The sequence below is a fragment of the Ixodes scapularis genome, unplaced genomic scaffold, assembly GCF_016920785.2.
Source record: "Ixodes scapularis isolate PalLabHiFi unplaced genomic scaffold, ASM1692078v2 PGA_scaffold5__190_contigs__length_132052651, whole genome shotgun sequence".
Taxonomy (NCBI): Eukaryota; Metazoa; Arthropoda; class Arachnida; order Ixodida; family Ixodidae; genus Ixodes; species Ixodes scapularis.
The window spans coordinates 39728438-39800526 of NW_024609880.1; the positions used below are offsets into that span (position 1 = coordinate 39728438).

The window sequence follows — 72089 nt, forward strand, 5'->3', positions numbered from 1 at the left end:
ATTGGGCACACGAACGTCGTTTATTCCAAAGTTTTTTGCCTATTTTTTTCAGACGTCAACTCTGGAGTAGCGAATTATTAGAAAGATAACAAAAATGGCAGACGTGCATTTCCTATGGCCTATACCCGCCCGTTCGCCGTCTGCTATCTGGTTCGCGACGCCGCTCCCAGGTGGCACACTGAACGCAAAAACGCCGGAAACGCCGCACGAAAGGCTGGTGTCGGGCGAGATAATCGCGATAAAAAGTGATTTGAACGAAATATCTGAACGATTGTTGAAATTACCTGTTTCGATTCAAGTTCTGACAGTTCGTCATGCAAGCAAGAAGACACCATGATGCGACGAAATAATTTAATTTACAGCTGCTCGTCTTGTTGACAATTGCGGGTCGCTCTCGAAGACAGCAAACACCACTTCAATGAGCTCCTCATTTTTCAGCAGGCTCTCACGTTCACTGACTGGTTCCTTCTTTTCAAATTCTTCTCCACTCACAAAACGATCCGCCCAACTCAAAACAGTTGGGCGTGAAGGCGGGCGTTTATGAAATGCAGTGCGAAGTTTTCGTGTTGTTGTGGCCCACCGAGTTCCGCTCCACGTACCACTTGACTGCCTGGGCGCACTCACTTGCCGAGCGTTGCGGCATCGCTGCAGTTATTATCAAAATATTTTGATAATAACTGCAGAAGATATTGCAACAAAAACAATAAATAGGAACAACCAAGATGCCTCAGCAGCGGCACTCATGATTCCAAAGCTGAGCTTTCACCGGGAACGAACCCGCCAACAGATAAGCAGACGACAAAGGAAGACACACGTTCGTCTGCTTTAGAACATATTTTTATTAAACGAATGCGTCCGCCAGTTTCTAAATTTGAAGTAAAAGGGCATAATCGTTCACATATTTCGGTAAAATCACTTTTTATCGCGATTATCTCGCCCGACACCAGCCTTTCGTGCGGCGTTTCCCGCGTTTTGTGCGTTCAGTGCACCATCTGGGAGCGGCGTCGCTAATTAGACAGCAGACGGCGAACGGGCGGGTATAGGCCATAGGAAATGCACGTCTGCCATTTTTGTTATCTTTCTAATAATTCGCTACACCAGAGTTGACGTCTGAAAAAAATAGGCAGAAAACTTTGGAATAAACGACGTTCGTGTGCCCAATTTCAGGTATGTACGTTTGAAATTCGTTTTCTGCTAGGCGTGCCAAATGTGAAAGTTTTTACGGCCGCACCCTGTACGTTACAATGACGAATTCCCAAATTCTATGTAAAAATGCGAATAGAGGGTTACGCAGTAGCTCTAGCTATTTTGAGTCATTTCAAACTCCATTCAAAATTATCAACGCGTACAAAACACACACACACACACACACAAGATAAACGATATGAAATAATATGAACGATATGAACAATATGAAATAAACTTGCTAGGGAGAGTCATTCACCTTACAACTTCAGAAAACATCTGTGACATTATCAATAGAAACAACGAAACCTTGGAAACAAATATTTTGCGCACATCCTTAAAGGATGTATAAAGATGTGCAAAAGGTTATGAAACCCACGCAAGAAAAACAGGGAAAACAACCCGTGTACCGCAGGCAGATTAAATTTCACTTGAAGGTCTATTATGTTCCTGGTTGGTTTGTTTCTGCGACGTTTAAATTCGCAGCTATTTTTTTGTTTATAAAAAAAAAAGCTTTTTTTTTTTTTGAACAACAAAGGGTGGACGCGAACGGGCGAATTGAGCCAAACCTTGTCTCCAAGCAGGATATCCCCCAAAAAATTCGGGAATACAAATTTCGAGATTGGGCTTTTAGCTGTGTCGCCGCACTGTCGTCCGGTCGATACCGGGCTGCGAGAAGGGTGACGCTAGGCGCAGCGACAAGCTGCTTGCGCACGCGCCAGTGGAGCACTCCCATGGTGCGTATTGCTTTTAAAAACCAAGGCATCCGCGTCGGTCTGGTGCAGCATTTATGTTTTTAGAGCGCAGCTCTTAGGGGCCCGTTCCCGGCTTGAACGGCGTCGGCGTCGCCGTCGGCGTCGGCGTCGGCGTCGGCGTAACCAAGGTAATCCCAAGGTCACGTGGCCCGCAAGGTCATCCCAAGGTCACGTGACCCCCAAGGTCACGTGACACCCAAAGTCACGTGACCCCCCTGAAGTCACGTGACCCCCCGAGGTCACGTAACCCCCCCCCCCCCCCCGAAGTCACGTGACATCCCCAGGTCACGTGACCACCCCCAGGGTCGCGTGACCCCCGCCGAGGTCACGTGACCTCCCCGATGACGTCATCGATGACGTCACAGGCATCCGCATCGTCATCATCACTGATGACGTCATCAGTGACGTCATCAGTGATGATGACGATGCGGATGCCGGTGACGTCACTGATGACGTCATCAGTGATGATGACGATGACGATGCTGATGCCGGTGACGTCGTCAGTGACGTCACTGATGACGTCATCAGTGATGATGACGATGACGATGCGGATGCCGGTGAGGTCATCAGTGACGTCACTGATGACGTCATTAGTGATGACGACGATGACAATGCGGATGCCGGTGACGTCATCGATGACGTCACGTGACCTCGGCGGGGGTCACGTGACTCTGGGGGTGTCACGTGACTTCGGGGGGCATCCGCATCGTCATCGTCATCATCACAAATGACGTCATCAATGACTTCACTGATGACGTCACCGACATCCGCATCGTCATCGTCATTATCGCTGATGACGTCATCGGAGTCCGCATCGTCATCGTCACTGATGACATCATCGGCATGGTCACGTGACTCCCCAAGGTCGCGTGACCCCCCCAGGTCACTTCACCCCCAGTACCCTTCCCTCCTCCTCCTCAAGAGCTGCGCTCTAATTCGGTGTTACAGGGAGTTGTAAACGGCTTTCACTTTTTTCATAGAGTACGGTTGTGCCAATAAAGGAATGTCATTTCGCGTCTATGACGTTTCACTATTTCTCAGAAACCACGTGTGCCATGTTGTTCACCGGAGCCTCCGCGTGGTTCCGGTGACACATCATCAAGCCCTACGGGACCTCTGTGCACGACATGTTTCAACTTTCTGTTCCCCCCTGCAATGCACAAAGCGATAAATAATAACAGCGCTGAAGAGATATCGCTGAACATCCAATACACAAAGATAATTAATGGGTGCGCTGGACAGATCGGACCAGAATCTCTACAGAGTGACGTATTGTTCAAGGCTCAAGTCACTACAATTACGAAAAATGTTTGCTGAGTGTTGGAGGTAGTAGACCTGCATTATGGCATTCGCAGGGAGGCATACGAGCCTGAAGAGCAAGAGAGGGTAAAGGACGAGCTCCGGGAGTGGAGGTACGGATGTGCTTATATATTATGTACTAAATATTTGTAGTAGCAAACTTCAGTTCAGTGTCTGCATTCGTCATGTGCTTTTCCGTCTCGTATGTCGCCCTGTTTTGCAATACGTACTGCTAATTATTAAATTACGATACGTATAACAAACAATAAAAACTGGGCCCGCCAAGAGAAGAAGACACCACGGGCGTGCTCCGCTGGCGTGAGCGCAAGCAGCTTGCTGCTGCTTCTAGCATTGACCTTCTCGATCCGCGCACAAGCCGCTGGTGTCGACCGGGCGACAGTGCGGTGATGCAGTAGCACCCCGAGTGACGTCGCTTACAGCGCGCCAGCGGCGAAACGGGGAATTCCCAGACGCGCCGCCCGACACCCACGCACCCCGGCGCATTTTCAATAGTTCTCAGGGGCCCTCCAGGTGGAACACCCTGTGTCGATGGCAACGCGTTCCGGCGTTCGGGTTTCATTCCGTGCTGACTGTACTTTTGCCGCTTCGCGACGACATCGCTCCGCTCAATCGGCACCGAGCTTCGCGCCTCAAAGCGATCGACGTTGCCGATGTCGCCACGTCGCGGAGCAGATGACGGGCTATTTTCTCGACGGCGGAGCACTCGCAGCTGCCGCAATAAACCCCGTGTCCGCGAAGTACCTCCGCCAGTCCCCGCAGCGCTACGTATCCTCTCCCTCCTTTGCCCGTATTCCGAATATGCCTATGTTTTCTGTATGGCTGTGCAAACCAAACGTAAAATTCCTCTCCGTATTTCGTGCGCCGACACGTATTTTTTTACGTGTTCCGGCAAACGGATCCGAACTACGTGTCGGTTTGGACAGCGCTTTACTTGTTAAACCACGCACTCTTTCTTAACTCAGTGGCGAATAACGACGTATTAAGTTACTTTCTGAGCGAGTAATGAGTAAGTTTCATTTGCTCATCTTCACACTGACATAAGTTAGTGAGAACCTCTCCGAGAATTGTGGCATCGACCACCAGGAAAACAGTCGGTAAGGTCATAAGCTACGTCATCAATCACGCGACCACACACTGCCGCCGCACCTGGAGCTCCCTGCTGCTCCAGCTGCCATCCCCGCTGTGGTCGGCACCCCGTTGTGCCGGCCATATGCGCGAAAACATTCGAGAAGGTCAACTCTTCTCCGGCATTCGCTGCTTAGTTCGTGGGTCAAAAGCGAGTCGGCACAATCGGTAGCTAAACAAGCGTACACCTGCAGAAATTACGCCTATAGAAAAAACAACAACAAAAGCAGCAACAAAAACAACAGCAAATTACGTCGCTGCGAAACACGTTATGCAACCCATAAACAGAGTGGCGAACCGAATTTTTTATCGGTTTCGTTCCGGTTCGGGTTCCGGTTCAGTTCCGGGGAGCAAAAAATAAAGATTCAAACCAGTTCGAACCGGACCGGTTCGAACCGCTAAGTTGAGAATTTATTTTCTGCGCTGTTCTTGCAATGTAGACATTATTTACGCCGTGAAAGGATAAACTATATAAGTTTCTTTTATCGTCCTTGTAATTCACGTTTGTTTTCAGGTACAAAAATATGAAATTCGGTTATTTAATGTCCACTCAACAGTAAAAGAAAATCTACATTACCTAACATAACGTCGTGTTCATACGATTCTACATCTCTTTGGTTACAGTCACATATATTCTGAGTCCAAGTGTATAAGGAAAACAGTAATGAGTTGAGCTTGTTGGTAGATACCTGTAAGTAGATCAGCTTTAAATTTAGAACAATATTGTCATTTTCTGTCCTTTCTTTGTGTTCAAGTAAAGTTCTAAAGTTCAAGCTGATCTTTTTACAGGTTATAAAATGTTCTCGCGAAGTGTGGTAGGTCGCATAAAATACCCACGTTTGGAACAACTTTGTGTCGCAGTATTAAAAGTTAAATCGTGGATGTATCCTTGAACTAAGGAATTAATTACAGGACACAAATTCATAAAATGAGCACCTCGTGGCCATATGTATCGTGAGATATGGTTTACGAAATACGTTTCACAATATATATATATATATATATATATATATATATATATATATATATATATATATATATATATATATATATATATATATATATATATATATATATATATATATATATATATATATATATATAAGGACGACACAACTGACCTAAAAGCAATGAAAGTTTGAAAATGCCACGAAGCTTTTAGTTCAATCCCTTTCAGTAAATTTTATAGATACACCGAGCGGCAATAAAAATGCTTGTTTTTCTAACCAACCATTGTTTACAGCTAGCAGCGCGATGCATGCGACTAATCATGCGGAAATAAGTAATCGAAATTGTTCACTCTAATCTATACGTACCTTCGCACTCGAATAGAATCTCGTCCAAAATTGCGCTTGCCTAAGTGAACATTGATAAGCTGGCATAGGTTGCCCAGACCGGGCGAATTTCTTCGGTCGCTCACCAGTCACCTAGCTGTGTTTCGAGATTTGTGTTTGTCCGTCGTCCCTCTTGTTACCCTTCTCCAGGGATTAGTTTCGTCTGCCTGTTGAGGTTTCATCTTGACAAGGTGCCGGTCAATTTAATTCGCGAGGGAGCAGCACCCTTGCTGATTGAAGATTTTAACGCGATTGCGTTAAGGAGCATATGTCGCAGATAAGTCGATGTCGGTGGCGTGACTGGAAAATCCTGATTGGTCGATAGGGCCATGACGTTACAGCCTCATGCCCTCGGGCAGGAACTTCCAACAACCCAGATTGCTTATGTGAAACGTCAGATCACGTGTCAAATGAAAGTGATTAAAACATGACATGTAATGCGAACTAAAGGTAATGCGAACTATGTCTCAAATAATTTCACTTTATTAAGTAATTCCTTCGCCTTAAAAAAATAAGAATTTTAGGCGGGATTCGAATTCACGACCCTTCGGTTGCGAATCAGACACGCTCGTAACTATAGCAACGCAAGGCACGCTCGCACGGCAAATGAAAAGGCGATGCAAACGAGGCGCGTTCCACTTTTAAGACGAAGGTTAAGCGTTCTCCAAGATTCTTTTTTGGTAAGTAAAACCAAGTAGTATTTCATGGTTTACTCGACATGCTACTTAATTGAACACTGTGACGGTTCGCGTGCGTAATCGTCATAGCTCCGCCGCGCACCCCTGTTTACTTGTTTTTGTCCAGGCCACAGACACATAAAAGTAATGTTCACCATATAAAAAAAGCAATAACATGCTTCTTTATGTTCGTTAAATTATATGTGGGAGGAAAAAGATAGTTATTTAAATTAGCTTCAAAATTGAAAATGTGTGTAAGGCTGTCTCAAATCACTTACACCCTGCCTGTCGAGGATAAAAACGCCGAAAACGATTGGCAGAACACATTTCAAATAATTTGGGGGCGGGGGGGGGGGGGGGGGGGGGGCATTACTTTAGGGTGGTTGGTCCTTTATTTATGTTGTCAAATATTCAGTTAGTAATTAAATATATTTTTTTTTTTATAATGACCAGTGAATTTTACTGTATAAAGTTCCTATAGGGGTTGAGACCGACATGGAAGAACGATACTCGAAACTGCGCGAGCTGTTCAGCGTGTGAACGTGTTTCTTGTTCGCTAATTGGCAGCGTGAAACATCGGGCTGCAGGGTACGCCAAAAAGAACTCTCTGCTCACATGATAGATTGGAAGGCAAATACACGAAATGTGCAAAAAGGGAAATATAAATAATGGTATTTTTCTAAATAATTCCTTACAGAACGCCTTACTGCAAAGAAATATGCACACAGATGCATGCAATGAAATTCCTAATCTTACATAATTAGCTCGAAGGGCAGACAAAGATTCTTAAAATCTTAGTATAGATCACGTTTTATCAGCTTTCAAGAGCTCGAAACTTCGCGAAATACTGCCTCGGGAGGCTAATGTTATATTCGGTTTTACCTACAGTTGTTTCGGGCCCTCAATTTACACCACTATTCTTCAATGGTCATGCGCTGTAACATTTCTGTAGGCTGCTGTATATCATCGCGAGGCAGCTATAAATACATCAAAACTTTACAATATGTATATCTATTGCTAGTGTTGCGAACATCGCATTTCACCAGAAAGCTGAACAGTTTAACATGGTATAAACGTGACGTCATTACACTATATGTTGGTGGTCATTTTGATTTCATCTTGATGAGAAAATCAAATTCAATTGCACAAAATACACGCTGCAGGAGGTTCAAGCTCAGTGAAAGCCAAGTATTTGAAAGGCACGTTTTATTATTCTTAGTGCATCGTCGTAAGGAACAGCGCGAGCGTCTGGCACGACAAAAACGTGCTTTTTGGCAAGAGTGATTTTGCAACTAAAGTAGTATCCGTGGCCACGCTTTTTGGTCTGCGCCGAAGATGTGGGGAAGAGGAACCTTTACATCACAGTATGTTTTTAAAACTACCCCCCCCCCCCCCTTCACACACACACACACTTCTTTTTCTTTTTTTTTGTTGCTCCTGCAGATAATATTTTGTATTCCTGATTAACTGCCTCCTCCGTTTGGGTGTGCTGATTTGACAATTTTAGATGTCACTTGTTAACAGCAACACCCCATTGCTTTTATTTTGGACCCCCTGAAGTTTAAGGGGTCATAAAACGATAACGTGTTGGAATGTTCATGATTTTTCAGATCTGGTGGTAGTGGTTCTAGTCTGGCCCAAGACTCGCACAGGGCGCCACTGATTCCGAAGCTTCTTTGCCGCGGTAATATTGCGAGGATAAAATTAGGCTATTTTTTTTTTAGTCTTGCCTTCACAAAGATTGATGTCGTAATTGTGAGATAAAAACCACCCGCTTGACGACAGTCGAGCGCGGCTCATGAATTGGACTCGAGAACTGCGTGAGCACTCGACTTCGGCTCGTAACAATCAATGCCTCGGCGGACAGTCGGGTAGTGGCTCGTGTCCAGTCACTGCGCTGATGACAAGAGCTGAACTCTCACAGTGCCTGGAGCTCAGCACACGTTTGCCTCCTTTCCAGACACCGCACCGGGGGGGGGGGAGAGGGGGAGGGAGGGGGGAGGGGGGCTTATGATAACGATGGCGGCATAAGATAAACACCAGCCCACGTGGCCGCTTCTGGCTCCGAGCTGAGGGAATGAACGATGCTCATATTTCTCTAATTTTTTTGGCGACTGCCATTACCTAGAAAGAAAAGTAAAGCCAAGTTTATTCAGTTATTAACGTTAGGGAGTGATTCTAAGTAGTATTTAATGAACATATAAAAATCTTTTTATGTTTTTTTTTTTAAGCAGAATAAAGAGGTGATCGAAACTTGGGAAATAACTTGAGAACGACGCTTGTGTGAAACTTAGAGTGGTTGCCAACGTTCGGCTGTTCCTCTAAGACCACTAGAATATATTTTTTCAGGTATCTTTTTTGTACACACTCGTAGTTCTATGTAACGTCCTATTAATTAGTCGCATTTATTCATTTCAATACTTCTATTCTCGGGGACATCTTTCGGATGCAGTTCAGCAACAACTAAACATTTTTGGGTGCCTCAATAATGTACAATTGGCCTTGCAACATTTTTTTGTACTTTCCCTAATTACTGTTAATAAGTAACCCATGACGATAATAGCTTATGAAAACATCCATTAGTTTTCCTCTCCGCGCAATAGCAGTTCCAGAAAAAATAAAGAAATTAGACAGCTGTCGATCGCCTCCTCAACTCGCAATTTGAGCAAGCGGACACGTGATCTGTTGCTAATTATATACCGTCAATGTTCGTCATAGTCATGCGCTAGGGTTTAGAAAGCGAAAGCTTAGGCTGAGCTTCACATATTCTTAGGGTTGGGCAATTATTTTATTTAAGTGAACGCGAGTAGTTACCCGAATGTTTGGCGATGCTGATTGTCATGAACCCGAGCACTCGACTCGGGGTTATGAAAATCGCTTACGTAGGGGTGCCACGTGTCTCTTGGTGCAAAATCGTGATGTCATATTGTCACGGATGACAAGTGATGAGGCGGCGAATGACCGAGTAAACTGAACGTTTAATGGGGCGAACTTGTGCCCGAAAATAAAAGGAAATAGAAAGATAACAACAGAGCGTCGCGGGCGTCGAAGGCGGCGAAGCAGCGAGATCGAACGCTGAGGCGAAACTGACTCGGCAAGGTTGCGGGTGGCCTCTTATCTAGAGTGAGTCACTATCTCGAAGATTCGGCGGAGAAGGTTCGAGCGTAGCGTGCTCGGGGCGAGAATGAACGCGCACTTTCTAGAACAACAGAAGCAGGGATAAACGATAGAAGGTATGTCCGCAGCAAGAATAAACAAGAATATTCTACAAGTTCGTGACCCTGCGCGCGGCATTATCCCCCCCTTTAAAAGCGCATCGTCCCGATGCAGCACAAACCGAAAACACCAAATTCACAACAAAAGGACAGTAGAATCGCGAGACAGTTCACGGTTTGACGAGAGTCCGAAGTTCTATCGTTCGTAATATAGCTTGAGGCGCACGACGTGGACTACTTCGGGTCGCGGTTGACGTCGTCTTGATGGTCGAGTTCCGTCGGGAAGCACCTTATAGTTTAAGTCCCCGAGACGGCGAAGCACCTTGTAGGGTCCAAAGTAGCGCTTGAGAAGCTTCTCGCTGAGACCGCGGCGCCGTATTGGTGTCCACACCCATACCCGGTCTCCGGGTTGATAGTGGGCATCACGCCGGCGACGATTGTATCGGCTGGCGTCGACATGTTGCTGGTCTTGAATTCGTAGTCTTGCTAGCTGGCGGACCTCTTCTGCCCGTTGAGCAACCATTTGGGCGTCATCGCTTCCGTCGTCGACTGGATCGTGCGGCAACATAGAGTCTAGCATAGTCGTCACCTTCCGGCCATACACCAGCTGGAAGGGCGTCACTCTTGTGGTCTCTTGTACGGCCGTATTGTAGACAAATGTGACGTACGGCAATACCTCGTCCCATGTCTTGTGCTCCACGTCGACGTACATGGAGATCATGTCGGCGATGGTCTTGTTGAGCCGCTCCGTCAACCCGTTTGTCTGCGGATGGTATGCAGTTGTCCGACGGTGGTCCGTCTGGCTTAGACGAAGTATCTCCTGGGTCAACTGCGCCATGAACGATGACCCTCGGTCTGTGATCAGGACTTCGGGGGCGCCATGCCGGAGGACGATGGACTCGATGAAGAACTTCGCGACTTCGACAGCAGTCCCCGACGGAAGGGCTTTCGTCTCGGCGTAACGCGTAAGATAATCTGTGGCAACGATTATCCAGCGGTTACCCAGGATCGACGGTGTAAAAGGGCCCAGTAAATCCATTCCAATTTGCTGGAACGGTATGGTTGGAGTGGGAATCGGCTGAAGGCGACCTGCTGGCTTTCACGGCGGTTTCTTGCGTCGCTGGCACTCATGGCACGATCGCGTGTAGAGATGGACGGTCTTCGGCAACTTGGGCCAGTAGTATTTTTCACGTATTCGGGCTAGTGTTCGGCTGTAACCGAGGTGTCCTGAAGTTGGGTCGTCGTGGCAGGCTTGAAAAATCTCTTCTCGAAGGCTGGTGGGGACTACCAGAAGCCACGGCGAATTACTGGTTCCAAAATTTTTCTTATAAAGTACACCTCTTCGAATAGCGAAGGTCAGCAGGACTCGTGAAAAGACACGAGGAACGGTACTTCCTCGTCCTTCTAGATGCTCAATCAGGGCGCGGAGCTCCGAATCGTCTCGTTGAAGTCCTGCCATGTCGTTGGTGTCCACGGCACCTAGGAAACACTCGTCGTCAGGCACGTCGGTACAGTCTGACGTTTCGACGGGGGCTCTGGACAAGCAGTCGGCGTCGCTATGTTTCCGTCCTGACTTGTAGACTACGGTCATGTCAAATTCTTGCAGTCGAAGACTCCATCGAGCCAGGCGTCCTGAAGGGTCTTTGAGGTTTGCAAGCCAACAGAGCGAGTGGTGGTCTGTGACCACCCGGAACGGGTTCCCGTATATGTATGGACTAAACTTTGTGATCGCCCATACAACCGCGAGACATTCTTTTTCCGTCGTGGAGTAATTTTTCTCCGCCTTTGACAGTGTCCGACTTGCGTAGGCAATGACTCGCTCCGTGCCTTCCTGTAGCTGTACCAATACCGGACCAAGTCCGGAGTTACTTGCGTCGGTGTGAATTTCGGTTTCGGCGTGCTGGTCGAAATGTCCGAGCATCGGAGGTGTCTGACGTCTTCGTTTCAGTTCGTCGAACGCCCGTCCTTGTTCTTCTGCCCAGTGAAACTTCACGGCGTCTTTCGTAAGATGTGTGAGGGGCGCCAAAAGTTTTGCGAAATCTTGAACGAAGCGTCTGTAGTACGCGCACAGCCCCAGGAATCTGCGGATGGCCTTCTTGTCCGATGGTCGAGGGAATTCGGCTACGGCGGATGTCTTCGCGGGGTCAGGGCGTACGCCTTCGCTACTCACGACATGACCAAGGAACTTAAGTTCGCCGTAGGCGAAGCGGCACTTCGTTGGCTTGAGTGTGAGCCTTGCGGTCTTGATGGCTTGAAGCACGGCCCTAAGCCGTTTCAAGTGCTGGTCGAAGTCGTGCGAAAAAACGACGACGTCATCCAGGTAGACGAGGCAGCTCTGCCACTTCAGTCCCGTTAGTACAGTATCCATGACCCGCTGGAAAGTCGCCGGCGCCGTACAGAGTCCGAAGGGCATCACCTTGAACTCGTAAAGTCCATCGGGTGTGACAAAGGCAGTCTTCTCGCGGTCCCGTTCATCGACCTCAATCTGCCAGTAGCCACTCTTCAAGTCCATCGACGAAAAGTATCGGGTGTGGCGTAACCGGTCGAGGGTGTCATCTATGCGGGGAAGCGGATAGACATCTTTCTTTGTAACAGCGTTCAGCCGCCTGTAGTCCACGCAGAACCTAAAGGTTCCGTCCTTCTTCTTCACCAGCACGGCTAGAGAGGCCCACGGACTGCTTGAAGGCTGGATAATATCGTCGTCAAGCATTTCTTGAACTTGTTTCTGGATGGTTTCCCTCTCCTTCACCGAAACTCGGTACGGCGACTGATGAATAGGGGGCGCGTCATCGTCAGTAACAATTCGATGCTTTGTAATCGCTGTTTGGCGTAGCCTTGACGATGTGGCGAAGAACTCACTGAACTCAGCGAGAACGTCAGTCTGCTGTCGTCGTTGTGGGGCTGGGAGGGATGGGTCGATGTCGAGCTTTGATGGCGTGGTTCCCTTGTGGTGCGTCGGAGAGGCGTCTTCTGAGATCACGGCGATGGCGGCCGAGTCCTGAATTTCCTCGACGCAGCCCACAGCTGTACCCTTTGTAAGGTGCTGCGACTCTTGCCGGAAGTTGGTGACAAGGGCTACGGTACGCCCGTCCTGGAGCTCGGTTACGCCTCTTGCAATACCAATCCCTCGTCTAAGGAGAAGCTGGACGCTTCTTTCCAACAGTGCTATCCCGCAAGTGGCTCCGTCGGTCCCGACGGGAACAAAGACACTGGACAGCGGCGGTAGGTTTACGTGGCTGGTAAGGACTCGCACTGCAGCTAACGTCGCTTTGGGGATCTTCCGCCGAGGGAACAGGTTTCCGAAGCGTCAGCTTGTTCTCCCCAAGGTCGATGATGGCGCCGTATTCGCACAAAAAGTCCATTCCGAGAATGACGTCTCCCGAACAGTCTTGCAGAACGACGAACTTGACAGGGCAGGTTTCACCGTGGATCTCAACGCGAGCAGTGCACCTGCCGACAGGCGTGATGAGCTGTCCGCCGGCGGTTCGTATCTGTGGTCCATCCCACGACGAGTGTCCGCCGGCGGTTCGTATCTGTGGTCCATCCCACGACGTCGTAACTTTCCGAAGGCGACGAGAGAGTCTCCCACCCAAAACGGAGTAATCCGCTCCGGTGTCGACGAATGCTGTCGCGTCGTGGCCGTTGATGATAACGTTGAGGTTATTCGACACTGTTACAGAAACGTCGTTTCGGGGCATTGTAGTGTTAGAGTGGGAGAGCTCCGACGATCTTGGAGGATCTTGGCATCGCTCGTCTTCGGCAACGCCACCTCCCGGCATTGCCGCGCCTAGTTTTCCCGACGGGGCGCGATGGGTGACAGGTAGTGGTGCAAAACTATCGATAGTACTATCGATAGTATCGATAGTCGCCAGAAATCTGACTATCGATAGTGAAAAAAACTATCGATAGTACTATCGATAGTTGACTATCGAAAAACTACCGATAGTCGACTATCGAAAAACTATCGATAGTCGACTATCGGAAAACTATCGAAAAACTATCGATAGTCGACTATCGGAAAACTATCGATAGTACTATCAATAGTCGACTATCGAAAAACTATCGATAGCCGACTATTGGAAAACTATCGTTAATCAAATATCAGAAAACTATTAATAGTCGACTATCGTAAACCTATTGATGGTACTGTCGACGATTTACTATCGATAGTTTTGCGACACTAGTAGTTTGCGTCCCTTCCTCTTCTCTTTTTATCGCTTTATTTATTTATTTATTTTTTTTCAAATGGGACACCAATTTGGCCAGGCACTTACCATCCCAACTTTCGTTCAGCTTTCAGTGATGACGAAGACGAGAGTTTGGGCGAGGGGAGGAGAAAGGGGAGGCGAGCGGTAGGGCGAGGGTAAGGCGGGCCGGGGAGGAGGAAGCAGACGGAACGCTGGAGAAGAGACGGTGAAACCTCCTTCTCTCTAAAGCGTTCCGTCTGCTTCCTCCTCCCCGGCCCGTCTTATCTTCGCCCTACCTTCTTGAGTTGTAACGGACTATAGTGGTGCAAGACTATCGATAGCACTATCGATAGTATCGTTAGCCGCCAGTATAGTAAAAACTATCGATAGTCGACTATCGAAAAACTATCGATAGTACTATCGATAGTCGACTATCGAAAAACTATTGATAGTACTATCGATAGTCGACTATCGAAAAACTATCGATAGTACTATCGATAGTTGACTATCGAAAAACTATCGATAGTACTATCGATAGTCGACTATCGATAGTTCTGAGACACTATCGATAGTTTTGGAAAAACTATCGATAGTATCGATAGTCAATTTATCGATAGTTTTGCATCACTAGTGACAGGCTGTCTCGGCGAGACCGGCGGAAGGGCGATGGCGAGCGTCGAGGAGATGGCGAACGGAATACTCGGCGGGGAGACGACTCAGGAGATGAAGAGCGGCGGAGGTAGTCCTCGATGTCCCGAGGTCGCTCTCCAAGACGTGGTCGAGGGTCGTTGGGCGCGAACCCTCGTAGGCCCAGCTGGCGGTAGGGGCATCGTCGGTAGATATGGTCGGCTTCCTCTCAGTGGTAGCACAACGGGCGTCGATCAGCCGTCCTCCACACGTCGGTCTTCCTTGGCGCAACTTGTTCTGGACGAGCGTGCGCCCGATCTTCTTGGCGTCGGGGATGCTGCGGCTCTGGAAGCACACGTCGGGGAGGCGCCATATACGGACGCGGTGCTGATGGTGCTCGGCGGAGCATTGCGGCGTAGCTCGCAGCGGGCTCCTCCGGTGCCGCTATGGTAGCAGGAGCCTCCGGCTGGATTGCCCGCTGAACTTCTTCGCGGACGACTTCGGCTATTGACAGCGAAGCCGGTTGGTTGGCAGCAGGCTGGAGCTTCCTGACCTCTTCTCGGACGACGTCTCGAATTACCTCGCGAATGTCTGGGAGACTGGAGCCGAGGTCGAAGCTAGACAGCGCAAGGGCAGCGAGGCCGGGTGGTCGATGGTAGTGACTGGCTCGGGCTTGCAGGGCACGCTCGATGTTAGTCGCCTCGGTGACAAAGCCTTCGACAGTTGTCGGAGGGTTACAAACAAGGCCGCCGAAGATGCTTTCTTTCACGCCCCGCATGAGAATTCTAACCTTCTTCTCCTCTGTAGCCTGAGGGTCGGCGCGGGTGCTCAGGCGCAGAACGTCTTTCACGAAGCCGGTGATGCTCTCGTTGTGGCCTTGAGTCCTGGTACGCAGTAAGTCTTCGGCTCTCTCTCGGCGGTGCTGGTTCACAAATGTCGCCTTCAGCTGGCTTTTGAAAATGTCCCAGGATGTCAATGAAGACTCGTGGTTTCCGTACCAGCACCTGGGAGTCCCCTCGAGCGAGAAATACACGTTTTGCAGCCGTTTCTCGTTGGTCCAGCCATTGTGGCGGGCGACGCGTTCGAATTGGTCGATCCAATCTTCGACGTCTTCGTGGAGTTCGCCGTGGAACGGAGCAGCCGTCCGTGGTGCGACGGGCAGGTAGATGACAGCAGAAGCGGCCTGCGTCTGCGACTGGTTGGCCATCGTCGGCTGCCTGGTCCTGGGTGGTAGAAGTCCGTATTCCGGTTGTAGCCCTTGGGTGCGGCGACTTGATCGAGTGTCGATCTGGTCTTCGTGGGGTCCTCGGGAGCTTGGGTTCGGGCTTGTACTGCGGGAACTCGGAGGGCTGCGCTGCACGGACATGCGGTACCCCGTACCTCCACCAGAATGTCACGGATGACAAGTGACGAGGCGGCGAATGACCGAGCAAACTGAACGTTTAATGGGGCGAACTTGTGCCCGAAAATAAAAGGAAAGAGAAAGATAACAACAGAGCGTCGCGGGCGTCGAAGGCGGCGAAGCAGCGAGATCGAACGCTGAGGCGAAACTCACTCGGCAAGGTTGCGGGTTGCCTCTTATCTAGAGTGAGTCACTATCTCGAAGATTCGGCGAAGGTTCGAGCGTAGCGCGCTCGGGGCGAGAATGAACGCGCACTTTCTAGAACAACAGAAGCAGGGATAAACGATAGAAGGTATGTCCGGAGCAAGAATAAACAAGAATCTTCGACAAGTTCGTGACCCCGCGCACGGCAATATTACGTCACGCTGTCAACAAGGCTAATACATCTAGCGACTTCCTCGAATTAAATCGGTTTGACGCAGTGAGTCACGTGACATTATTTGACAGCATGTATTGACACCATGAAGTCACGTGACAACGTAACACATAGTTAATAATAGTTCCAATACAAAAGCGCCACGAAAACCCACAATTTAGAATACATTGCAATTCTGTATATGCCGATTTGATCACTAGATAGAAATACAGATGCAAATTTTTTATTCCTATATATTCATTTTGTGATAAAAAAAAAGGAAAAAAAATCCTTGAACCGTTTTGAACCGGTTACTGTTATATTTTCTTCGGTTCGGTTCCGGTTCAGTTCCAAGATGGCGGCGAAGACTTCGGTTCGGTTCAGTTCCGGTTCGGCTAAAAATAACGGTTCGCTTCCGGTTTCCGGTTTGGTTCGATTGGGTTCGATTCCGGTTCGACACTCTGCCCGCAAATGCACATGGATTTTTGACTGACGTATCTATCTCAAATCTGAAAGTTACCGAGGTATCTTTAGTAATAATTAGTAAATGAACGAATGATACCTGAATGCGGAAGTGGGGTGGACCTGAAATACGAGCCGCCCGAGGGCACCACATTACACCACTCGGGAAATGCAATGTTTGCGTCCAGGTCCACGGTGAGACATTCCCTATGAAGTTCATCGTTCTGCAAGAGTGTGCGAGGGACGTTATCCTCAGAATGGACCTTCTCTGCGAGTATGGCGCCATCATCGACCTCGGTGCAAACCAGGTGACACTCCTAAAGCCTGTTTCGCCGCCGGTGGAGCCCAACACGACGTCAAACGAGATCCGAGCTTTTGCCGACCATGTGAACCTGCTGCCGCGGTCGAGCGTTTTTGTACCCGTCATAACCGACGGAGCCATGTGCGGTGAAGTTCTTCTCGAAAGCAGCGTCCAACTGCTTCTTGAAAAAGGTAGTGGCGTCGTACGAGGCATAACGGATCTCCAAGAAGGACGTACAGCCCTTCTCGTGTAGAATGTTCGAGATAAGTCGCAGCACATAACAAAGGTTACCACCGTGGTCCACTTGAGGAGCTTCAAAAGCCAGCCGTGGTCACCGAATTCTCTGAAGAAACCTCGTCATCAAAGCACAAGAGCACGTCGCCGGCGCAGCGTGACATCGTCCTGGAGCTCCCAGCTCCGAAGCCTCGGCCATTGGCTAATCTAATCGCTGAATACAGTGAGTGCTTTGCCACGTCGTCGAAAGTTCACCAAACACCAGTGGCGAAACATCGCATTGTCCCCGACGGTGACGTGCACCCAGTTCACCAATCACCGTACCGTGTGTTTTTGAAAAAGACGGAAGTCACCTAAGAACAGGTTAAGAAAATGCTCGACGATGACATCATCCAGCCGTCAAGCAGTTCATGGGCGTCATTAGTCGCGCTTGTGAAGAAAGACGGAACCCTGAGATTCTGTGGACTATCGTCGGCTCAATGCTCCGACAAAGAAAGACGTGTACCCGCTTCCCTGCCTCAACGATAATCTAGACCGTCTGCGCCACTCTCAATGCTTTTCGTTGATGGACTTGAAGAGAGGCTACTGAGAGATCGAAGTTGACGAACGGGACCGGGAGGAAACTGCCTTCTTAACGCCCGACGTACTGCACGAATTTGAAGTGATGCCCTTCAGACTACGTACAACGGCGAGGGCTTTCAGCGTGTCAATTACACCGCCTTAGGAGGCTTAAAATTGCAGAGTTGTCGCGTTTACCTCGGCGACGTTGTAGTGTTCGTCAGCAACTTTGACGAGCACTTAGGACGACTCCGTGCCGTACTCTTACTCCAAGCCATCAAGGCCGCTGGAGTAGCTCTCAAGCCAACGACATGTCGGTTCCCTTATGATGAGCTCAGGCTCCTTGGCCACGTCGTGAGCAGCAAGGATATCTTCCTGACTTTGAGAAGACGCTTGCCGTAGACGCATTTCCCCCGCCGTCTGACATGAAGGCCGCAAGAAGATTCCTGGCATTTGTACCTACAACAAACGCTTCCTTCAAAAAATTACAAGGTTTTCTGTACCACTGGCATACCCTAAAAAATACGCTGAAAGGTTCAGTGTGCAGAAGTGCACCATCGGGTGTTCGACGTGCTGAGATGAAGACTTCAAACACCCCCATGCTCGGCCATTTCGACCAGCACGCACTATCATAAATTCACACGGACGCAAGTAACACGGGCCGTGGTGCAGTGCTGGTACAAATACTGAAAGGAACAGAGCGGCTGACCGCCTATGCGAGCCGAACGTTGTCCAAGGAGGAGGGTAATTACTCCACGACAGAAAAATAATGCCTCGCGGTCGTTCGGGCTATTGCCAAGCTTCACCCGTACTTGAGTACCGTACCTAAGACTCGGCCTCACGGAAACGAACAAGCTCAACTGTCTCATCAAAAAATCCTACAAGAGAGCACTCGGCATCCCGGACACCACCTCAAACGAGAAGCTTGCGACTTTAGGTCTGCACAACACGGTTGAGGAGATCATAGAACTTCAGCGTGTTTCGCAGCTGGAAAGGCTAACGAAGAGTGCCACGGGCCGCCACATCTTGGCCAGCCTTGGAATCCGCTACGAGAGGCAAACGTGGGAGAAGGCTGACGTCCCTAGGCGGGTCAGGGAAGCCCTCGTCATTCCAAACATCCCAAAGCACATGCACCCGACGCATCACGCGGAACGGAGAGCGGAGAGAGTCAAGGCGCTGCAGAAACGCCTAAGCATCGCGGAGGGCGTCCTCTATACGGACGCTGCTAAAGCCGGCGGGGGCGCCATGGTCGCAAAAGCGGTAAACCAACAAGGAGAAGTGATCTCGAGCTGCAGTATCAAGATGTCGGAACCGGGAGCAGCGGAGGAGGTGGCCATCGCCCTCGCGATCCAAGTCCGGGGGGCACGCATCGTCGTCAGCGACTCGAAGCAAGGCATCTGGCAGTTCGCCAAAGGAAGATTCTATACAGCCGCGCTCAAGGTCTTGGGCGACCCCAATAAGACGTCAACGAGAGTACAGCTCATCTGGACGCCGGCGCACTCGTCGATTTCCGGCAACGAGAAGGCACACGGCGCGGCCCGAGAACTCGCTCACCGGGCCGGGGAACCGCTGAACCCTTCTCTGGCCTTTTTATTTGGGGGGGGGGGGGGGGGGGGCCTACCGAAAAAAAAAGGCCAGAGAAGGGTTCAGCGGCAGGGGTGACAGGCTGGTCACGTTCAGGAATATTCTCGAAAACTACACTGGCGAGAGCTTACGCTATCCACCCGCGCACCCCTCGCTGGACAAGAGGACGTCGGTGGCTTGGCGCCGTCTCCAGACGGGCTCCCTCCCAAGCCCCTCCCTACTCAATAAATGGTACCCCGACAAGTACAAGCCAAACAGCAAGCTCTGCGGCGGCCACGCCAACCTCCGACACATGGTGTGGGAGTGCAGCAGGATCGACCGCAAGTCCCACCCTCTACTGGAGAAGATCGACAACCAGGAGAGCTGGGAAACCCTACTGCTCTGCTCCGACCCCTCCGTGCAGAACCAACTAGTCCAGCTGGCTGAAGACGCCCCCAAAACCCAGAGGGTTCAGGCCGCCGTCTGAGGGGTGGCTGGCGGGGCGACCCTAGGGGTCTCCCGTTCAGTCATTAACCCATGCTTGCGCAAATAAATTTTGTTTACTACTACTACTACTACCCGTTCTTGAACGGAAGTCCGTTCCCAGTGTTTACAAACCACCACTCGCTGTACTGGCTCGCGAATCCGAAAGAGCTCTCAAAACGCCTCGCCCTGTGGAGTCTACAACTAGAGGAGTTTGATGTGACTGTGGTGTACAACTATAGCCGAAAGCACAGTGACTCCGATTGTCTATCCAGGACCCCTTCGAAGGTGGTGCAGCCTGCATTGGAGACGACGACGACGAGTGTTTTCTTGGCACACCGGATATAGTGAACATAGTAGCACTCCAAAGAGATGATCCTGAACTGCGAGTACTCATCGAGCATAAGGACAAGAAACTGTGGTTCCCTTCATTTTTATAGGAACACTGAAAACCTTCTCCATCCATTAAGGTGTGCTGTAGAAAGAGAACTTTAGCGAAAACAACACCGTACCCAGGTAGCACACTTTCTTGGGCCAGCTTGGGACAATATGGGTGCTTGATTGCAGTAAGCTGGCCCAGTATCGCCCAATGAATACGATTGTCCGGCGGCCTGGCACTTCATTGTATTTGCTGGCCCAATGTTTCCATGCTACAGCCAGGGAAGGGCTTCCTTGGCTGGAGCTCGCATTTTCCCGGCCAGGGCCGGCCGATATAGACAGACCACTGCCAGGAAGTGCGTTTCCTTGGCTGGAGCTCGCATTTTCCCGGCCAGGGTCGGCCAATTTAGACAGACCACTTCCAGGAAGTGCGTTTCCTTGGCTGGAGCTCGCATTTCCCCAGCTAGGGCCGACCGATATAGACAGACCACTGCCAGGAAGTGCGTTTCCTTGGCTGGAGCTCGCATTTTCCGAGCCGATATACACAGACCACTGCCAGGATTCTCAGCCGGCCCTGGCCGGGAAAATGCAAGCTCCAGCCAAGCAAGAGCACATCCTGGCAGTGGTCTGTCTATATTCGCCGGCCCTGGCCAGGAAAGTGCGAGCTCCAGCCAAGGAAGCGCACATCCTGGCAGTGGTCTGTCTATATCGACCGGCCCTGGCCGGGAAAATGCGAGCTCACCAGAGTCGGACGTCCCCTCTTTTCTTCATCAAAGCACACGAACCCACAGTGCCGTGGAAGGTGAGCATGTCTTTGAGGGCTCGCCCATTGGTTTGTTTGGATCCGTCCACTTTCTTCCTTGGTTCCACAGGTGAACCCCAGTTCGGCGTTGGCCGCGTTGTTCGGCGCATTCAAGAATATGATGGTCGGTGTCGGCCTGCTCGCCGCAAGCCTGGCTGTCGGGGTCAGCGTTCCACCGTATCCTGCGCATTGTGAATACTTTAAAAGTATTTTTTTTAGGTTTATTGTTTCCTATTTGATCTTATCGCTTTCATCTACAGCTGCTTGCGCCCAGGTCGGAACAAACGTTGGTTATTATCGTCTTCTTGAGTTACAATGTGCATGTCAAGCTAAAATGTCTGAAATAAGTTTCTAATAACGTTTTAGCTGCATTTTTCATTCATTTAGTCATTTGGGCGTGTAAAGGGTTGATTGGCAAAGGAGTTTGGGCTGAAAGATCTGACGGGTTGAAGGGCTGTGGGGCTGACGGGTTTTCTGTGGGGTATCTCCAAAGGGTTTTTCTGTAGGGTATTCATGACGGGTTTTGAAGTCCTGTGAGTTCTATAATCCTTCAAGGCTGATGGGCCCTTTAGAGGTATTTTTAATAGTGCCCTTTCATCGAGTTTATCATCCTCCGGCACGGCGCTCCCGAAGTTCTCATTACAAACTGCGATTCACCGTTCATGGCCCAGCGAACGCAAGATATCTTTCGTCTCAGTAGCACCGGCCAATGCCAAACCACTGTGTACCATCCGCAGACAAATGCACTAACAGAACAACTAAACAAAACTATCGCAGGCATGATTTCGATGTACGTCGACGTAGAGCACAAGGCGTAGGTCAAGGAACCCTGCGTCGCGTTTGTCTACAACACTGCGGTGTAAGAGACCACAGAAGTTACACCGTTTCAGTTGGTGCAAGGCTGAAAGGTAAAAACTATGCTCGACTCGATGCTGCCCCACAAACCAGCTGACAACGGGAGCCACGACGCCCAGGGCGTTGCTCAACGAGCCGAAGAAGTTCGCCAGCTTAGACGACTCCGCATTCAAGATCAACAACGTGTCGACGCTGCCCGGTACAAACTTTGTCAGATCGACGTTCACTTCAAGCCCGGAGCCCGCGTGTGCCTCTGGACCCCGACACGACCAATGTAGCGATGCAGGTGAATTGATTCATCATAAAAAAACTGGTAGCAGCGGGCAAAACATAAGCACACAACGAGATGAATAAACAGGACGAACGCCGGCGCTCGTCCTGTCCAATCCTGCCGTTGTGTATATTTTGCGTGCTGCTACCAGTTTGTAATCCACCTACGACGACACGTCTAAGGAGGAAACTCCTGAAGCACTACTTCGTACCCTAAAAGGTGCTTCGTCGACTCTGAGATATGAACTGCGAGGTGATGCTTAACGGAACAAGAGCATTATCACGCTGTCCACCACAACCTGAAGTTGTCCACGTCGTGCACCTCAAGCGATAGGACTGTGAACTGTGATCCTGCGCTACGCTTGATGGCACTCTTTTGTTCGACTTGTTCTGTTTTGTTTCCTTGCATGTTGCTTCGAGACAATTAATTTTTAAAGCAGGGAGTAATTCCACACGCCTCTCCGTACAAGCGCGCCTGTGGCCGAATGGTTATCGTCCTTGGCTCGCGCGCAAAGGGCCGAGGTTCGATGCCTGGGAGCGAATGCACCTTTTAGTGTTCTTTTATAGATCTCTCCTACTGATGAATTCAAAAACCCTGTTGCCTACTCGAGGTCCGAATGGTCTACGCGCCGAACCTTGTCGCCGATTGTTCCAGAAAGAAGCCCAGGCGTGTACATAAGTTGTACCGCGTAGCGAGCCGGAGTCAGTCTCTCCCAAGCGCTTGATCATATAAGACGAAAGCCTTGTCTCATAGTCAGTCGACCTTTAGAAAATATGTCGTCGACACGAAAGGTATTAAAACCTTTGTACCGTAGAAACGACGCCAAAAGTGCGTCTTCAGAGAGCGCGCTGTCTTCGGAGGTTCGCTATCCCCGAGACCACAGGCGACGCCACGATCCGACTGAGCCATTCAAAAGGCGCCAAAAGTGCCACGTCAGAGAGCGCACTGTCTTCGGAGGTTCCATATCATGTTTACGCGACCACTCAGGCAAGTTAGAGGCAATAAATTTAAGATGCATGACAAAGCGAATTAAAACGAATCTAGTGAATTAAGTAAATTACGTGTCTGTCTTTAATGTATCGGCGCGTGGGTATTTCTCCTCAAGTCGTCTTAGCGATAACATAGGATACCTTGTAATTTTTATTTTGGCACAAGTTCGCCCCTATTATATATTTAGTTTATTCCGTGCTCTCCTGCCTCATCGTGAGTTATTCGGGACAATATATATATATATATATATTCATATTCTTTACATCTGTATATCGAAATCCACACCTAATAAGAAAGTTCAGGGTCGCCGCACACCAGCGGCTACCCTGAACTCGGTAGCCTCTGAAATTGTACCTCCGAAGATAGCCAAGATGAATAAATAATATTCAATTCAATACTATTCTATTTTATTATCCTGTTAGGGTGATGTTTTTAAAAAATGGTTACATGAAACACAAGTAAGTAATCAATAGCATCATCCTAGGTTTTTAACATAAATGCATGAACGTTTGTAAAAGACATTTCCCAGCCGGACATTACAAATTCTTGGATGTTCCATCACGACCACACTCTCCGTCACATCGCCATTTTGAAAAGCGAAGCTGGGACCAAAAAGTCATTCCAGAATTGCCAGAGTCCCCATCTTCGGAACAAAAGAGTTGGAATGACTTGTTTTCCACCAAGCTGAAATTCTTCCCAAAATGTCGTCATATGAGAACCGTCTACGAAAATCCAAAACGTCCTAACGCAGCAATCGCTGCCGAACGACCTTTTTCTAACCCCGGAAACGGGGGAAACAAAGGGACAGGACTAAACGAATCTTCCCGTAATCACCAAGTAGTAGCTGAAGACCCTTTCACTTGAAGACGTTCACCACTGCTAGTGGGAGCTGGAACAGTAGTGGATTTTCAAGAAGACTACTTTGAAGAAAATTGTGTTTATTTGTAGTTGAGCTATTCCTAAAAAAAGTGCATTGGGTGCGTGCGACACATTAAAAGGGCCGTGCCACCTCGCCTTGACAGCGAGTTGACAGCGCCCACAATAACAAGCGTCCACATAACGTATAGCGAAGCGCTCCCCGCTTCGGTTTCTAAAAGCAACCGCGGCGTTTTGACCTCGTCTGCGCCTTGCCGCGGCCGTGCTTCTCGAATATCGCTACGGAGTAAGGATTTGGCACTTCGACATTTGAAAAACGCTTCCATGTCTACCGTTGCTTTTTATGTGTTTTTACGCAATTCAACTTGCAGGAGTTGCTCGGGAGCTCGGTTTCAAAGGCGTCCCCCGCAGCTGTAAGCGGCAACGACTGCAACGCGTCGACATTTCGTTGTTGTTGTTCGTTTTCATTAATCTGCGCTCGGATATGCCTCTACCCATTGTGTTTGACTTCCCGGAAAACACTAAGGGACGAGCATTTCAAGTTGCCAGTAATTCATAAATGTATTTGCGAAGTCTTTTTCGCTCCTCTTTTTATCAGATTGTTCGTCGCTCGCTGGGGGATCGAGTAGACGTACTGGGATTGATACGAACGCTGCTGTTTTCCCTAACGCGCGAAGTGAATCTGTGCTCTCAATTTCTGTGTCTCGTGAAAAAATAAAAATAAAATGAAGTTAGAAAAATTATGGTTTCGAACTTGTGTTTATTTAAAAGGACGTTGATTAAAACTGAGGTCGGCTCTTACACACTACGTTTACGAGAAATTATTTTGCTAGGAGCCACGCCGGGGCGCTACTGTCTTGTCACACGCTTCTGATAGCCCAAGCCTTATCACCTATTAGTGGGACTGTTCTATAGTGAAATTTCAACTCGAATCGAATTCGAATTGAGTAGTGCCAATTGGTGCCCAAAACGTTTGGTGTAGAAATGGAACAAATAGCAAATATTTGCAATATTCACAGAACTAAAAAAAAGTCTCATAGGTGAGGAAACACATTTACGTGCATATTTTCCTGCAAGGCACAAGAAACAAAAATAAAAAAGCACAAGAAAAAAAAAGCAGTGTTAACGATTACACTCAAATTACAAACTTAATACAGCTGGCGGATGTTTTCACCCATCCTCGTGTGATATGAAGCGTTCTGGATGAGTGAACGGACACATGAACCGTTTGAATCGAGGCACGTCTTGCCCTTGAACCTCGCGCGACGCCGCGCAGAACAACGAGTTAGAAGAACAGCTCGGTATAAGAATCGCTCTGATTTGTATTTTTATAACCGATGCCACACGATAAAAATAATGTCAGTTTCATCGACTGACATTAAATGAATGAGCTCAGAACCCTGACTAGTGGCGTAGCACGCGCACCGCGCTGCGCCAAGAGTGCTGCGCGCTGATTCGCCGATAAGGTAAAGCCAGTCAATGGAACTGGCATTAAATTTTACCATCTGGCAAGAGAATAAGAACTTTAGAGATCTACTTTCCCTGAAAGCACATGGGAACGCCAATCGCAGCAATCAGCAGAAAGAACATGGGGAATGACCTGTCTCAATGTATGTGTTGACTTTAAAAAAAACATTTTCTCGGTGATGAATGGGATTTATCCAATGGAAATGCGCTAACATTGGTACTTCCCCACGCCTTTCCACTTCTTTAGAACCCCTTGCCATTCATTTATCACCGCGTTTCTGTAGTTTAATAATGCATTTCTCCTTCGTCCTCCGCTGTACGCTACCGTCGCTTTGCCTCTGAGGCAGCAGCCAAACGACGCCTACGCTCTTCTTCTGTCCCGGCCTGACAACGCCGACGCGTGTCCTCGGCTTTCCGCCGTCGTCGCTCTTGGATACGGTCAGCCATATCACTCATGGAAAGAACCACGTCCATCGCAGGAGCGGCAACTGAGCTGGGCGTCATTCCAACGCGGCCCGGCGCCTGCTCACCTCTGGCTCCGCGCCAGCTCTGCGACGCTGGTATTGGTAGAAACGCGCTGACGTCAGTACGCGTTACCCTCTTCCTATCGCCCCTCCGCCGTGGTAAAAGGTTGCACGATAACTCCTCACCACCCCACTCCACTTAATTAAAGTTCAGTTGACAGTCAGCGCTTGTCCTGTTTGCACTTCCTTTAGTTCCCGTTTACTGTGCGCTGTTTGCCTTTTGGTCAGTATGAACCATCTAACCCACATGGCCACCCTTGTTCACCCCACTCCCCTTGCGACGTCACACACGGCGCTGAGAAACAGACGCACGGACTGACACCGGCGGGTTTTCGTGACAACAAGAGTTGTAATGCTAACGCAATATATGGAGTCTGCGCTGTGGCACCGGGCATGGTGAAACGTCATGTGCAAGGAGTGCAATAGTTCAGATTATTTTTTGATGTAAACATATTTCCAGCCTCTTCATTTGTTATGCTGTGTCCGTAGATTGCTGCGATATCATTTTCCAAAATCATTACGGGGAAGTAGACACTCCAGGTTTCTTAGACTGTTATTTGTCATCCATGGAGAACAGGGTTTTAGTCCACAGAGCTGGATCCAGGTGACGCAAGATCCTTGATTTAAAAATGACGACGTTCTTGGTTTTCGTGCTTTCGTCGACGGAGGAAAAAAGCTATAGGACCCTGACTGCTTCGTTCGAAAAAGACATGAGGCAAAGTACCCTGTCGAGATTGTTCGTTAGTCAAGGATGCTGAATGCAGGTTTGGTCTTGATTCAAAACAGGCCTGCGAGGTCTATTTCACTACAATAACCGACTTCCCAAAGGAGTCCAATTCTCGGCAGCAGTACTGACAATCGATGTATCGAATTATTAAAAAACTCCGATACTAGGAATTCGAAAGGTAATCGAATTATGCGGACAATCATTATTTGATGCGAGTTCGAAACTCGAGTATCCTTACGCCCCTACTTTTCAAACACACATCTAATGACTAATCAGGACTTCTTTCGCATGAGCGCTGCAGCCATGGTAGGTGCACCCATTCTGACTGCACTGATAGCAGGTACAGCCAGACTGGTTCCTAAAACATATCAATAAAATGTAATTTTTTTTATTACACAGCACTAAAAATAACACAAAATTTTACACAGTCCTAAGAAAGCACGTGGATGCTTGTTTACGGGTCCTGACCAACAATTGAGTTCTTCAATTAAAAACAACATTTTACCAATAAGACAATCCGACCAATCAAGTTGCATAGTTGATGTTGCAAAACTAAACATGCGTTCCATATTATAAATAAAGTTTGCGCGATCATTAGACTTATTGATACATTACCCAAGCATCGAGAAGAATGCTGACGATGTATGTTTACGCGGCGCACACGCTCGCCTTTCCCGTAAAAAAATATTTGAAATAGATAATCGAAATGAGGCACTGACGAACGCGCGTGACAGATGAAATTTGTTTTACGCTTCTGGTTTAGAGCATTTACTACTGCAAACTACAGCACGCGCTGCGCGTGTTTCTACACTCGCGGCAAGCTCTTTTGTGCTGGGTAATTTAGCAAAAATATCTATCCGATTGCGGATGGAAAACCAGCAGAATTTTATTATACGTCCTGATATGTAAGTCGATTCCCTTTAAAGAAAAAGGTATCTGCGGATGCCGGCATTTTTAGGAGGATGATGGCTGTGGTTGTAGTGCGGGCGTGCCACAGAACTGCCATTTGCACACATCAGAATTGCAAGAAACATGTGCATACGTTTTTCGCGAAATACTACCGTAATTACATATTTGTAATTAGGGTAATCTTTGCTCTGATTGCGAATTTGTTCATGCTCGTCGGCGCGGACAAGCCGACATTTACTGAAGGTCAAACGTTGATATTTATGTCGTTGGTAACAATGGAGAACTAAGCTGGCATCACGGATGGTCGGTTGGCTTCATGGGCGTCGACCACTAAGAGGAAACGTTGCAAATAATAGGGACGGGTATAATTGGAAAACACACGGGGCAGAGAAAGGCAGGTGAGTATGCAAGGTCGGCAGCTAAAACAACCGGAAGGCAAGGCGCCAGGCTGCATTCTATTAACGTTCAGGCGAGACTTACAGTGGCAGAAACACAAACTTGATCGAAATAAAAATTGGAAAGTGGGCCGGTTGAAATATATGTTTGTTACGTGTACGAGTTATGTAATCTTTATTAACCCACTCGCCAAATATGTCATTAAAATATAAATGTGACACAGAGAACTATCCAGGAATCAATCAAAGCGCATAGGAACCTTGGAATATTCACACAGGGCAGAACACTACTTAGAATGGTAGATTTGATAATGATAATATGCCATAGTTATGACACAGGACACCAAGTACGATATACATAATAACTCAAAGGAATTTCACATAGTTACAGAGACGAGAAACATGGAACAACCAATAGTAATGGTGACGATGATAGTCCATTATGAGTAGTTATGTGGTTAAGACAACCCGCTTTTAGATGCAATCTTCTTTCGGGCGGGTCGGCTGTAATTCCTCCGCCGGCCTGATTTGGCCCACGGGCCGGGATTTGGAGAACCCTGGTGTAGACTATGTCGGGCGTGCGATGTGCGTGCGTTAGGATTTGTTATTCTTACATAAAACGTTTTTTTTTTTTTTGTGGCTTTCGATGCGCTGCATGCAAGATGCGTTCATGCGCGTCTTGATGCAGCGTTATCAAAATGATCGAGGTCTAAATATATTCATGACTGGTACCGTCGCCAAATAACGTAAGGAGCTATACGCCTTGTCATCCGGGAATCGGCGGCGTGCACCGATGGAGGTCAGCTACCTGAGGCTCCCTTGAGTGAGGCTTAGTCTAAGTGTTTGCGCTTCCGCTCGCCTCCTCCTCGTTGCAGCGAGCAGGGTGTTAGCCAGCTTTCCTTGCTGTAATTCGCTCGTTTCAGGCACACCTTAAAAGTGTTGATATTTAACATGTTTATTCGTTAATACTTTTTCTACACGTTATGTTGTGATATTCGTCCTATTAGTTGGTAGTTTTGTGTTTTCCGGTTTGTTACCTTGTCGTCACTCTTTTGCTATCTGCATAAAATGTCATTTGATCCCCCTCATGTAATGTATTTCAATCGAAATGCCTGTGAGGTATAGTAAGCTAAACTAAACAAAACAAAACAAAACTAAACTAAAGTGTATGATCGGGTGGGACTGCATACTCGCATATGGCTGCAGATGTTCTTTGCCCATACGATGAGTGGTGCAATAGATAAACTGTTCGTGTAACCGCTCTTTCTGAGGTCCCCGAAGCCGGGTAGCCGCTTATGTTTTCTGTTCGCTCAGACGAGCGACTTCCACTGGTGCAAGAGTGTTGCTTTGCCGCATTGTTGTGGATAATTAGAGAGGGTACCCCCTCCCAATGGCCAAACCCAAACATTAAACAAAAAGCACAATTCTTTGGTCATAAGTATGAAAATTATCTTACAACCTAGAGCCAAACCCCCCCCCCCCCTCAAAAAAAACAAAAAAAAAACAAAAAAAAAAAAAACCCAATGTATAACCTAATTTCATATTCTTTAGCCAGGGCCTGAGTATTTTGGTCCTGATTGCCTAAGAAATACAAAACCTTGGTCTTACTGCCTAGTTTAGGGTTATTACATGAATTCTTTAGAGATAAGCCATACAAAAACGGCCCATGAATGTACATGGAAAGCTTTATGGTGATCTATTACCGTCTGTGGTCTTCATATGGTCAGCTTAAAAAAAACTAGAACAAGCTATATCCAGCGATTCGCGACTCCAACTGTCTGGAGGGGGTACCACTCTTTTTCCATAATGGGGGATATAACGTGTGGATTCGAGATTCATGATGGTATGGTAGTCGCTGAGCCTGTCTAGTGTGCTGGCTCTACTGAGCAACACAAATCATTCACGCTTCTACGAGAAAGCTGGAGGTGTACGGAGGCAAATCACCTGTTTCTCCCCAAGTAAAGATGTTTTAGCGCAATGCTGACGACGTGACAAAGTTTTAGTTAGTTGCAAAACTGAAACTAACTTCTACATCCGAGTCAACATTTCAGTATGGATGTTAATTTCGGTTTAACTGGTACCTCAAAATGTGTTCCATATTGTAATCATTGTGCTAATACCACTGTTCAGGAAGCATATATTTTTTTGTTTATGACCTATTAGGCACTTACGCTTGAATCGGCGCTGAATGTAGTACATATTTTTCCTTGGTTGCTTTTTTAGTAGTATAATTTTCTTGCAAAATATTAAAAGATTGAACTTTAAATGAGTTCTTGGGTATAGATATGATTTTTTTTGGTTCTAGAATTATTCAAAACACAAAAATAACAAAAAACGATTGAAAAATTTTTACAAATATTTCTCTGATTTAACAGTTTAAAATGCTTCCGAAAAACGTATAAAGTAGGAAAGGGTATCTCCTTGACATAGAAAAAGCAAAAATAAAAAAAAAGAAAAAAAGAATGACAAGAAAAAATGTGCGTTTTAAGGGAACGCGTTGCGCGTATATTCAGTCCTAGGCAGTGTCTCGATACTTGTATCACGATGCTATAAATCATTACTTCTTCGCTAAGTTTTAACTGTAACTCGATGTATTTTTTGAAGTAACTGTAACAATAATAAAAAAAAAACATTTTGAAAAAGTAGCTAAAATGTATCTGCATAGATACAGATACTTTTGGAGAAAAAAAAAAGACCCTATTTTGTGAATACTAGTGTGGGTTCGACATTGTGAAGACGTGAACAAATAAATCAAGAACTCAAACCGAGTATGTGAGAAAACGTTTTATTGATTTATAGAAGATGGAGGGAACGATGATAATGGTGCAGGGGAACATACACCGACGATTTATGCTGGAGTAGGGTCGGTTAGAAGTTAGATCGATCGAGTGGGGTCGGGTGGAGGGTATAGGAAGAAAGTTGTGGGATGCGAGGAATAAATGTTAAGAGATAGTGTCTTCGCTGTCTCCTTCCGTATTTCACCGTCAGGCTGCTGGGCGGGTGTATTTTATATGTGTTTCTCCAGTAGAGACTCTTCTGGGAGGAAGAGTAGGCTGGACAGAGTCGTTCTTCTCTTGGTCTCTTCTTTGACGGGACGGTACGAGGCTGATAGTGTCGGGGGCCTGTCTTGCGGGTCAATGACGCTCAGTGCCGCAGTTCATTCTTTTTTGAAGTTCCTATATTCCCAAAAGAGGTGGTGATCGTCGGGCTTGGTGGGTTTCTTGCTGTGTGGGCACAAGTCCCTGTCTTGCACATAGTTAGACGGGTCGACTCTCTGGAGCTTCGTGTCTTTCCACTTGTTGAGGACGGCCGGTGTTATTGCCGCCCGACAGCCTTTCGGAAAGGCTATCGGGCGATAGCCTTTCGGAAAGGCCTCCTAGGGCTGTTCACTTTCTTCGACGAGTTTCCGACTGACTGTCTTCTTGATGCCGGCACGTCCGCATTTCATTGCGGCGACCTAGTAGTAGCTTTCGCCTGGTGCCGTCACCAGGATACCGTCTTGTGGGCTATTGCCAGGCCAGAGGTTTCAATGGAGGAGCTCCCTTGGGGAGTCGTCTGCGGTGGCGTTTCTCGCCTCACGTCGTCCGCTTCATCTCATTTCCAGTTCTAGGGCCAGTTGGAATATTAGTCTGATCATTCGATTTGTCTCTAGCTGCGTCCTACAGGCTCTCACGACGTCTTGTGTGTCGGTGAATATTCAAAGTGTGGTTCCGTTGTCGGCCTTGTTTCCCACTTCGCGTGCTGCTTCTAGCACAGCTTCGGCTTCTGCTTCTACGGCGGAATCGTATCCTATAGTAGAGAGTTTCGTTCTTGCAGCTTCCTTTTTTGATTGTCGTCATTAAGCCTGATCTTGAGTTCTGCTTTCTTGCCCTTGAGATCTGTACAGCTGCATTTGCGGGATGTTGAAGCTCTCGTCGTCTGCCGGCCGGGCATGGTCACTTGTTCAGTATTGCTGCTGGTACGTTGGCTAGGCATGTTGTGTCATTGTTTTGCCGTGTTGTGCCAGTGCTTGCACAATCATTTACATTTGTTGTTGAATTTGTTGCTGCATGCCAAGGTGGAGCTGTGGCATTGCTTCCTGCTGCTGTTCCTCGAGAAGTTCTAGCTGGTCATGTACGCTTTTAGTTTATGTGTGGCCCCTTTGGGTCTTTGGTTGTTTGAGGTTGCTTTCGCTGTTGCTGGTGCTGCTGCTGGTGCTGCTGTTGGTGATGCTTTTTCTGATGCTCTTGTAGGTGCTTCCGTGGATAGGCGATGACCGGGAGAGTTTTAGTGTTAGAGTTCTCGGTCGCTGTCACCCTCCGTTCTGTTTCAGCCTGTCTTCGCTCCATATCTGTCGCAGTCGCTGCCGCTGCTGCCGCAGCTACAGCTGCTGCTTTTACTCCAGCCTGTTTGCTTCGTCACCTCTTTTCTTCTTTGTCTTGTTCTCTCCGTTCCTCTTCGTGTCTTAACGTGAGTTTGACGCATTCGACTATGCGTTCGAGTTACAACATGGCTTGGGCCGGGAGTTTGGCCGTGTTGTTCTTTCCGCCGTCGCGTGGTAAGCGGGATTTGCTTTGCAATTCTATATTTTGGGGGTTGGTTTGTAGTACCTGGCTGTACAACGTAACTTTTCGCACGGAGGTTGCGTGCTGTTTGACGATGTATGGGCACTACTTTTCTGTATAAAGCTGTAAAGCGGAATGAAACTATTTTTATCGCGTAGTTGCTTGTTATAATTCGGGTTCGGCTGTTTTCCTTTTCCGCCGCCACAAATACGTGTCACCTGTGCTTCGCCCCCTCCGCGTGGTTTCGGTGAGGCCGCATCTGTTGCTGCCGCAGTGAAGGTGGATCTACCTGCAGATGCTCTCTTTTGCAAGTACTTGTCCGCTTGCGTCTTGGATGGACAGCTGGCTTCAAGCGCCATGTGGCCTCTGACTCTGCAGTTGGCGCATAACTTTTCTCTGCACGGTTCGTTGTCGGGGTGCGTCTCGCCGCACTGTTTGCACCGCTGTCTCCGGGTGCAGACCATCGCCTTGTGCCCCAGGCCGTGACACTGGAGGCAGATTAACGCCGTGGGCATGTACGGGAATACGTTCAACATCTTACCAAAGTACCACACCTTCCTGGAGATCCCTTCACCGTCGAATGTCACCAAAAATACCTTTTGTCCGAACGAGTGCGCGTGAATCACGTTGTGGAAGACCGAGTTTGTTTTCGACTACTTGGGCCGTTATGTTGGACGATACCCTGTGAATCACACCTCTGGGTATAGGGTACCGGTAGTGGACCTGTATGCGCACACCTTGATTTGTTTCATCGGATAGTCAGGTTGAACGTGGAGTGCGGTGACTTTGAGTAGGTCTAGTGCGTGCCTCTCGTCGTACCTAGTGATTGCGAGTGCGTTGGTGCGCGTGCCTGTGATGAAACTGGGCCCGTCGCTTCTACACGGTGTAGTAAAGGGCGATCTTAGAGTCTTGGTGATGAGTCCGGACTCGATATTTGTAATGGTTACCTGTTCCATCGGTTTGACGATCACCGTGATTCTGGGCAAGTCAAACAGCTCCAGTCTGATACCTTTCGTTGGTTTAGCTTTCTTGCGGCACACCGGAAGCCACGGGCTGCTTATATCGTCGCTACGAATGCTTTCGGACGCGTGCGGTAATGTTCCCTCTCCGAATATCTCTTTCGCCTCCAGCTTGGAGTTGGGGCCTTTCCTACAAAAGTCTCTTTCTGGGGTTGGTCGCATTCGGGTGATCCATTTCCATGTGGTTGTTATTACGTGTCGTCGGAGCCATAGCATCCACCACAGCGGAGGGGGAGCCACCGCCGCGCAGCTGTCACCAATACGGTGTTGTTCGAAACGTTAGGCTTAGCTGAGAGGACTAGCACCGGCGGCCGGAGAATCGGGCCGTCGTTCGCCGTTCTTTCGGTCGTCGCCAGTCAAAAATCGGTGTGATGTCGGTGGCGTGTTTGCGCAATTTTCTGCCCATGGTGAAGAGAAAGCCACGTATAGAAAATATAGCAAAGGGAAGCTATTTAATGCAAAACGACTCAACAGCTCGGAATTCCTAAATGAGGACGGCAGACGCGAACTCGGGTTTGATATATTTCATGGTGGTAGAGGCGCAGGTCGCGTGTATGACGTAATTCTCATATCCATAAAAAAGAATAAGAATGTAAACAACCGATTTTGGCAACCAGTCTTGAAGAAGGCCTGTCTCAGGTCGAAACGCCGACTCACTAAATTCTTTAAAACGCCAAAAACTCTTCGACTTCATTACTTTACACTCTTCGGCATCCGACACTTAATTTTCTTTATCTATTATATTTATACTTTCAGATTTGTTTAAAAAAAGCTATGACAGCTACACTTATGCGGTTTGTGCAGGTGAGTTAAACTGCCGGGAAGGGGGGGGGGGGGGATAGTATAGAGAGATAGTCGCAACTATTTGTCGTCTAATTAAGTAAAATTTCTTAATTCACTTTTTAATTAGTGCGAATAGACATATAGTTCCAATTAAAAACTTCCTGAGCATCATCGAAAACCACTAAATCGACTATTTTTAGAAGGATACAACGCCTTGACAGTATTTTACGGCGTTCCGTAAAAACGCTTCATTTGTACGCGTTTGTAGATTTCGGTTTCTTATCGGAGCGCATCTTTGCGCCCCCGGTCCTGCTCCCCGGTGGTCGCGGCGCGAAGCCATCCCCTCGCCTCCCTCGTAGAATGGAGGGAGTAGGGCGCATGTTTGTTGCGCTTCCCAGCCACTGGGGAGCAGGACCGCAAGATATATACAGAATGTCACAAAAAAAAAACTAATTTTTTTTTTTTTTTACTGTTAAAGTAAACTAGGCATCACCGAACGCTCTTTCTCCGCCCGAAGGTAGCGCTAGAGGTAACAACCAGCTTCCAAAGTTTCATCCCGATCCGATACTTCATTCGAGAGTTATAAGTGATTTTCTGAAAATTTCAATGGAAAAATAGAGCCCATTTTTGCCCGTTTTTGATTTCTGGTGCCATAGAGCCCCAGGTATTCGAAAACTCCTTCAGCCGCCATTTTCCCAATGAAATTTTCAGAAATTCACTTATAACTTTTAAATAAGGTATCGGATCGGGCTGAAACTTTGGCATCTGGTTGTGACCTCCAGCGCTCCATTTGGGCGGAGAATAAGCGTTCGGCGTGGCCTAGTTTATTTTGCCGGTAAAAAAAAAAAAAAATTTTTGTGACACCCTGTATGGTGTTTCACGAAAGTTGGATAAATTCATTATTGTGAAAACTACGCTTCGCAACAAAAAATGCTTGTGTCGTCTTGGTCGAGGGCCAGGGCCTGTTTAGAGAAATTATGAAACTCCGGGATAATTAAATTGTTAATTGTTTCTGCGCAATTAGCTTTTTAAATACTGTGTTTAACGGCATGGTTTTAATAAGAAAATTGCTCAGCATCATCGAAAAATACAAAATCAATAAATTGGAGAACGACAGAAGTCACGCGAAGCATTTTACGGCTTTCTGAAAGACCACACAAATTCAACGGGTTTTTAAGTTTCGGTTTGCAATCGGAGCGCATCTCGGCCCCGACGGCACCGCGCCCCGTGGAGAAACAATGCGACTGGCCTCTGATGCGTTGCGTGAGGACAGCGCAGCAGAGACCGTCTGTATCAAGATAGGTACCGTGCGGAAAAGCTGGGGGTTAACTGCGCTCGACTGGGACTGACCGAGAGGCCTGCGCAAGCAAAAGCGGCCATTAGACTTCCTCAGACCGGGTAAATTTGTATATCTTAGTTTTCGAAGGCATACGAAATGCTCGCAAGGAAGACAGCTTACATTTCGATTTTCTTGGGGAGCGGCGCGAAAGTGTTAGCCCAGCACCGCTGAAAGTGTTAGGAAAACTCAGACGAAACTGGTGATATTTTTTTTAATGTGCCACGATAGTTTAGACATTCGATGGTAGAACTTTGGGCGTTGTATTATTACGAAATAACGAATGCGCTGACTCACATTTATATAACTATCTCGTCAATAGTGATGTGTTGACCTCGCGCAAGCAATGATACTTTATCCAAATGCAACACCTCAAAATATTAAACTTTTTTGTTTTTTCAAATGAAATAGTTTTTAGAGTTTGCAGAAGACGAACCTTCAACACCGGAGTTTCGCAGTTACAATTAATGGCCACCTAAATCGCTAAAACTCAGTTAGTGAGAACAAGTCGAGGATCGTCTCTGCGTCTCCCCGTGACGAACATTTCTCTGTAGTCGTATGCCGAACTCGAAATCCGCAACGACACACTCGATGCATGCACGGCACGTTCCACTCAAAAAGCGCATTCAGGGGCAGTATCCAGACGCATTCATGCCATAGTCGCCTCTTTTTCACATAACATTTTACGTGAACAAAGAAGAGCAAACCGGGCCCGCAACGTACGTCCGCCATTGCAACACACCGTGACAATAACAGAATGGATGAGAAAAAAACAACTAAAACGCCCGAGAAAATTGAACATGTGTTTGCTAGTGCGTCACTCGACCTGCGTGTAGGAAATGGAGACCTTCTCCCATCCTTGGGGCCGTGCCTCATTGTTGTGTCCGGGTGTTTTGTGTAGTGCACGGGGGAAAATGGCAGAATTCTAAGTCGAGAGCCAAAACAAAATTGAAAAATAAAGTTCTCTCCAACCTGTACCACACGAGGTATAAAAGGTTAAAAAAAGGGGAAAAGGGCAGAAAGAAAGCTGAAGTGGAGAGGAGAGACCCCTTTTCTTCAACGGCTTTCCTCGTGCGGGACCCCCGCCCCGCCCCCCCCCCCCCCGCCTTGTCTATATTATGCTCCTCGCTCACGTGAGCGTTATACCTCTGTCAGGGGGGCACCTAAAATGTCCTTTACGCCAAAGGCCTTTCGACTTTTCAAATGACCTTGAAGTCCTGCCATGCCAAACAGCGCAAGTAAATGTTATTTAGACGATCTTTACAGCGAATAAAGTCTCCTAGCTCGTTCACGAGCTTAAAGCACATTCACGCTAAAAATGTAGTATTTTGGCGATATACATAAGCAAACAAAGTATTAAAAAGGACAAATGACGAGTTCAGTCGAGTGATTACAACAAAGTTCACTTTAAGCACAAGCAAGGTGCTTTTTTATTGCAATTAGCGTCTCCCGCTCACTGATCAGTTCTCCCGCTCCTTTACGTGCTTCTGCTACGCTTTTGCCCTGTTCGGATCGGTGTAGTGCTCACGCTTGAGTTTCTTCGCTCGCGTCCACGTTTGTTATCTCGATGGATCTTCCTACCGATGTTGATCCGACTAATATAGATCCTGCGTCTCGTGTCGCTTTTCTGATCTGCCTGCGTGCCCACCATGAAGGTGCTTTCGTATAGATGAATGGTTTCTTAGCGTCGATCACGGATACCTTGACGACAATCAGCCCCGACGTTCAACCTGCCCGACGAGAGGCTGATTGCCTCGAGGAAAGGCTTCTCGCGAACAGTGACAGCAGGAGGTAAGACCATGCCGCCGAGTGTCCAGGCGTAGTTTCGGGGTGAACGATGGATTGAGGGCAGTCTACAGCACCTGCCAGAGAGCTACTTCAAGCAGGCATTCCGGGTGATGCCAGCGACCTTTCGCTAGATGGGGAGCGTTCCTCGATCCCATGTGAAGCGCTAGGTGGCCCCTATGCGCCCGACCATATCGGTCGAAAAACGGGTTGGAGCTGCGCTCTACAAGCTGTGTTCCAGCGCGGGAGACAGGACCGTCGCAACGTGTCCAACCTGGGGTGGTCAACGGTTAACGAGAATTGCAAAGAGTTCTGCCACGTCGTCGTTTCCGAGCTGGAGCGTGGCTGGCTCGAGATGGTGACCGCCGTCAAACTCCCCGACCACGTCCGCGAGTTCCAAGATTGCCCGATAACTTCCGCTGGGCACAGCCGTACTTAACGGCTGCCACTTTTCCGTCTCGCCACCGAAGGTCAACGCCAGCGACTATTACAACTACAAGGTATTGTAAGTATCCTATTTAAAAAAATAAATGTAACTGCGTGTAATGAGTTGGAAATGACGAAATATTTCCAAAACACAAGGTGCTAGCAGGGGATTGGCAGCTCTCGGCAGTTTCAACAATGTGCCGTGCTAGCTCTGCTGTGCTAGTTGTGAAAAGCTTTCTTTTTGAACCTGTACCTTTAGGAAAACAAAACCTCACATGTCATGCGTGGAAAACTGACGCATGCATTGTATATTTTTATTCAGGTACAGCGTCATCCTCCTGGCCCTGGTAGACCACCGGTTCCGGTACGTCAATGTGGGGACAAAGGGGCGGTGCCACGACGCGCACATCTTTCGGAGGTCGGCATTGGCAAAAATTCTGGAAGGGCCGACGGTTCACCACGCAGATGGTCACCACCAACAGGACTGCCGTGCCGCCGCTGGTTCTCTGCAACCAAGTATGCCTGACGTGCAACATGCTGACGTGAAACATGCTGAAACCGTACGCGTGCAAGAATGTCACGGGAAAGCATCCGCAGAAAACGTTCAACAGGCAACTATCGTCAGCACGTAGGGTCGTGGAGACACTATGTGCTGACGATCAAGGCAGGGATCCGGTTCACTATGGAGCGGCTGGAGTGCGACGTCGACAATTCCCGCTTAGTTATTTGGGTGTACCGCACCTTGAACACCATTTGCGAGTACTTCAGCGATGGCGTGGATTCCCAGTGGCTCACTGAGAATGAAACGGAGGCCCGCCATTCCTGTTCAGCTCGCTTGCACCTTGGCATTTAACTGCATTATCATCATAACATTAATCCAATCGCCACCCCAAAAGCTAACCGTGCGCCTTTTACACTTATCATCTAAACGAAGTCATTTAGTCAGTGACCATCTCGACCGTGAAAAATGTTACAAATATGGTCAATGAAAGAACTGCTAAAGTGCAGGCGAGCTGGTGTAAGATATGCATGATGATTGAAACCTGAGTCTGTGGTTCGAAAACGGAAACTAGTGAAGTAGGAAGAAAAAAGACAGACAAAGTCTCAAGCTCAGATAAAATTTTATTGCCTCTACGCCTTATGTATACCTTCCCCGAACGTCGCCACCACCACAACGGTCGATCACCGAACTGCAAACAATCCACCAGAAATGCAATACACCGAACCGCAAACAACACATAAAAAAACAAAAGAGAAGCGTGCCCTATCGTTTCAATCTTCACCCAGTACACGTGGTCCAATACAAACAGAAACAAAAGGTCGTCACCACCACACCCGGAAGGACTTCAACGCGGACAGTTTGTGACAAGCACTTGGAAACACATAGTGACCGTTTCTAACTTCATCCCCCCCCCCCCCCTTTTTTCCCTGTATGAACCATGAATTACACACACTCGCCAACAACGCCCTTCATTATGATCCCGAACCCAACATGGCAAACAATTCTGCCGAAGCGACCCCCTCTCCTCTTTAGTTCACCCTGCACAAGGTCTTTACAGTCGAATAAACTTTTTGGACCCACTTCCAAGTTGCAGTGACGCTTGGCAGAGCTGGAAGCAGATGTAGCCTGTTTTGGGCTTTCTTTTTGCAAGAACTTTATCAATCCGCTGCTTTTCAAACGTCTTTCAACAGGCAACCTCCCATGGAGGACGAAGAAAAAAATCCTCAGTACACACAGAGAAGGAGCGAGCAAGAGAATCCACGAACTCCGGAGTGCGTGCGATAAACTGTGGGACATCCTCCTGGGGGGCTACGTGCCGTTCGTCGAAAGAAAATTCGTAACAGGGCAATTCGTAGCAGGGCAATTTGTCGCTTAGGGCAATCCGTCATAGGGCTATTCGTCGCTAGGGCATCTAGTCGAAAACTGGGTTTTCTTTTTCTAGTTTATTATTTTTTTTAGGAAGGTTTAGGGGAATTGGAAAGAGGGAGGGGGAGGGGATAGAACGTGTATGTATAAATATGAAGTTCGAAAGCCTTCCAAGAAAAGATCGAACACCGCCTTGTCGTCCGCGTTCTTTTGGAGTTTCGGAAAGGTCGGGGGCTGTTCTTCTAAACATGCGTGCAGTGTTGTATCCTGTTTGGATAGTTCACGATCCTTTGCCCGGTTTCGATACTATATTCACTTTTAAGCCGACAGTGCACGGGAGGCTGTATGTTCGCCGGGCCCACAGTTTGAGCCGTTCAGCAAGCGTGCGACTGTTTTGTAATTTCTTCGTTATTTAGATATAGCTTATCTTTTTTCGGAAAGTCCAGAACGAACTTTCAAGACTTACAAGATAAAGTTTCTAAAACGTCTTTGTCGTCCACATCCTTTTAGTTCCTAGTGCAGGTTCGTACACCAGCCAAATTCTATAAAATAACTGGTCTAAGCGTTTATTTTGGCAGTCGCAATGGAAGTCATCAGTACTCAAAGAGGCGGGGAGATGATGGTTATTAATAGGGTGACCAATCGTCATCTGGACGAATGACCCTATTACGAATTGCCCTATGACGAATAGCCCTATGACGAATTGCCCTATGCGACAAATTGCCCTGCTACAAGTTGTCCTGCTTCGAATTGTTTTCCGACGAATAATTCTACAGCCCTTCCTGGGCAAGGAATTCAGGACAAGCAAGGAATATCGACACTGGGACAATGTCAAGAAGATTTAGCATGTGAAAAGATCGCATGTTTTGAGCTCGATCAAGATGATGAAACTACGGAATGTAACTGTTCCTGACATTTGGAGGTATGACCAGGTTTGGTCGGAGTATCAACCAGGTGTAGTGAACCCTTGTAAAAAACCGATTTCGAGAAGAACAGAAGCAAAGCAATCCCGGAAAAAAGTCCCAAGTTTTGTATGAATGTAAAGCTTTCCAGACTGGATGTGTTTTCCGCAGTCCAGACCGTTGCACGGTACGTGAATCACGATGAAAGAGTTTCATTTGTCGATCAAACTGTAAGGAAATTAGGAAAGGTTATGGGGGACGCATAGCCCTCGGAGAGAAGAAATTTGAAAGGTGTAAACATGGTGAAGAAGGAGCTGGAATCAAAGTCTTTGAAACTCCTCTAAACGGATAAGTTCGACAGGTTTTGTTGTCATCCCGGAGTAGGTTTTCCGGAGAAAGACAGACGATGCTTTGGGCTTGTTTTTCAGGGAATGGAAAGAAAATTTAGGAAAGTAGAGGAGGGCCATTTGTAACGTACTAAAATATACGGAAAAGGATTGTGTAGTGATAGGCATCATGGCCCAATCCAAGACAACTCTATGTTTGAAATTATTTTTAAAGGACCTCAAGGTTGTCATACATTTCCGAGCCGTCATAAATGAAATTGGCACTTGGGAGAAGATCGTTTCTTTTTTTCTCCAACGTGGGTTAGGGCTAATCTCCTTGGATAATCTCTGTCCTTAAGAAATTTAGGAGAGCTTATCAATGTTATGAAGAACAATTACGGTAGAAAGTGTTCAGTTTTCTCAATGGATATAAAATATCTATGTTATTCTCTTGAAAAGAGAAGACTGATGACGGCGGTGATTAAACTGTTAGAGCTAAATCTAGCGAAATTTGAGTGAGAGTCGGGAGTGTCAGTAGATGGTTTCTCACAGTTCTGTACCGATTCCTGCAGTCAACAATTATTGAGTATGATGAACGGATGTAAGTACAGCAGGAGGGTGTCTGTATAGTCTCGTCGGTCGCGCCGCATTTGGCTGAGTTTTACCTCAAAACCCAAGACAGAGTTGTGGTTGGGAGGATGAGAGAGTTGGCCCGAGATGGACGAGGGGTGTTTATATAGTTCGTATTATTGTCACGAAAAAATCGAAATCCAGCAATCAAATTCAAGTGGGAGTTGAGACTTTGTCTACGTGTTCCCCACCAAAAGCTACTCACTTTTTCCAGCGATGCGACACATGCTGGATGCCACTGTTATAGAACTCCTCATTTTGGGTGTTCAGGAATCGCTCCACTTCAGCAATCACTTGGTCGATGTACTTGAAATGCTTCCCTCTTATTTGGCCATACTGGAAGCGTCTGCGAAATTTAGCCAACGTGTCATAAACTGGGACGTTGTCCCCGAACCACGCTTCCAGATTGGAATGAATATCCGTGGCATTGCTTTCCTTTAAATGAAAAAAAAATATAAAAAAATAAATAAACGGATCACTGCATGTGCTTGGCACCGACGGGCAGTGCCATTTTTGTTTCGATTCCCTAGCGGCGTTCCGAGCTACTATAGCATACGATGTTTATATTGTATAGAAACTAGAGGGACGCGCGCTCATGTTGATGCCAATATTTTTCTTTTTTTTTTTTAATTTTTTGTGCCGATAATACGAGGTTTATGAACCCCCTCGTAGGCTTTGTTCGAAGATACGTAGACGACCTAATTGTGAGCACTTTTCAAGATCACCTATCGGGTTCCCTACAAAATGTAATAAGTTCAGCGGCCCCGGAGCTGCGTTTCACTGTGGAAACAACGGAGGAGAATGTCACTTAATTTTTGAATTGACGTATTCATGTGGGCAATGGGCTGTGTTGGGAATATGGGAAGCAGGAGCTAAAACCCGTCCTATCGGAGCAGAGTTGTCATTTTAAAATTCTAAAGGCAGTGGTAGTGAAGTCTCTGACCCAGAACGCTCTAGAAAGGTCATGCACCAATTACATCGAGCAGTCTTTAAAAAGAAAACGGGGTTGACTGGAGAGGGCCGACTATCAAGAGGCCCGCATGAAACGGCAGCTTGCTTTGCAGATCAAAAGTAAGCTGAGTGTCAAGAGCCGACGGGCTGCCCATGCATCTCGTATTTTCAAGCCCTTTCATATAACTTGAAGGCGTGTGCAGAGAGATTTGGGTTACAACTGTTTTCATATATGATTTCAAATTAGCTAAACTGACTCCTTTTGAGGTAGGACAAAAAGAATGTAAAAAAATGCATCGCGAGAGATCTGTTCTTTGTGTGAGTGGAGTAGTGCACGAAATTTCCTTGGAATGCGGCTTTAATTATGTTGGTCAGACTGCAAGGTGCATTAACAATATGTTAACAAATAAACGGAATGTGCGGGTTAATGCTTCAAATACTGAGCTAGCGAGGCATCTTCAGGAATGCAATGCATGGACAGCAAACTGGTCAGAGGCAGAAATCGTACACAAAGAGCGTGAGGAGATGAGACGTGTTCTGCGAGAAACTGTTCGCATAAAACATCGGGAAATTGCATTAGCCAAGCGTCAATGCAACTAGGAAGTGAGTCCAAAAAGTTTATTCGACTGCAAAGACCTTGTGCAGGGTGAACTTAGGAGGGGAGGTGGTTGTTTCGCAGAGTTGTTTGCCATGTTGGGTTTGGGATCATAATGGGGGCCGTTGCTGGAGACTGTGGTTCCTTTCACGTCTAATTCAGGGGAAAAAATTGGGGGGGGGGGGGGGGGGGGGGAGTGGAGTAAGTTAGAAACGGTCATTGTGTGTTTCCCAGTGCTTGTCATACATTGTCCATGTCGAAGTCCTTCCGGGTGCGGTGGTGACGACCTTGTGTTTCTGTTTGTATTGGGCCCCATGTACTGGGTGGAAATGAAAACGATATGGCACGCTTTTTTTTTATGTATTGTTTGCGGTTCGGTGTATTGGGATTCTGGTGTATTGTTTATAGTTCGGTGATCAACCGTTGTAGTTGTGGTGACGTTCGGGGGAGGTGTATATAAGGCGTAGATGCAATAAAGTTTTTAGCTCAGTTTGAGCCGTTGTCTGTCTCTTTTTCTTCCTACTTCACGAGTTTCCGTTTTTCGAACCACAGTCTCAAGTTTGAATCATCATGTACAAATATGGTGTTGCTTTTGCACCAATATCGTTCTCCAATATTGTTTTTAAACATTCCAAGAAGGGTATCTCTTACTAAGAAATAACGGTAGACACAGTAATTACCTTTGACAGTCTATAAAATAGCGTACCCAAAGGCTTTCCGCCGACATGTTTTCCCTTCGCCGCATAAAATGAACCCCTACGCGCCGGCCCGTTTCCGTGGCAATCACATCGTCTCTTGCGAAAAAAAAATGTTTTAAGGAATAGAAAAAAAAAAGAAACAGGATGATTTTTTTTTTGTTTTATTTGGAAACATTTTTACAATATGCTATGTGGCGATTTGGGCAGTTTGCTACTTTAAACCCATGTGACGGCTGAAAAAACGGTTAGAGATGGCAAAAGAAACACGCTTTTCGTGTGAGTCTTTAGACCCATGTGACGGATAAGAAGACAGGGCGCTGGAAAAAACCAGCCTTCTGCGTTAAGTCCTTATTTCGAACTCTTTGTGTTCGAGTTCCGCCCATTGGAAAGTAAGCGAGAAGCGCCTCAGCACGCACCTTGTATCGCTGTGCCGTGCTCTTCTTCCGCAGCATAAAGGCCATCTGTTTTAAACGCCGTCACCATGGCAACGAACCCCGAACGACCTTTTCGGACGGCGCGTGTATCACTGGGGAGCGTGTTAACCCACTCCCCGCTTGCGTTAGCGCCGCTTCGCGTTACGAAACTATTACAATTTGGATAGCAGAAGGCTTTCGTTGCCATGGTTATGGCGATGAAAGCAAATGGCCTTAATGGTGCGGAAGCACACTGCAGCGTAGCTATGCGAGGTGCGTGCTGAGGCCCTTCCCGCGCGCTTTTCAATGGGCGGAAGGCAAACAGAAAGAATTCGAAATAAGGACTTAACGCAGAAGGCTGGTATTCTCCAGCGCCTCATAATGTGACAAGCCTTACACGAAAAACATGCTTTTAGACCAGAGTTTGGATATGTTTTTTTACAACAATATGGATCTAAAGTATCAATGTGCCGCAATTTTTAACACAGCTAAGCAAAAAATAAAATATAAACGCTTCCAAAGCACGTTCCAAAAAATGCAAAGGGAAAGGACCCCAGGACAGCGGTCAAAAGCCGCATGGCCAGTGCATCAACGATAGCCGCGCTCGCGTCGGCGCTGGCTTGCACGACGTGCTGGAGCAGAGGATTCGATCGTTATAAAGTCAGCTTCAACCCTTAAACATGCTCCCTCCTGCAGTATTGGATGTTACGATTGTCTGTGGATACCTCCCCCTGCGTACCGAAACAGTAAGTGCGTCGCTAACGGCGGCCGTCGGCGATGATACACCGCCATCTTCCCCGCGCGTTTGGGAGATTAAAAAACACAGATGCACAATGCCTTATGAGTTAGAATGGCTACTTTTGTTCGAACGTATCCCTCTCGGATAGTCCCGGTCGAATGCAGTTAGTCCAAGGCATTTGCGCAAGGTACCTAACTCGAACCAGATTGTTTCTTTGAGGAGCAAATGGGAGTTTAGAGGACCAAATGTTGCCACTAGTCCTTTGAGACCATCTTTTGTCTTAGAGTGTACACTCACCGTCAGCCCCATAACGAACTGTCTTTTGCGTCGATCACTCGCCGCGACTTTCGATGATGCAATTTATGAAAAGTCGAGAATCGCAGAAGAAACGACTGGGGTTTGTGAAGAAAGAAATCAACGAGAAACCAGGTGGTATCCCTGAGTACGTCACTTGAAAGGCGACCAAGAGTTGAGATGTACCTTGACATTCGATTTGTTTCATTATCGTAAAATAAAAACTACCGGGCGGCAGAAAATAGGGTTTCCTGTTAACACAGGAAACCCTACCGCGCACTACCCCCCCCCCCCCCCCCCCGCACACATACACACACAAAGTGGGGTAGCTGCGGTGGATGCAGTTCGTGACGAAAGCAAATGGTTGGGACTTCGTTGCAATTCTTATATAAATATATGAGCCCCTCCTTGCCTAGAACTCTTCATCTATTGACAAATACAACCCTGCAAAACACGTAAAAAATATTGTTTTAATAGATACTCTAAAACGGATAATGGAAGCCGTAACGGCCTGCCGTGCTTGAAAAGAACGTCTCCCAAAATTGAATCCTGCTTTGCTGTAAGGGTGCGTCTCAAACTGTTGACTAGTGCATCTGAGTTACCCAGGGCGGGAAGATTGAACAGAGCCTAACTTCTCTGATCAAAAACTGTGGCAACATAAGCGGAAAAAAAGTTCCTACAAGTTCTCCTTGTGCATGATTGGTTGCCTCCCCCTTTTCAACGGTTTCAATGCAAAAGTAAAAAAAAAAAAAAAAGAATTGAAGGGTTTTGGGAGAGGAGACTATTCTGCCTTTCTTGCAATTAAACTTTGTACAAACCACCTCCCTTTCACGATAAGGAAAGAGGGACATTTAAGACAAACAGACAAGACAAGCCTGTCTTGTCTGTTTGTCTTAAATGTCCCTCTTTCCTTATCGTGAATTCATAACCAACACGCCCAACCATCTACACCTCCCTTTTTACACCTGGTTTACAACCTAGGTGGGGGGCTCACCGAGAAGGAGGTTTTCAGTTATTGTAAAAATGCAATAGTGTTTGTTGACAATGAATACTGCAAGATACCCAAGTTGGGAAGGGCATTCCGATACCATAGATGCATCGTAAATGTATTTGTCACTAATCCAAGTAATTTTTTTAATGTATCTCGACACAGAGATAGAGATACTCGTAAGTAGCTCTAAGACATTATCGCGATACATATATATTCCGATACAGCCCAGCTCTGATGTTCATAATCAAATGAGCCTACAGTCTTTTTGATCATACGTTCTTCTACATATATACCTATAAACGTCTCCTTCGGGTGTCTAGACGTGTTTTCTTTCCACTCATAGATATCTGTGGTCATGACTGTTAGCAAGGAGTTGGAGGAAGTTGAGTACAGTGCACCTTCTTAACCCAGGATCAGAAGTCCGTTTGGCTCTCCTCATTGACGTGTCAAAACCAGGCTCTGTGGCAGCCTTGTTCGACAAAGTTAAGACTCGTTGTCATGTGCATTTGTGCACTGTGGTAAACAGTGCCGGCTTCTCGCGCACAGCAGAGTTTATGAACACTAGCGAAGACCTGTTACACACCCTGATTGCAGTGAACATACAGGAGGGAATACAATCCTTCGATGGACCCATTGCCTCGAATCTTCGTCAATATTTGCTAGAAGTGTCAACGACGTTCAACGTCAGTTAGAGTCACTATTCAAAACCATTTTATTGGTGGTTGCGACATGTTCGGCGGAGCGACGCCCTGGAGTTTTGTTATTCCCGTCATATGCAGTTGTGAATAATCAGTAGCAGCAAATTCACTACTAAACGTAACCTTGGTAGATTTAGCATTATACTAATATTAGACATGTTGTAAAGACCGCACAATCCACTGTCGCTGGATAAATATTCCTCCCGTTGGGACTGTTGTGGAGATTGTTTTGACATGTTCATAGCGCTCTAAGTAATATTTGACAATACCAGATATAAAGAGAAGAACGCGAGGACTTATTAGAAAGACTGTTAACGTTCCCACATGTAAGATAAAGCAACCGAAATTTGTGAAACGTTCGAAAATATTTTAATTGAAGTTTAAAAAAGAAAGAATACTACCGGCACGTAAATTCGATATATAGCTGAGTTCAAAGTAGGAGTGTGAGAATAAGGTTCGCATCGAATAGAGCTCTTCCATTCACAGCCTTCACCTTGCTATGGAAACCCACGAATACCGGCTCACTTTGCAGCGTTGAAGCTAAAGAATGCTCTGCGTTAATAGATTGGAAACAGTAGTTGGGCTGCCCTAGTTAAAATGACATTCATAAGTTACTTACGAGAAATGCCTCTACATGGGTCGCTAAAACAAAAAGTGCAGAAAAGTTTTTTTTTTCTGCAGATTTCGTGCGAAGCTCGTTTGCTATTTTCGCACGTGTCTTCCTGCCTCTAATTGATTATAGATACAAGGTGGTTTTTGCGGAAGATTTTAAAATTTCCCAAAATATGCTGTTTTCGATAAAAATTAACTTTTGCTGGGAACGAAAAACCAGCCGTGGTGGACGTCAAGGACTGGAAAAATATAATAATTAGCAAGATAATTAAATAATATTTAGGAATTAAGTTTTCATTAGTGAAAATAAACGATGTTCTAGTGAGACACTTGCTAGGCATAATCGAAAACCTCTAAATCAACCCTTTTTAGAAAGATATAAGGCGGGGGTAGGAAGCATTTTGTGGCGTTCCCAAAAAACAAAACAAAAGGACACGCAGTTTGTAAGTGTTTCTAGGTTTCGATTTTTTATCGAAGCGCACCTTTGCACCAGCGGTCCTGCTTCCCGGTGGTCGAGGCGCGAAGCCATCGCCTCGCCCCTCTGGTAGGATGGAGGGAGGTATGTTGAACGTTATTGAGCGTCTCGGCCGCTGGGGAACAGGGCCGCGGGCTCGGAGGTACGCTCCGATAAGAAATCGAAACCTAGAAAGCGTCCAAGATGAGCGTTCTTACGGAGCGTCATAAACTGCTGTCCCTACCTTATATATTTCTAATAAAAGGTGATTTAGTGGTTCTTGATGATGTTTAGCAAGTTTTTCAGTAGAACCATAGGTTTAGTTTCCCTCATTCGAAATTAATATGTAAATTTTAGCTAATTATCTTGCTAATATTTATGGTTTTGCAAGTCATTATGTCCGCCAAGGCTGGTAGTTTTCTCTCGCAAAGAGTTTTTTTAATCTCGAACAACATATTTTTAAGGACTTTAAAGACCTTTGCAGAAGCACTCCCTATAAGACGCTTGTTTTTAGACACGAGTATGGTGTTTTGCTCTTTCACAAACACATGTATTACGAAAGCGCGGTTGTCTAAATGTTTGCTCCTCTACCGATTTTATTCTTCATTTAATTTTTTTTTCCCAGGGATATTTTTTGTGCTTTAACTGGATTCATGGACAATAGTGTCAGACAAGGCGAGTAAGTGCGCTATTGTGATCATTGGCATCGTCGAGGCCATGAGCTGCCTCATGAATGATAGAGCCCACGTGGCGTCAAAGCAGGCGTCCCGGGCATCACCAAGAGCATTGCGCTTGAACTTGCTTCGGCCGGAAAGCACGTGAATTTTGTGATACCAGGCCTCGTCGAAACCCCTTTGCTCCTCGACCATACAACCGAAAAGGCATAGACAATGGTGGCCGCACGCACTCCCATGGGAAGGCTGGGAAAGCCAAAAAAATAGGCAACGTCGTGGCATTTCTTGTTCGCCTGAGTAGTTCCTTTTTCACGCGTGAAATGATACAAGCGTCTGGCGGTGTTCACATGTGATGAGCGTGCGTTTTGTACTGGCAATACAAGGCAAGATAAATTCTTCGATCTCTCAGCAGACTGCGCGTTTGAAATGCAAGGGAGCACAGTTAAATGAAATTTTAAGTTTCTGAAAGACCCAAATGCTAGTTGGTTGAAGTTCGAGGAAGGTGAAAATGTTGTGCTGGCTTCTATTAACCAACCTAAAAAAAGTCTAGAAGGAAATTCAAAACTCTGTATAGGATTTTGTTACAAAAGTAACGGCGGTTCATTCCAGAACTGCTGCATTAAATGCCATGCACCCTGATTTCGATATAATCAAAATAACTTCACTTGAGACGTGTTCCTTGTGCCTGTATATATTGTCAACTAAAAATCACGACAGTGTGGAATTTCTAGAGCGTAGCTTTCACGCCACTCCTTGCTAGTGAACCACGACTACTCACACACCCACCAAAGCACAAGGCCAACATAGGATAACCGGGAATATTTGTGTCCTCCTGTCATGGCGGCGGCAAGTGGCGCTCACCCTGTATATGAAAGGCCCAAAATAAATGGAATATGCAATATATTTTTTTAGCATTCTATAGAAAAAAAAACATAAAAAAACAACAACACAAAAAGCACTGAAATCTCGTATAGCTAGTGGATGATAAAACCATACAGCGAGCTTAAGACCCTTAGGGTCGATCCGGTCTCCTGCGTTGCCCACGTGGCGCTGGGACAAAAGATTTGTTAGGTCTCGTTTTGGATAGTAATGCTTGAGCGCCTCAAACTTCAACACATGTTTATCCTTAATCTGATACCGCAGCCAAGGCCACAAGAACGAGAACTCTACCTTTAGCTTGCTCCTTTGGGGGAAACAGAAAAGCACCGATGCAGCCGACTATTGAAAAAAAAGAAGAGGGAGCTCCGGTAAAAACAAACCAACACAGTACCATGCAAGCGCCCAGCAATACAACACAAGTGTTCCCAGGTCGAGACACTTGCCAGGCGAACTTCTGCGTAATAAATACTAAGGCTGCCGTCAAAAGCACACAGACGACATTAGAAACAGAGGGAATTGAACCTTCATTGTTGATATTTTATGCCCCTTGGTAAAGAACGTCAGACGCAATATCCGTATTCGTTTTTAAGGACGTAGATAAACGGCATTGTCAGTCCGTCTATTATTCCCAAACCTTATTAGGCACAGTGCCGCGAAAAACATCAAACACTAGAATCATCGGAAGCGAACAGGACCACTGCACAGCAGTCATGCTCCTGAGCGGACGGCTAGCATTGGTGACGGGCGCAGGCAGTGGAATCGGTCGTTGTGTCTGCATGGCTCTAGCGGCGGACGGTGCCATTGTAGTGGCGGCGGATTTGAATCTGGAGAACGCCACGAAGACAATCAATATGCTGCCAGGTACGTGATACCTTGTTCTTACTTCCACGCTCTTCAGTCACCATATACATATCTGCGTTCATCCTAAAGGCAACGCAAACATAATCGGAAGGTATTTACGGATGGAACAGTCATCTGATTGTCCCTGTACTGGCTGGTGTGATAGTTTTATGAAGCCGGCATAAAATGCGAAAGTTAATGAACGTCATCGATGAGACGCTGAGAGCCCATATCGAGTTTGGTGAGCAGTAACAAAGCTTGTTTCGGCTAAGCTAATTAATCATTCAAGGCTAGTTTACCAAAAGGCTTAAGAAGCACTGCAACAAAAAATAACATTTAGATGGCTTAAATGGAACACATATTCGAAACAAAGTATATATAAAATAAATGTACCGCATTATTAACTCTGCTAGATGGAGTTTAAGTGGAAAATACAAAACAAATTAGTCGTTAGTTTTTTATGCAGCGGGAGTTTAGTCTGCCAGAACAAGAATAAAAATTGTTCCTACTGCACATAAAAAAATTCGCCGGTGCAGTACGACTGCTAGCCTATTGGTCTTTATATTGCACCACGAGGTAGTGATGCACGACCGCACACCGGCACGAAGCACATCCAGGTCGAAACGGGCAGGGGCGGGGGATCGCACCCCGTATCGGTTTCGCAGCAAGAACCATTGCTCCACGTGCTCTGAGCTGGTAAAGGATGTTGAAACTTAGATCTACGAACGCGGGACTCCAGACAGAAAGGAAGGAGAAGCGGGGTCCCAATATGAGAATGCGCGTTAAGAACGATTGATGGCGGGCCGTTTGCATGCTCTAGAGTACATTAGCGTTTTTGTCAGAAAATGCTTGGCTATTAAGTGCCGAGATGTCAACGAAATGTCAATGCTCGACATTGCAGTTACAAGGGCTGCCGATCGCTTTACATCATTTACCTTACTTTCACTTTTAGTATTTGATATAAAACGGAGTGTTTCCGTTCTATATAATATTCCGTTTTGAGCATGCGTTCTCCAACAAATATCTGTAAACATTTCTCCCATTCGTCTACACGTGTCTGTTTCAGTTAATAGACGTGTGCTGATGACGTCGGAAAATTATTGAAAAAATTGAACACAATTTGAGTATAGCAATCTTCATTTATGCAGGATCTGAAGTTCATTTGGCTCTTCCCGTTGACGTGTCCGATTCAGTTTCCGTGGCAGCTTTGTTCGACAAGATTAAGACTCGCTGTCAAGTGCCCTTGAGCATTGTGGTGAACAGTGCCGGCCTTTCACGCTCTGCAGAGTTTATCAACACTAGCGAGGAACTCTTCGACACCATGATTGCAGTGAACTTAAAGGTGGGAATACAATCTTTGAATGCATCTATTCTAATTGTTCCTCATCGACGTTTACTGGAAGTGTTGAAGAATCTGGGCATCAGTTCAAGGCGCTATTGAAAACCTTTTTCTGTTCGTGCTGCTTCTTCCGTCATGCACAGTTGTAAATAATCAGTACCAGAAAATTAATCACTAAACGTACCCTTGGCAGCTTTGACTATACACTAATCTCAGACATGTTGTAAAGACCGCACAATCCACTGTAGCTTGATAAATATCACTTCTGTTGGGACTGTTGTGCAAACCTGTGTTACATGTGGATAAAGCGATATGGAATATTTTACGAAAAGAGATATCACAAGAAAGCGTGAGGACTTGCTAGAAACACAGTAAAGGTTCCCACACAAGTGAGGTAAAGCAAAGGAAATTTCCAAAACGGAAAAAATATTTTCAAGGAGTTTAGAAAAAAGAAAAGACACTACAGGCACGTAAATTATATATATAGTTGTGTTCGAAGTTGGAGTGTGAAATAGGCGTTCGTATTGGATATATCTCTGAAATTCACTGCCTTTACCATGCTAGGGAAAACCAGGAATACCTGCTTTTTTTGCTGCGTTGAAGCTAATGAATACTCTGCTTAATATATACAACACAGTAGTTGGGAAGGTTTAGTTAAAATGACAATTACAATTTACTTACAAGAAATGCTCGCTCACGGGTTTGCAAAAAAATGAAAAAGGTGCAAATAACCTTTCTTTTACAAATTTAACGCGATGCTGGTTTGTCATATTTTCATGTGCCCTCGAGTATCTAATTGACTGCATATGGAAGGTTTATATTTGCGAAAGTTTTTGAAAGCCTCAAAAATATGCTGTTGGAAATAAAAGTATACTCTTCGTTGGTAAAACAACGAGATAGTTGATTCAAGGACTGCAAAAATATATTAGCGAGATAATTAACTGATATTTAGTAATTAATTTTAATGAGAGAAAGGAAACATAGTTTTGCTGAGAAAGGAAGTGACGAATGCCAATGACGTAAGATATTAGGTAGGGGCAGCATTTTGTGGAGTTCTGAAAAAAACGCCGCGTTTGGAAGCATTTCTAGGTTTCGTTTCTCTACCGGAGGGTATCTTTGCACCCGCAGTCCAGCCCCACAGTGGTCAAGGCGCGAAGCCGCGTCCTCGCCACCCTCGTAGGATGGAGTGAAGTATGGGGCACGTGTGTTACGCGTCTCGGCCGCTGGGGAGCAGGAGACCGGGAGCAGAGGTTTTGCTTTGATAAGAAAACAAAACCTAGAAACGCGTCCAAGCTGGGCGTTCTTACGGAACGCCGAAAATTTCGGCCCCTGCCTTATATATTTAAAAAGAAGATCTGATTTAGTGATTTTTGATGATGCTTAACAAGTTTCTGAATTGAACTATATGTTTAATTTCACTAGTTATAAATTAATTTCTAAACTTTAGGTAATTATAATGCTAATTATTATGGTTTTCAATTCTTGACATCCGCCAAGGCTGGTTGTTTGTTCGCGCTTAGAGTTCATTTGATCTCAAACGGCATATTTGTAGGTTTTTTTAAAAGCCTTCGCCGAAGCACCCTGTACAACTCGCTTGTTTTTCGACGCGATTGTAGTTTTTGCCCTTTTACTCTCACACTTAATACGTAAGCGCAATTGTCTAAATGTTTTTTTTCTACGTATTATATTCTTCATTTATCTTTATTTTAGCAGGGCACCTTTCTTGTCAGTCAAGTGGCTGCCCGGACAATGATATCAGGCAAGACGAACAATTGCGCTATTGTGAACATCGGCAGCGTCGTGGCCAAGAGCGGCCTCATAAATAATAGCGCCTACGTGGCGTCCAAAGCAGGCGTCACGGGCCTCACCAAGAGCATGGCACTTGAACTTGCTTCAGCCGGAATCCGCGTAAATGCTGTGCTGCCGGGCCTGGTCGAAACCCCAATGGTCATGGACCATACAACTGAGAAGGCACGGGCAATGGTGGCCGCTCGCACTCCCCTGGGAAGGCTGGGAAAGCCGGAAGAAATAGCCAACGTCGTGGCATTTCTCTGCCGTCCATGTAGTTCGTTAGTAACGGGTGCAATGGTAGAAGTGTCTGGCGGTCTTCACATGTGATGAGCTCGCGTTTTGTACTGGAGATACATGGCACGATATATTTTAGTATATCTCAGCGGACTGCGTGTGTGTGAGATGCGGGAGCGCGCTGTTAAATGAAATGTTAAGTTTGCTGTAAGATCCAAACCCTTGTTTGGTGAAGTTCGATGAATGTCAAAACGTTATTCTGGCTGCTATTAACGACCTTAAAAAAAAAAAAAAATCAATTAAATTTTTTTATCGCATATTGTTAAAAGAGTAACGACGGCGCAACCTAGAACTGCTGCATTCAATGACTTCCACCAAGGAATGGGCACAGCCGAATAAACTCTTGTTCGAAGTGAAATAAAAATAATTTAAATATGGAGCGATATGAAGTATAGGTCACTAAGGAATAACCTAATTTTTTTCGGTATCGATGACAATGCACAGGACACGTGACCCCAATAAGAAAAGGATGTGATGTTTCTGTGATTAAAGTTTTCGTGTGTATGAGTGACGCTTGAACATATAGCCCGCGCTCATGTTCTGGGAGCTTTTGGGACTGCGAGATATCGCACAATAATGGTACAGTTCGGAGATTTCATAACTAAGTATCAAATTCTCTCGAGCAGCTCAAAACTTAAAGATAACCTGATTTCGATTGCGGAAAAGTATTCCCTAGACGCAGGGCTGGTGAGGAAAAGTTTACTTCAACATCAGGAAAGAGAAGGGTCAGTCTTTAAACTGCGTCTTAAAAAGGTTTTCCAAAACGGAAAGTGTTTTATGTAGAACAATCTAGATACCTGGAGTGTCTATCGGCTTTCTTCTTCAGCCGTTCAGCGGAGTCGTGAGCGGACAGTCAGCTAATGACGCAGTTGCGACAGGGTCAACTGTTTCCCAACAATCGGTGAGGGGCAATGAGCGTGGCAGTTTCAACTGTAACGTTTTAGGATTTTTGCTAACATTAGAAGTATGATATGATAACGTGATCATTTATCTTCAGTGATTGGTCCCTCTAATGCATATTTAGTGGTTTTAACTTCTTGGTTTTAACATAAGTTTCTTTTTCTGCAATTGTTTGTAACATTGAGATATCGTATTTCATAGCCAGAAACATTACAATGACTATAGGATGGATAGTATTGGCAAAGCTGGTGGGGGTGTTTTGTTGGAAGTAACCAACATATTTGTTCCTTTTAATGAGTTAATTGCTTGTGCTCCTGAAATTATCAGACTGTGTTTTTTTACTTTACCATAAAGTGATGATTAGAGTTGGTTTCCGCCCTATCGAAGTGCTGTACACTTTCTAATTCTCCGCACAATTGCATGAACCAAATTACTGTACTCTTTTCTGGTTCGCCTAAAATTTGATGGATGTTTTTAGCTATTAAAATATTAAATGATCTGGTATTTGTTTTGTTTTATACTTTTTTACCATCGAAGCAAACATGTTTGATGAGTTAATTTATAATTTTCACCTGGTTCAGCTTTTTGGCAAAGATCAGTAGTTTTGGATCGTTTTTTATACCTATGTGAACCAAAAAGGAGACTTCAAATTTATACCGAAATTAATTATGAGGCCCGCGTAAAATACCTAGGGTTGCATTTTGACGAGCACATGACCTGGGAATATCACGTGGATTACATAAAAAAGAGGTTGAGAATTGCTTCTTGATACATATATCAGGGATGGGCAGTATTTCAAATACAAGTATTTGAAATACGTATTTCAAATACTTGGTGTATTTTGCATTTGTATTTAATTACAAATTGGGTAATGTATTTGACGCGTGTATTTAAATACTAAGACATGGGTATTTCAAATACAATTGTAATTAAATGCATTTTTGTGGGCGAAAATACATCCCGCAAATTTATTGTCACGATTCATTTTCCTCATCCTAAGACGTGTCCAGAGCAGGAAGAAAACTACGTTCTGCACCGAATGCAGTGTCTCTCAATCAAGCACAAGCGTTTAGTGACTTTATGATTACGGTGCTAGTGACGGTGCTAGAATAGTGACGAAATTGACGTTCACAGGCAGACTGGCTAAATAAGTTCCTGTGACAGCTGGTGATGCTTTCCAGCCTGCACTTTAAAAAAAAGGTGTAGTGGGTACACCCACAGGGGGTGTAAGTGCTGCCACATATACTACACCCATAAAGGTGTACAAATACACCTCAAAACACGGTGCATAAGTACACCCTCCTTAGGGGTGCATACGTGCACCCTTTTATACACCTTCAACATTAGGGGGTGCACGGATACACCCCATACTGGGGTGTGTCACTACTCCTTTCTTACACCCTCACTGTCGCTTCGGTGTGCAGGTACACCCCAATTTAAGGTGTACAAGTATTCCCTTCTCTACACCCACCAACAGGGTTTGCTATTACATCGTTGTTTACACCCACCCCGCTCATAGGGAACAGAGATACAGCCGCCAACGGGGTTTACTATTACACCGTTTTTTACACCCACCCCGCTCATATGGAACATATATACACCTCATCCAATGATGTACCATTACACCTCTTTGTGCACCCACCTCAAGAAAACCTGTAAAAAATGTGCGCGCCCAGGTGGTTGCAAAAAGGCAGGTAAACAGACACAACGGATTGTTTTCAAATCTCCTATAAGTTTATTCGACAGCCATATTCCGTAAGCAAGTACAAACGTGCAAGCAATCTGTGATATGTGAAGATGTGCAACGAAGCTGTTACACAACTGAGGAGATTACTGAGCGAACACGAACCGGGGTAATTCTTAGGTAGTGTCTATTCTCTCAGCAGCCGGCAGAATTATTTACGCGAAATCGTGCCGGCAGTCGTCACTCATTGGCGATATGATCACTTCATCGAACGAAGTTTCATCGGCAGCTCAGGTTAGCTTTCCTCTATAAGCACCTCTTCTCTCTTTCGTTTTGTAATAAGCCGCCCCAGACTATATGCGCGAGGTGATATATACGGGTATTACAGGTAGGCTAAACATTTTTTTAATGAGACGCCGCATACTGTCAACACGAAGAGACCTGAACGGGTGGGCTGGGCCGGTGAACACGCGCCTCAGAGACATGTCCCTACAGCCCCTACAGCGTGTATTTCGCGTAACGAGTGACGGTGAAACGTTAGTGTTCACGAAACGTGTCTAGAAAACGTGTATCAACGAATAGGCGTCCATGAAACGCGTGTTCACAAAACGCCGCGAGAATAAGAAAGTCACCTGCAGTTATCACATGATTGTAGACAGCTAATGGCAGGCGACTGCCGATAGAATTTCGCGGAAATTATTTTCCCGGCTGCTAGGAAATAGACACTGCCTAATTTTAGACGTAATCCGGAACGGAACGGTCAATTGCTGCAAAGGAGTAGGTTGCAGTGCACTTACGGTGAAAATACCGGACTTGAAAGAGGTAATCCGAGATAGATGTTGACACGGGCACTGCAGAACCACACAAACACAAACACAGAAAGAAAGTGGTCTGTGAAGATTCAACACAATGTGGCAGAAGAAGTAATTTGCCAAACCGAACACTAAACGCATCACATGAGTTCATTGGGCTTTTTTGAAGAAATCGCTTGTTTCCGATGTACGTTGGACTTTTCAAACACTGGAAGCCTTGGTACACTCGAGTACGTCGTCACGGACGAAATCTTTGGCAGCCCCGGTGGTCGCAGCACAGCACACAAGAAACTAGGCCGGGAATCAGACATTCCCGGATCGGAAAGAGCTACTACGTCCCAAGTAGCACAACACGCCGGGTTGGGGATGGGGCGGTATTGGCCTGCCGGGATAGCGATACCGGCCAGTACCGGAAACGCCCCAAGGGGCGACATTGGCCGGGCCCAATGCCGGAATCCGGCCGGTACCGGGACCTTATTGGGAAACCGGGATGCCGGGAATACGGGATGTTCCCAGCGAGCTCCCGACACAGATCCCCGGCATGGAACCGGTGGTACGGTAGGAAACCATCAGTGTGCCAGCGTGATTCCGGGTCAGAGCCAGTCCAATTGCGGATTAGTCCCAGCGTAAAAACAGATCAGTGCCAGCGTAATTGCGGGTCAGTGCCTGCGAAATTGCGGATCACCAGCGTATGCGTCATTCAGTGTACCCAGCATAGAACCAGCAGAATGCTAGCTGTGTCAGGCTTTAGAGCCCAGGAATGACATCCTACTGCATTTTTGAACAGCCTACTTCTCAGTAGATCAAATTGACTTAAACGTGGAAATGCTAAATTTCTCAGTCCAAACCATTTTATTGGTTTTCATATCTTTTATAGGTGCTGACCGTTTTTAACATGTTTTTTGGACTTGAACTGAAAAAAGCCGGTTTAGTATTTGTGCAATTTTAAGAAACAATTCCGTGTGAACAATTGACTTTCTCCATGTATACAGTATACTCATGGCAATTACTGTATACTCGTTGAGACGACATGTCCCATTCATCTGTCGCCCAGATGCATATTGTGGGTAGTACAAGAAGGGAACATACAAAATGTTTTTTACCGTGACATTCTTTATTGTGACTCGTGCATCCATAGCAGCTGGCTCCTCAGCCAGAGTGTCCCTCATCATCAAAGGCGGTTGGAACCACCAGTGGAGTGTCCGTCTTTTTAACTCTATTGCCCTTGCCCGCCTCCCTGCCCGTCAGCCACTTCTGCACCGTGTCCACGCTGCACGAGTGCGACTTTGTATGGCACCTGTAAAGAGAGTTGTCAGATCACACAGATTAGTTGAGGGATAGGGGAAGCCAATATCTTGCATATTAGCTACACACAAGGTGCTGTTCAAACACTGCAGTTTGCGAGCGTTTCCTTTGTGTAAATATGGGTCCCTCACCTAGCCTGCAATTCAAAGGTGACAGAAAGAGAGCACCACAGAGGTGGAGATTGTGGGTTTGGCTACCACGCTAAGGTGCAGATTTTACGGAGGCATATGGCTATTTCACGCAACATCCTATTAATCTGAAATGGGGGGCAAGACGGGGTGGGGTGCAGAGATGAGTGGCTAAAAAAAGAGAGCAAAACTTCCCCAACTGACACTCTACAGACCAAGGCCTCTAAATGGTCGTCATTAGATTTTCAACCTGGAAACTAACAGGATAACAAAACAAGACCAACAAAAACCTTTTTTCACAGTTCCTTCAAAACGCTGCTTTTCAGTATGAAGGTTCCGAGAATGCTAACACAGGAGATATTCATAATAAAGAATGCAAGTCAAATTAAAAAAAAAAAAAACGACAGGAACTGACGACTTAAATTTTGCATATTGCAAGACTTAACGGGAAACTGAAGCTGTTCTGTATTTCAGGAAGAACACCAAAATCGTCTTGATATGGCCTCCATTATCACGAATATCGAGTTTATTTTTTCAATCTGGTGCATGGAGAAGCAGAAATTAATTTCTAAAGTACAGCTGAAGCCCCTCCTTCCCGGGGCGTGACGTCATGCTGTTAGTTTTCGGGAAATTGAATTTGTAAAAAGGTCAGAAATAAATTTGTAAAATTTATTTCTGACCTTTTTCTTGACTTTGAAAAAAGGTCAGAAATAGACGCCACAACTGGCGTCAGTGTGGAAAAATACAACTAGCAAGCTTGCAATTGCACGCGCCGCCCACACGAGCGACACATGCTTGGCGCCCCAAAGATCCTAGTACGACGTCACGGCTGCTCTGAGGTTTTTCATGTTTTCTCGCGTCTAGTTACACCTTCGGGGAAAACGAAAGCGATATTCAGATTCACAGGACAAAAATACGCCAGAAATCACCTATAACTCGTTTTTTTGTCCAGAAGTGTTTCAGTTTCCCTTTAATTGTCAACATATTTCAAAGATTGTGCTCGTCTATTGAGCTCCAATAGAGATACCATCAATTTAATAGCTAGTAAAGAATATGCATTACCGATGACCACCTTACACATCATGGCGTCCTTGAACCTTGACTTTCCTTGGTAGTCCAGAAGGGCCGGAGAACTGCTCCTGGACTTGCTTTGAGAACAGGCGTCCCACCATCTCTCGCACCACGTACTGCAGGTTCTTACTGTCTCCTAGAGACACGAGCTGCCCCTCCTAGAAAGACAAAATGTGTTCTCAATATGTCAATAAAGTTATTTATATGCAGATACAATGGTATGAGCATGTCTCAAGTAAGAGAATGTGAATGCCCAGGTAAATGCAGCAAGCCACACTATACATGCATCAAAATTTTACAATATTTACTAGAGAGAGAATAAAAAATATTAGAATATATGGCAACTCTACTTGTCTTAGACGAAACCAGAAAGATTAAAATATTTCCCTCCATACTCTGCTAAATCTCAATAGTCAGTCAAATTCGTTGCAACGTTCAAATTGTGCAAACGTTTTGATGGATCCTCTTTGCCCATCAGCATCCACTCAGTAATTTTAATAATGTATGTGGTTCTCAAAACAGTGCACTCAAGACCCTGCGCATCTTGACTTTGTTAAAGCTTAGTCTAGCTGCCGGTTAGTCACCCTGCAAATTTATCACCTATTTTACGACTTTACAAAGACTGGAATTGAAAAAGGCATAAAAAGGCAGGAGTTGACCAAAACCGTCATCATAGTTGCAAAAAATGGCAACAGTAGCACAGTATGAGTAGTTACCTTTCCATATTTTTGTTTAGTGCTGACTCAGTGGTGGCCCTGTAGGCCAATGAACCAACTTACTCAGCTCAAGCTCGCCTCGTGTAATAATCGCTTGTGCGACTACCGTATGCTATGCCTGGAGACACAGCTACGCATGCATTCACACCCCCTGAATAGAGTAGCGGATGCAATGACAGTTACTCTTTCACCTTGGAAAATTTGATTTCCTCTCATAGGGTGACCTTCGGTTAGGACTGGTTAACATCTCATTTTGGAAATGCACTACTAATGTAAAGTAAAGATGGAATTAAGATTTATCGGCAACCCCTTACAAATTTGTTTGGGCATACGCATATGGTGGGCACGCTCAAAAGCGATTTTAGACCAGGCTAAAAGTTATTTTCAAGCATGTACCTTTACTTCTGTAGCAGATGCCGAAAGCGCAAATGAATTCATCGCCCTAAATATTTAGATCTCTTGACTATAGCCTCAAGTGAGAACAGGAACAAAACCAAAAGAAGCCCATAATATACTACAGCATCTCGATCCTTCTGTCAAGCAAGCATTAAACACAAAAAGCACGCAGGCAGGTTTGTGCGTGCTCCACACACATACTCACGGCGAGAGTTGTTGCAGGTGCGGAATTTAACTTCTAAGGATAAAACGGGCAGAAGTGTCGTAGCAAATCAGCATGATTTATGATTATTTGCAGGCCGACATATTGTAAGCACCCAAAGGCAAATGTGTTGGGCGATTTTACTTCCCCCGTTGTGAAATGTTTTACTTAAAAATATTTCAAGAAGCGGCAGTTGAAAAAGACTTAAAATGCCGTTCAATGAAGATGCACATGAAGGCCTCTTGTCTACACGACCTTCGGGTGGAAAGAACTGTTCAAAAATGTAAAGATGCACAAATATTTAAATTTTGGTGGCCACCGTCCATCATTTCTCCCTTTAGTAGCCTCTATGAAACGCAGTTTAACAATTGCAAAAAACTTTACGCAGGCTACTAAAGCTGACTTGCAAAACGTGCAACTGGCGTTGCGTCACCTTGACACAATTCTATCGCAGGGTTCAGTTTAAGGGTACCCCTTACAATAAATAGCCTTCCGGTGTGCATTGGCTGTGCATGCACTCTGCTGTTATAAATAACAGAAGGCCCGTAATGAAGGGACGGCAACTTACTCATTTTTAATTTGCCACTGACTGTGTTTAAAACATAGTTTGGGTGGGCATCCATTTGAAATATTACGGTAAAAGGCTTCAGTCCACATTCCAACCCCATTTGCATAAATCTTCAGATAACCCAAGTTAAACCACAAAGTAAGAATCGCAGCCTTATACCCGTCAATATTGTGAAAAAGAGGACACATAAATACCGGCAGTGTCCCGTTGGTGAAGTTCTTCAGCTGTGCTTCTGCAGCACTAAGCTGTTCCATGTTGCGGAGAGGCATCAGGAACAGCTCGGGTGGTTCAGGCCTGGCCAGTTCCTGGGGCGTCACCTGTTCCCCAGGCCTCGCCTGCTCTCCCTGGTGCTTGAAAGACACCACATGCCCGAGCACCTGCCCAACAGACTTGCAGTTCCCTGTTCTGCTGCTGTAGGTGCCCATTCTGGATGTGCAGGTCTATCACGGCCTAAGCAGCTGAGCGTCGAAGGCTGCAAGATAACCAAGGCATAAGAAAGCATTATCCATTTTGCTGATCAACATTATGCACTGATGATGCGTAGAAACTTTTTCAGAAACTTGGGTTTCGGGAAGTTTCAGAAGAACGCTTGAACCTTCAGGTGTTTCGGATGGTTTGGGTAGCTTTGGAACAGTTGCCAGACACAGTGAGTGTTTCAAATTTTTGTAAAAATTTAAGAGACATTATAATTTGTATGCAATATTCATAAATGTAATAAAAAAATGTGTTAATCAAATAAACTTTCTGAAAAGGAGACGCCCCCAATTTTCAGAATGTCACAGTTTTGGCTTGTATGGTCAAAATGAATGCTCCCACAAAGTTTTATGATGTTTTTTGACAATCAAAGGAAATAAAAATACTGATTCGTAGGCGACGCACGCGAGACGCGCTGCGCTTGGCTGCGATAAGCACCAGTTTAAAAATCTGATATATAGGTCCGTGCCTATTAGGCCTAGCTTGGTGCCTGCACCCTTGTTGGAACTGCCATTTTCTGGGCTTTCAGGACGGCCTTTTTTTTAACTATCAACCGTCTAAGAATGGGAGAGAATCCCGTTAAGAACACTTGCCCTGGTATAGAAAACGAAGTTGGCTGCAAGCGGCTGCTCTGTAATCACATGATACATCACACCTAGGCATATGACGCTTTAGAATGAATTGGCACTTCCAAGTAAAGCACAGGTCATCAATTGCGCCCCTTGTTAAATAGCAGAAGTTCCCAATGCAACTTTTTTTTCTATCGTTTCACTTGCAGCATACAGCGTGTAACAGATGATCCACCTTTCTTCGGTTCTGGTAGCAGACGACGCAACGGCGTCTTGTTTCCCGCAGCAAATGACACTCTAGGGCAGACAAGCCCTCCCTCTTTACTCACGTTAGCAGGCGACGTGTCTGTAAAAGAAAGGTCAGCTCCCTCAGTACAAGCCTGCCGAGATCTCAATCTCACAAAACACCAAAATCGGGCCATTAGTACAACATTTCAAGATACAAACAGAAGCTGCACAGCACGGCGCCGAAGCGAACTTGCTGCACCTAAAAACAAGCCTCTACGCTGTCCGTCGAACCTCTCCAGAGTAGGACAGCACCACGGCCGTTCTTGGCAGCATGCAATGCTTTCCCACAGCATTACGAGAAAGTTTTGTGACCTGTAGCGTATTTAAGGACTCGGTCACTACTGTAATTGTGCATGTGTCACTACGAAGATTATGGAGCTAACTAAATTGAGCAACTGCACGCAAGCTAATCTGGTCAAGCATGCTAACAGAGGGCAGATCAAAAACGTGTGCTAGAAAATTATCAGGACTTTAGGTGAAAAGGAACAGTACAAAATAATACTTAGTGCATTTCTGCAAACTTGATGCTCTGAACGAAGGCCAGTCAGGGTCTGGTGCTCGGCCCGCTCGCACACGAGACAAGATGTCCGCCCCAAACATTTTGCTTGGCCTCACGCCGTTGTTTCATACTCACGTCGAACCACAACAGAGGGACGGGCGCCACCGTTATTTCGTCATTCTCTTCGATGAACAGTACTCCTCCTCACTAGAATAAAAGGCGTGGTCAGACATGATGTTCATTCAAGTTACTTCACACTGTCAGGTCTTCGCAACCTTTAGCATATATTATAATAACTCCATGGCTATATCCCCATGCACGGCCACAATGAAACTCGACGGCGTCGTATTCCGGTAACGCCAAGTAATAAAAGTAGCAGTAAAAGGGGAAAACGGTGCTCATTTCGCGTAAAGGTCTGTTTACACCATGCTTTGTAGCTTTTTAATTGCAACGGTTTCGTGATACCGAGGTTTCGTGCAAATAGCTTATTTACATCCAGTTTTTCAAGCAATGGCAATGGCGTTTCGACTATACTCCGTTCATTTTTAAGCTGAGACTAGAAGCTCCGCCTTCAACGCAAGCTTTCTGCCCTTGCTAACACAAGTGCGATCACGCAGGCACGCGCAACCAAAGCACTGCAGAAGCCAGCAAGCTCGCACTGAAGGCGGAGATTCTAGTCTCAGCTTAGGGGCGAACGAAGTATACATTCCTTGCATAAGACGACACGCTAGGTAAGGACGGGGCCCTGTGCCATGCCGGTGGTGGACTTCACAACGCGCGGTTGTGCTTACCAAGGCGTAGGATGCCGCTAACTGCCTGGACATGCCGTAGAATACCGTGCATCCGACCATTCCACATTAAGCGCCCATTACCAAATTTGTGAGATCTGAGGAAATACGCACAGTACATTTATATGTAAAATTGACGACCGGACAAGCACCCATCCCCCATTTTTTTGCGATTATTTCCAAAGTTTGAGTGCGCGCTTGCCCGGTATTTAACGGTACACCATATTTTCATAGATGGAACCTAGTTTTGTTTGATGTGAACTCGGAAAAACGAGCCGAGCTTACGATGATGACGGTTAGCCAGTACGTGCGGAATTTTTCAGCATTGGTGCGATTGCGCTACGAGCAGAAAGTTTCGATATACCGCTAAGTTATGATGCAAAAAAAAATGTTGTGTTGAAAAAAAAAAAAGAAGTTGTATTGCGTGCCGCAAAATTTAACGAGCGGCTCTAGGAGTCGCCTGCAGAAAAATTGTTACAACTTTGCGAAGTATGGCAAACAGTGCAAGGTTACCGTCATAATCTAAAACCTGATGCAAGGATAAATGAAATAACGGACAAGCGTCTCGCGGACGGCACAAACCGATGCCCCGCCAGCAGCGTCTCGGCGAGCTAGCATGCCTCCACCAACACGGCGCGGTCGCCCCCGGAGACCGCCTTGATCACCGGACACCGCGCGGTGCCAGCCACCAGTGCTAACTCCTCTCCCCCCCTCCCCCTCCCCCCCTCTCTCCCCCCCCCCCACCCCCCACCCCCCCCCCCCCCCCCCCACACACACACACACACACACACGGATTAAGCGCGACGATGGGATGACGAGCTAGCGGGACGGTGAGACGACGCTCCTGACGCCCGACTCCTACTTTTATCTTCTCCCCCACTTTTCTCCCCTCACCCTACCCCAACTCAGTGACAAATGCGCCTAGCGCGCGTACACGATTGACTCTATCCCCCCCCCCCCTTAATTTTACTTCAACGCTTACAACAACACACGGAGGCAACGCCGACCGATCGCCGTCTCGCCGGGCTAGCGGCGCGACACTCGTCCATACTCGGCCGGGAGCCCCGAAGGTGCGCTCGAAGCGTGGAAACAGCGCGATGCAACGAAAGGCAAAGGGCATCTACACTACGAACGGGCAGAAGCCGATGCAAAAACGTGCGCGAACGTAAACAGAAAAGTGCCGCCGCTCGCCACTACGAAATAATACGCGGCCGCATCCCTTTCCTGCTGCTCGTACTTACTCTTACTTGACGGCTACTCCGTCTTGCGGCACATGCCGACGAAACGATCGTCGGGATACGGCGAAGGGCCGTCACCACCGTCGAGTCAAGCACCAGCAAGCGTTGTTGAGCGGAAGTTGGTTCACTAGGCCTACATACGACGAAGCCGACAGAACACGAACATCAAAATCAAAGCACAGGCGGTAACTTCGAGCGACTTCTGCCTCGCATAGATTTGCATGCAGCGCTTTCACTCGCCACCACGGTCACATACAATTTTTCAACCCTGGAGCCACCGTACCTGAACCATGCGACCATGCCGCGAACCACGCCAACGTCCCGCTCGCCATTTGTGTTTCCTCACCTTGTCCGGCTTTGGATTGGATGCTGGATCGGCTTTCTAGCAAAGTCTATCAACAGCTGGCTCGATGCTGGATGAGGTCTGTTCTAGTCTAAACACGAAGTCGCAAATATATAATTGTGCTACTGTGCTCCTCTATATAAAAAAAAAAAAAAAAAATGGGGGCACGAAGAAATACACGACGCTTCGACGAAGTGCCCTCTGGGAACTAGTTGGCCACTCAGTTTCGGTTTCGATTGAGCAGCTTCCTTTCATGCTATCACGCCGTGACCGAATGCGCCGCTTGAGTTTTCGATTATCTGACTTTTCACGAATGTACAATACATTCATTCTCGAACGAAACAAAACGAAAACTGGGGCAATTTCCTTGCACACAAATTACTATGATGTCTTCCTCGTGTCATCATATATCGCCCACTCAAATTTTACGCTGATAGGAAATTAAGTTTTCGCAAACGCTGAGGTCGGCTAGCTACGACAGAGGTTCTAACAAGCGTCTCCTACTCTTCGCTAAGCCTTTTTGGACGAGCTTTTACTGACGCCCAACATCTGTGTCTGAACGGTGTGTTTGAAATTATCTCGGCATACTCAGCCAGGAAGAAAGCAAACATATAAATATTACGGCCATTAGCAACCGTGAAATGCGCTTTGAATAGTTTCGTTCCTTTGGCACACCGCATAGAGGTTCACGCCCGTCCGACGCACTTCCGGCGAACGGTGCGACATTCTTCACACAATTGCTCGACTTTTGCTTTCTTAAAACGGTTTGTGTGTGGGAATGTGCCTATATGATTGCAGAAAAATTTTATGTGCGTACGCGATGTTGAATATTAGTGGAATGCAAGCGGGTGGGGACTTAGCTTCGTGCAGTGCTGCGGGTCAGTACAGATAAGAGATAAGATGTGTGTTCAAATTGAGCTTTTCAATGGCGCCTCCAAGTTTTACCTCACGTACTTAGGCGTATTAAGAAAAAGAGTAGTTGCAAAAAATAATATTTCGTCTATGGACGCACAAAACAAACTTCCTGACCAGCTGTAAAGGTGCGAGTTTGATGTATGCAAACTTATTGGTCGTTACAGCTTGTTGACTCGTACACAAGCAAGATACCCAAGCTACGCAGCGTCGAGATTTCCAGCACTGGCTCGTTCACATATATCTCGAAACGCAAACAGAAAGGCTCGATGGTGTACAAAAATGCAACAAGCATGTGTGAAGACAAGCTAAACGTCTCGGGCTTGTGCTATAGATTTGAGGTCTGGCCATTTAGGTTAGTTTAGAAACCAAAAATGATGCTCTCGTGACCAAAAAACGTGAGATCACGGCCGTTAATAGTCCACGCTGCCGATCGAAACCGAAACCATGCCACTCTCCTCCCTGGCCAACTACTTTCCAAAGAGCAACGTGCGCCGTGTTGCACGCAGGGGTTTATGGAAGTAGTCCATAGAATGCCCTAGCAGTGGTAGCGAGAAGCAGATCTGGTTTTAATAAGCGCGTAAGAGTTAAATGTAGTGACCCTTTCTGGTTGAATATAAGGTGCACGTGATGTTTCGATTATGATCATGTAGAAAGATGTAAGAAACGAATGTGGCGCCTGAACTGTGTCTTCCTCGGACAGACCGCTCGGACCCGGAGTAGTTCTCCGCGCAGCCTTTTTCGGGAGAGTACGATCTGTAGTCACTCGCAACATTTCAGTTTCGTTATCAACGTTGCCGCGGGGGAATGAAGGAGTTTCGGTGTTTTTTTTTGTTTCGATTGCTGGGTGGGCTCCCTTGCTGTGCTTGCTTTCGTTCCTCTTGTCATGACCGACTGGCTCGAGCATACTGCGGCGCTGACATCGTTGCAGTTAATTTCAGGAGGTCTAAGAAAACGCAGTGGCAGCGAAATCAGCGACAGCGACGAAGATACCAGCTTAGCTCCAGCTCGAGTGACGACGAGGCAGCCGTTCTCGGCTGCCTCGTCGTCACTCGTCCTCGTCTTTGCCGACTCATTCGCCTTGCCAGCGAAGAGGCCCAAGATATGGCGTTACGTCGAAGACGTTGTGCGCACCTATTCGGATGAAGAGCTAGGTATGTCGTTTGCTAGAAGACAATACGACAAATTCCCCTCAGAAGGAACTCGCCTTCGGAGATGACGGTCGCTTTACGGCAAACGTGTTTGGTATAGCTTAATAGACCCTTTGCAAAACGTACAGCGCCACGACGGCAGGAAATTTTGGGAACCCTCGGTACAGATCACGCGCACGCGCTTTCTCGTTGCGCCTCCGCGACTGCGCGCGCGTCCCGGCAGCTACCGCCAGCAGCCGTTGCAGCCATCCCGCCGAGTCGTACGTCGTTGCCGGCGTACCGCATCTGTGGCAGCGTAAAGGCATCGCGACAGGTGAACTCATTCCAATACGTTATTCGTCGGAACTTACCTTCACGTATTGAAGTGTCACCAAATCCATCTAGTTTGCACCGCAACCATGGCAGGTTTCGACCAGGTTCGACAAAGCGTTGGTGCAGCAGACGACAGAACCGGTACAAAGGAGAGGGATACGAAAGGGGCAGCCGTCGGATCGTCGCTCGCCCAACCAGCGGCCCAACTCGGCTGCTTTGTTGCCGTGGTAACCTGTGCCTGCTCGCGTATGCCACGTGGAAGCCGGAGGAGGGGCGTACCGAGGACTCCCATTATTTGAAGCGCGGCGCGCGCGGGCTTTTGGGATTTTTGCAAAGGGTCTATTGCATCCTGCGGCTCGTACAAAAGTACTTGTAGTTCTCTTCATCGGGTTTATATAACTGTAAGGTAAAATAAATACTGCCTCAACGTCGGGGTCACTGTTAATAAAGTAGTGACAATCAACATTTTTGTCAAAGCATGAAGTTCCGATCAGAACTTCATGCTTTCAGCAACTAGCAATGGGAACCGAAACCGTTAAAAAGCGAGGGCAGACGCTATGAAAGCGGTGGCAGCGCGTGCAACTGGGTGGATCGCTTACTGAGGCCGACCTCTCAACGACCGCTTGGGCGGAGCACTCGGCATCTGCCTGGGCGAAGGGCTGGATCGCGCATCCCCCCTTGGTCGCTGCAGCTGCAGCGCCAGAGTGAAGCCACCGATCGGCGATTTTGCATGTTGAAAAATCGCGTTTTTGGAGCGTTGCGGAGGCAGGCGGCAACAAGCTGAAGACACGTTTTCTACTCGTTCGTAGTCATTCGTCGAAGAAGCTCTTTAAAACCCTGTGTAAGCCCTGAGACTTGTCGTTGAGAACATTTGGAAATTTTTACGGAAGCGCAGTGCCGCAGTAAAAATGCCCAACTCATCGAAAGCAAGTTTCGCCGCCACGATGCAACGCGCAGGTCACGAGTGACCCGCGCGTTGCATCATTGGACTTTTTTCATAATGCAACGTGCGGGACCCTTGTGACGTCACACGTGACGTCAATTGTGACGTCATTATAGGAAACGTCCCATAATGCAATGCGCGGGTCACGAATGCGACTGCACATTGCATTATGGGACGTTTCCCATGACTCAACGCGTAGTTACGCCGACGGCGACGTTGGCGTCGCCGGCCCGCGTTGGATCATGAGACGCTTCCCATAATGCAATGCGCGGGTCACAAATGAGACGGCGCGTTGCATTATGGGACGTTTCCCATAACCCAACGCGCGGTTACGCCGACGGCGATGTTGGCGTCGCCGTCGCCGACCGCGCGTTGCATCATGGGACGCTTCCCATAATGCAACGCGCGGGACCCTCGTGACGTCACACACGCCGTCATTATGAAACGTTTCCCATAATGCAACGCGCGGTTACGCCGACGGCGACTGCGACGGCGATGCCGCTCAAGCCGGAAACGGGCGCCTAAGAGCTGCTCTCTAAAAAATTAATAGATGTAAACCAAATTAAATTTTCATTCCACAGCCATATTTGATCCCGTCTTTTTTAACAAAACTGAAATAAGCCTTTGTTAACTGGTTTAAGGATGACGCGGCGTTAATACTAGGCCAAGGATAATATTAGGTGTCACCTTTTAGCATATTGAAGACATGCCCAACCTAACGGTCATTTGTAACCATCATATAGTTTCCATATCAGCGAAAAAGCCATGTCGGTTACATATCAAAACTTGCATGGCTCGAATGGCCTGTGAAAGCAGCGAAAAAACGATGTTGGCCAGTCATCGAAAACTCAGTGGCTGAACTGGCCGGTGATAACAGAAAGAAAACGATGTTGGCCAGACAGCGGAGACTCCACGGCTAGGCTGGCCGCTGACTACAGCAAGATAACGATGTCGGCCAGTCACCGGAAACTCCATGGCTAGACTGGCCAGTGACTACAGCAAGAAAACGATATCGGCCAGTCACCGGAAACTCCATGGCTAAACTGGCCGGTGACTACAGCAAGAAAACGATGTCGGCCAGTCACCGGCAACTCCATGGCTAGACTGGCCGGTGACTACAGCAAGAAAACGATGTCGGCCGGTATCGGGAACTTTCCGGCTGGTGCTGGCCATTTTAGACAACGAGTCCCCGATATCGGCCGGCGTCGGTTTCTCACCGGCGTCCCTGGCCGGGATCCGCCGTACAGCTCCCGGTACTGGCCGACGTAATCCCAGTATCGGCCGACATGGTGTGCTACCTGGGGTCACCCGTGAAACCTTTGCCACATGATCACGCTCCTGCCTTTACCCGCGCCCAGACAGCGGACTCAAGGGATAAAAAAAGCCTCCGGCTCATTGGTCCGACGACTGCGTAGCCCCTTCCACGCTTTCAGCTTAGGGAGAGAAAGAAAAGAGAGGAGTATACGAAAATAGCAGCTCCTTCAAGGCCAAAAGTGGCTGCCCTCGCGAAGGCTTATCTTCAGGGTTATCCCAAAATTGAACACAGCTAGAGGCTTTGTCCCCTATATCCTCTTGAAAGTTCGACCCAAAGTTAATAGTGCGGTGGATGCTACCCGTGGCCTTGGTCTTCAGGCGGGTGCCATGCTCTGCCTTATCTCTAGCTTAGGGACTGTAGTCACGTGATCCTACCCGGAGACCCGATTGGCCTAAAACAAGCATAGCGTCTACTCTACTGTCAATACCGAGTGAACAAAACAGTTCCATACTTCCTAAGAAACTGCCCAGCCCAAAAGTGATCCCCAAGAGGGCATCCAAGCACACGCTGGTCGGGCGCGTGGCTAGCGTGGCGGTGCACTGATACACCTAGAGGTTTTTAAGGGAGAGGAGGATGCTCATTGTCGGTGCACAAATACACCGGCTGGGCAACAGAGGGTGCATCTTTCAAGAAAGGGGTGCGTGTGCTGCTGATACACCCGACTACACCCGTTTTTTCTTAGAGTGTGATTTCCATGCATATTTTTACCTGGAACATTCTAAATGCGCGGGTCGTCCAGATTTCCGTAACTGGTGCGAGTTGCAACAATAAAAATTCTCTGGCTTGTGTTGCGCGTCTTGGTCGTCTCAGTTCTTTGTTGGTCTATACCAAAATGTAATCGACAAAAAAAGCTGCTTGAAGCTCTGTACTTTTTTCACCTATTACGTCCAAGCTGATTTCATTTTTATTATATTTCTATCACGTTACAAGAGCCTCGCACACTAACTCCCGAGTGTGCGATGCAAACATAAAATGAGATTCCCAGAAACCCGTTGCAGGTTCCCTGAAGTCGCTGACGAAAATTTTGAGAAATGTATTAGGAAAAGTATTTGGAGGAGACCAAATACATTTGGTTGTATTTGTATCTTGTAGTTAAATGCTTTTTTGGAAATGTAATTATACTTGCAATTAAATACATTTTTGACGAAGTATTTTGTATTTGTATTTCCATACATATCTGCATGTATTTTGCCAAAAAGATCTATCGTGCTCTTGGAGAATCTGTGCTCAGATATGCTATATTGGTTTATGGCTCCTCCTCAAATAACAGAGTACAGACAGTAAATAAATTGATATTTAGGATAGTAAACAACATTTCATATGGGACTCAGCTTCAACAATTATGTCTGTTTAACAAACTTGAATCATTTAACATAATTCCATTGCATATTCTATTCAAATACATCGTTAAAACAACGCATTATTTCACTAGAACGGAATTCAAACAACCAGTTCGTAAAAGCCCCCCCAGAAAGGCAGAAAGGTTCTATTTGCCCAAAATACATGCGTTCGACAGAAAAAGACTACGAGGTTTCTATATTCCCTGCACTTTCAATGATATACCCGAAGAACTTATGGACGTAGGGTCTCTTAAATCAGTCAAAGACAAATTTAGATC

At 46.7% G+C, this 72089-nt stretch overlaps 1 protein-coding gene and 1 pseudogene across 1 annotated transcript; both read left to right on the plus strand.

The window, feature by feature from the left end:
• Nucleotides 1-18865: 18865 nt before the first annotated feature.
• LOC115322560 lies at nt 18866-49067 on the plus strand (annotated as a pseudogene).
• Nucleotides 49068-50303: 1236 nt separating this feature from the next.
• LOC8023892 ((3R)-3-hydroxyacyl-CoA dehydrogenase-like) lies at nt 50304-53890 on the plus strand. Its single transcript, XM_002403486.5, has 3 exons — nt 50304-50454; nt 51582-51775; nt 53486-53890. The coding sequence occupies exons 1-3, from the start codon at nt 50304-50306 to the stop codon at nt 53888-53890; spliced, it is 750 nt and encodes a 249-aa protein (XP_002403530.3).
• Nucleotides 53891-72089: the final 18199 nt, after the last annotated feature.

Excerpts from the sequence above, each read along its gene's own strand:
- LOC8023892 (XM_002403486.5), top strand. The coding sequence starts at position 50,304 with ATGCTCCTGAGCGGACGGCTAGCATTGGTGACGGGCGCAGGCAGTGGA. Across the intron at positions 50,455-51,581 it reads GACAATCAATATGCTGCCAG|GATCTGAAGTTCATTTGGCT; the intron begins GTACGTGATACC and ends TCATTTATGCAG. Across the intron at positions 51,776-53,485 it reads TGATTGCAGTGAACTTAAAG|GGCACCTTTCTTGTCAGTCA; the intron begins GTGGGAATACAA and ends TTATTTTAGCAG.